The sequence below is a fragment of the Mus musculus genome, chromosome 18 (assembly GCF_000001635.26).
Source record: "Mus musculus strain C57BL/6J chromosome 18, GRCm38.p6 C57BL/6J".
NCBI lineage: Eukaryota > Metazoa > Chordata > Mammalia > Rodentia > Muridae > Mus > Mus musculus.
In genome coordinates, this window is record NC_000084.6 from 80,125,315 (window position 1) to 80,196,775 (window position 71,461).

At 45.8% G+C, this 71,461-nt stretch overlaps 2 protein-coding genes, 2 long non-coding RNA genes and 2 pseudogenes across 6 annotated transcripts in view; 2 read left to right on the forward strand and 4 right to left on the reverse strand.

Moving 5' to 3' along the window:
- Positions 1-1,000: 1,000 nt before the first annotated feature.
- Positions 1,001-26,202, reverse strand: Adnp2 (ADNP homeobox 2). Of its 3 annotated transcripts, XM_030250461.1 has the most exons (5): positions 26,052-26,163; positions 17,335-17,455; positions 12,839-12,990; positions 12,170-12,259; positions 1,001-5,680 (listed from the first exon to the last, which is right to left on the reverse strand). In XM_030250461.1, exon 5 carries the CDS (start codon positions 5,564-5,566, stop codon positions 2,381-2,383), a length of 3,186 nt encoding a protein of 1,061 aa, XP_030106321.1. In that variant the 5' UTR covers positions 5,567-5,680; positions 12,170-12,259; positions 12,839-12,990; positions 17,335-17,455; positions 26,052-26,163; the 3' UTR covers positions 1,001-2,380. The 3 variants fall into 3 exon arrangements, with proteins under 3 accessions (XP_030106321.1, XP_006526529.1, NP_778193.1); XM_006526466.3 differs by lacking the exon at positions 12,839-12,990 and having other exon boundaries at positions 26,048-26,202; NM_175028.1 differs by lacking the exon at positions 12,839-12,990 and having other exon boundaries at positions 1,821-5,680; positions 26,052-26,168.
- A 6,402-nt stretch (positions 26,203-32,604) lies between these two features.
- Positions 32,605-36,185, reverse strand: Gm41787. The gene is made up of 2 exons (XR_877597.1): positions 36,121-36,185; positions 32,605-32,884 (listed from the first exon to the last, which is right to left on the reverse strand). It is a non-coding gene; the product is annotated as a predicted gene, 41787 (long non-coding RNA).
- Positions 37,438-38,200, forward strand: Gm7447 (predicted gene 7447; annotated as a pseudogene).
- Positions 60,925-68,255, forward strand: Rbfaos (ribosome binding factor A, opposite strand). The gene is made up of 5 exons (NR_131039.1): positions 60,925-61,358; positions 63,444-63,568; positions 64,717-65,264; positions 66,368-66,701; positions 66,989-68,255. It is a non-coding gene; the product is annotated as a ribosome binding factor A, opposite strand (long non-coding RNA).
- On the reverse strand, positions 63,207-66,861 carry Gm46629 (annotated as a pseudogene).
- Positions 66,950-71,461, reverse strand: part of Rbfa (ribosome binding factor A) — an 8,356-nt gene continuing 3,844 nt past the window's right edge. Inside the window, exons 4-6 of the mRNA NM_199197.1 lie at positions 69,705-69,789; positions 67,918-67,985; positions 66,950-67,568 (exon numbers count right to left, since the gene is read on the reverse strand). Coding sequence (NP_954667.1) covers positions 67,166-67,568; positions 67,918-67,985; positions 69,705-69,789 — 556 coding nt within the window. The 3' untranslated portion in view covers positions 66,950-67,165. The remainder of the gene's footprint in view (positions 67,569-67,917; positions 67,986-69,704; positions 69,790-71,461) is intronic.

The following is a 71,461-nucleotide window of genomic DNA, read 5'->3' on the forward strand; positions in this document are numbered from 1 at the left end:
TTTCAGCACTTGGAAGAGGCAGGTAGATCTGTGTATTCAAGGTCATCTTGGTCCTGGTCTACAGAGCAAGTTCCAGGGCAGCCAGGGCTACACAGAAACCCTGTCTCAAAAGCAAAACTTCACTTTCAAACAAGAGCCTTTGGCACCCGAGGCTATCTGCACGTGCAGTCAGAATAGGTATTCAAGACCGAATAATCATCAGGACAGTTCTCAGATCTAGAACAGCTCTGAAGCTGGGATCTTCTACTGGCATGACTGAGAAGCGGAGGCTGCAAGTAGGCAGACCGGAGGCACAGCCGCCAGTGAAGTCCTGTAGGGAAAAGGCGGAGAGCAACAAGTACACCGGCCAGTGACCGTGACGAGGAGAACGAGCTTGCCACCCGAGCTTCAAGTGGCAAGCGTGGGGCAGTTCTAGCCTTTCACTCATGGAAGCTTTACTGTGAAAGAGCAAAGTTCAGCTGGGACTGCCTGAGTGAAGGGCCTTTTGTGTCCTGCTATGCTAACTTAACTAGGCCTTTCTTTCATTCCTCATTAAGGTACCCAGATTTAGAGGGGTGCCTAGCACACAGTAAATACTCTAGAACTATCTCCGGATTAGTTTGTATACCCGGGAAGATGTCTCACATCAGAGTGTTTTATATATCTTGGCACTTACAAGAGCTACATAGAAGACTAAAGACACATGGCTTCAAGCCACACCTTGAGCAAGGAGATCCAGGTTTAAGAGAATGACAAACTTGTCCATGATGCTCTCGTCTCAGCACAAATCCAGGGAAGTACCTCGAATCCTGAGCAGACTGGACCACGGGTTGGTTGCCTACATGAACCTTAGCTTCTGCCTCTGCAAAACACAAGTTGCAGAGTAACATCGGCATGAAAGGATATGGGGAAACTTAAAGGGTGACATGTAACACACCTGTTAGGCTCTCAAAGCCTCCCTGATTCTGGAGAAGCTCACACAGCAAGTATACACCACCCTGCTTGACTTAAGAGTAATGTCTTAGCGTTACAAGAATTGAACAGTTTTATTTTCAGTGGTTTAACAAATTTTAATTCAAAAATAGACACTCTGAAAATTAAAAAAAAAAAAAATAAAGTCCAACAAGCTCTGAATTTACAACAGAGTATACCAAGTCACAAATAATTGCCTCAAAATCCATTTTAGTAATCACATGCAAGTATTATATTTAAAAATGCTATATAGCAACACTGCAGTGCTTCTCAGAGGCCATCAAGCCCTCATATTCTGAAGGTGGGCCAAACCCCCTGCTTGCTGCGCATCACCGAGGGATGGTTTGGACCAGAGCTGGCTGGTCCTCATTATCAATTCTGGTGCTGTACATTAGTTCTTATCACAGAAGGAAAAACAAACAAACAAGATTTGGCATCCACAGGACTGTGAAAATTCACTGACTCACCATCCCCTTCACCTGAACACCTAACTCTAACACATCTACCCCGAGCTACTCTAACCACAGGAAGAGCTTCTGGTCTGCTTGACACCTTATGCCTGAAACCCGAATTCCATCTCAAGTTGTGTCTCAGTCAAGAGCAGGACCCACATGTCTGTCCCGGGTTCCTCCTTCCTGCTAGGCTACAAGCGACCCTGAGGAAGGAAGCACCTGCGTGGTTTCCGTTTACTCTAAAGGCACTAAAAGTCTGTCTTACCTCTGAATAGAGAAATGACTTGTCATCACAGCAAAAGACAGTTTGCACCATAAAGCATTTCTGTTCCTACAGAGACTTTATTTGCAAAGCAACACTTGATTATTACTACACACCAGATCTCAGATTCAGGATAGTTTAATAAATGGAAAACATTTGAGGTTTGTTTTTTTTTAATGAATTATGATATTAAAAATATAGCTGTCAGGGAACACTTGAAAAGGTGTAAATCAAATCTGTGTCTTAAACAAACAGCACTCAGAGAATGAAAAGCTAATGCTTTCAAGTGTGTCCTTAGGGGCCACACACATCCAGAGCACTGGCTTCTCTAGACACGTACTGTCACTAGCCGATGTCTGTAAACTAGGAGGGAGCGATGCTTTAATTTTCTATTAATCAAGTATTCTCAAACAAGCAGAAATCCCCTAAAATGAAAAACCAAGTATTTGTAGATTGCAGGCTGTTGCTACTGACACTGACACTCGTGGGGAAACAAGGCGTGCATGGAATACCAAAGATTTAATTTACATGACAGAAGGAAAAACTGAAACAGCCGCAAAGCGAACTGCAGAGAACAGCTCATCTGTGGAAGTGTGTGCTTCCTTTTCAGGCTTTCTGAGCACCTGGAACGCCTTGAAGGGCCTCAGACACTTAGAACAAGAGTGAGAGGTGGGAATGGGATGTCCAAAGTCAGCCGGACTTCAGACTTTCTCTTCTACAGCTTTTGTGATTCACACTCACCAAAGTTCAGTCTGTGTTTGACATTTTTAAGTTCAGACATATCAAAACCTAGAAGTACAGAAGGCTTGTGAGTTTTTATTGCTTTCATGCAAATATACCTTCTCTTCCCAAAGAATGAAGCCACGTCAATTTTCCACACCCACAAGAGTGAAGACAGCAGCTCCACTTCTTTTCTACTAGGATATGGTCTCCTGTGAAAATAATCTCTAAGGAACTGTTTCTTTTCCTCGTAGGAACGCCCTTCGTACTTGCTGGGGTCCAAGGCTAGCGCCTGCAGTGAGTCTTCACTGGGCCCCGACCCCTCCGTCCTGATTTCACTCTTCTGTCTCTTCAAAGGCACAGCGCCCAGACCTTTCTCTGAACCCGAACTTGCATCAGCATCTAGGGTGAGCTGGGGCTCCTCCCCATCCCTCTGGTCTTCCGGCCCTAAATGGCCTTCAGGCAGCTTTCTCTTTACAGGAAAGGTGGACTCAGGGATCACGTCCCCATTGACCATCAGCAGTTCACTGCTCTCAATAAATCCGGGCTGGACTTGCAGGTCTGAGCTGCTGTCCTTGGGAGCACTTCTACAACGGAGCAAATGGACAGCGATGGCGCCTAAGGTCATGTTTCCAGTGTAGACCCCGCAACAGTGGATGCACTTAAAGGCCGGAGACCTGAGCATTGTATGGACTGTGGGCATGACATGGTGCCTCTCCTTCAAGTGTAGCTCATAGGCATCCGCGGTCATAAATGTGCTCAAACAAAATGGGCAGGTCAGCTTCTGTTTGTTAGGTATCTTTGGTGCAACCTCAGGCTGAGGCCTCACCTTAACATACACAGGTACCAGCGACTTGGAGTGTATTCCAGCAAGGATAGCCAGGTACACTTCTCGCTCTCCAAGTTTCTCTCGTGGCAGTATGGTGATGAAATCGAGATGAGGGAAGAGCAGGTTCCCATTAGCATCCAGGTCCAGTTGGAAGCCTCTGTTACTGTAATCCATAGACAGTCTCTTCTTGCCCAGGTGCTTAGTCCTGCTGTGCTCCACAAGGCCCCGGACATCATGAAAAGTGCACGGACAAAACAGGCAGCCCAGGCCATGCATGAGCAAATGGTGCATCAGCTCCTCCTGCGAGACCAGGCACTTACAAGACAGGCAGCGCACTGTCTTCTCTCGCATCCACTTCAGAAATGGGGCACATGCAGCAAGCTTTTCAGGCTCAAGTTTCTCACTAGACTTGGACTCGCTCTGCTTGTGAGCCACTTCCATGTGAACCTGGTAGACATTGGCAGGAAAGAGTTCATTGCAAACCTGGCAGAGCTGAGCCTCACTCTGCTTGTGAGCCACTTCCATGTGAACCTGATAGACATTGGAAGGGAAGAGCTCGTTGCAAACCGGGCATGTTTTCCACTGCTTCGCCTGTTTGAGTGCCTGATTTGCATCTGCCAGCGGCGGGGTAGCCTGCACAAACACACTAGGGGCAGGGCTCACCAACACCTGTGGAGAGGGCAGGCTGGGCAAGGAGCTGCCCATCTGTGTGCCCGAGCCTGAGGGCAAGAACTGCACTGGCACCTGGGGTGGCGGTCCAACAGCTGCAAGGCCTCCACCAGAGGGCACCGGCAGAGTGACAGACACGGGGGCCAGTGTATACGTGGGGATTCCATTCACCTGTTTCCCAGTAGGAATGAGCTGTCTGAGAATAGAGCCTGAAGTAAAGAAAGTAGTGTTTTGTGACGTTCCAGCTCTCACCGGCTGGCTCATAGGCAGGATGCTGGTGCTGACAGACGGGCTGAGCTGCAGTACCCCAGGCCTCACTGGGGGGCCCACAGGAAGCACTCCTGGTGTTACTGGCTGGCCGAGCTGAAGAACGCCAGAGTTTACACCCTGATTCACAGGGACAACTCCCGAGGGGACAGTCTGGTTTGAGGAAAGCAGCCCAGATGGCACCACCTGGCCTGCAGGGAGAACCCTCAAGGGCACTGTCTGGCCAGGAGGAAGACCTCGAGAAGGAGCTGTCTGGCCAACAGGAAGAGTTGATGACTGAACCACCTGGCCAGTGGGTAAGACCCCAGAAGTGGCTGTCTGACCAGGGATCACTCCAGCAGGGGTCACCTGACCTGCAGGAAGGACTCCTGATGGAACTGCTCGACCTACAGAAATCACTCCAGGAGATGTAGCCTGGAGAACCCCCGAGTTAACAGAGGGACCCATAGGCAAGACAGCAGGCCCCACAGGTCTGTTCATGGGCCCCATGGGCTTAGTGAGGGGTAAAAGTCCAGGGCGGACAGCTTGGTTCACGGAGCACATGGCTTGGTTCACAGGAAGGATGCTTGTTCCAACAGACTTATTCACAGGCCCAACTGGCTGAGTCAGGGGCAGCACAGCAGTATTCACAGGCTGATTAAGTGCAACACTGTGAGAGAGAAAGACAGGCGGGGGAGCTGACTGCTGCAGGCTGAGGCTACTCTGGCACACAGGCAAAGAGCTGGAGACCAAAGCTACGTGAGACTGGGCAGTGGTAGGTGGGGAGTGTGTAAGGCTCCCAGAAGTGCCTGGGGTCACAGTCACTGACTGCACAGTGCCAGAGCTTTGACTGTTCTGTGGCAAAGCAAGCTGGAAGCAGGGTGGAGGGGCCGCAATGCTCGGAGCACTGCTGTTGGGCGGTAAAGCCAAGTGGGTCACTGGTTTTGGAGCAATATGCATCTGCTTCAGAAACCCAGTCCTCTTGATGTGTTCTGAGATCACAGACCTCAGCTTATTCTCCAAGTCCCTATGTGCATCTGATGTCAAAATGTGATACATCAGGGCGTCCTGACTACTGGCGATGGCACTGCATTTTTTACAGTAGTACTTGTCAAATGGCAGGATTTTATCCACAGAAACAGGATCGCTTGCTTTTGGTTGCTCTCCTGTTTCCTCAGTTCGCAAACCAAAGTAGGAGTTAATTAAGTAATTGAAATGGGCCACCAGCACGTGCTTCTTCATGCTGTAGTACAGAGTGTTGGAAAAGTTACACTTTAGACACGTGAAGCTTATCACGTCACTCCTGGATGTCTTCGTCTCACCCAGAATGTTCACTGTGTAGCTCTGGACTTTGCGTGCAGGCGCGTGGAACATTCTGAAGTGCTTGCCCACCACCCTGGGCTGGGAGGAGAACGGGCAGTTGGGGCAGGGGATCATCAGCTCCTGGTCAGCCTCATCTTCATGATATCGATGCAGGTGATTTTTGAGGGAAGTGAGCACCTTTGTTGAGTACCTACAGAGACTACAGCAGTATGGTTTTGTCCGGTATCTCTGCCAAAAGAGAAGAGAGTCTTAGACAGAGGAACAAGTCACCAGGCCTCCCTTAAACTCTCCATCTGTGTGCTTCACTGCCAAGATCCCAGCTCGGAGGACAGTGCGCTCTCCCAGCTGACGCTTCCGACTGGAAGGCCATGTTGCAGTGCCCTGCTAACTCATCAACTCCTATTAACTTAAGGGCTATAGAAACAATGGATTTAGTCCAAACTCCTCACTTGCTGACTCTAAGCAATCACCTAAACCCACTTCTCTCAGAAGTTCAATCTGTACTCCATCCTGTCCTTTAAATAAAACACATCAACAGAAATAAACTTAGTGAATTTTCTGCCATTAAGTTCTTTCCCTCCGCCTTCCCATCACTTTCCCCTTTGCTCCAAATTGTCAAACTTGGAATTCAGCTACAATTGGCCTGGCTTCCAACTTGTAAGACCGTCTTAATTGTATTTTCCCCATTCCGTGAGACAAGTAAGATCTAGGGTACATGGATGCACTAAGAAGACAGGCTTGTTATCCCAACTACTCAAGAAGAAATCAGAGGGCAGAATGCATAAGGCCAACCTGGGCAACATGGTAAAACCCTGTCTGTGATGGACAAATAAATAAATGAATGAATAAAAACACAGATTAGAGACACAGATCAATAGTGGAGAGCTTCCTAAACACGTAAAACAGATGACACCCACACACCACTAAAGGGGGGGGGGGGTTACATATAGTTAGAAGGGTGTCCTAGTCAGGGTTATTGCTGTGATGAAAACACCATGACCAAAAAGCAAACTGGAGAGGGAGAGGTTTATTTCAGCTTAAACTTCAAGGTAACATTCCATCACTGAGAGAAGTCAGGGCAGGAACTGTTGCAGAGGCCATGGGGCCGTACTAGGTTCATCACAAATTGCTCAGCCTGCTTTCTTACAGAACCCATAATGGGCTGGGCCCTCCCCCATCAATCACTAATTAACAAGATGCCTCACAGCCAGAACTTGTGGAAGGAAGCATTTTCTCCATTGAAGTTCTTTCCTTGTAGAGGAAAGCTGACAAAAAAAACTAGCCAGCACAGAGGCAGTCATGGTAGAAAGGTCTGGGGGAGTAGGAATAGGAAGCAGAGTGTATGGTATCAAAATATGTTGATATTGATGTGTGTGTGTGTGTGTGTGTGTGTGTGTGTGTATTCAGGACCCAAGAATCACTTGCATTAAGGAAAGCTGTCACTTTTACAACAGTGACTCATGTTCTCTAAAATAGCTAGGAGAGTATATGGAAGCCTCCAGTCTCACTCAAGTCCAGAGACCCAGAGCATAGAAACCACACAACTCCTTCCCCGGTGTCAAGATGAAAGCAGACTATATCTACTTTGGAGGCCCACAGTAGACTGTGGCACCAGCAACCCAGAGGGGCCCATCCTTGCTGAAACTGTGGTCTCATAATCTCTCTAGTAAAGATATACTTCTTCCACTCTCTTCTAATATCATCCCTCTCCTCAGGCCTCGTAAGGTATATGATATGATACACAATTTAACATCATATTAATGACTTTCAGTAGACAGTAGAACTGTGTTCTAGGATTTTTGAGGACCTACAATAACCTCAGGCAGTAGTCACAAACTGAAGAGAAAGCAGAAAGAAAACTTACTTCCAATGTTTCTAAGAGACACACTTTTCCATAGTTAACACAGCTGAAACCCAGACTTACTTTAGAACTAAAGGCAACAGTAATTAAGGTCACAGTTTCAATAGAAGGGCAGACCTTCTGATGGTCAAGCAAAGAGTGAAGGGAACTGGTACTGAGTGCCTACTACATTACCAATGTTGAATAAATCTTCAAGGGTGGCCAAGGTTCTGAAAGGCCCATTAGCAGGGTCACCAAAAGGAAAAGATGACAACATTTACTTCATAGGAGCAAGAAGCTGCAACTCCTAGAAGACTCTGCTAAAGGTTTCAGTTCTAAAGTAGCCATGTGAAGAGCTGAGCAGGCTCTGTAAACATCTGATAAAGATCACACGCCAGGACATAAGGAACAGGTTCAAATCTCATACAATACAATACAACACAATACAACTCAATACAATACAATACACAACAGACTTTCACAAGCTCATCAGAGAGCATCTCTGAACGCCAAGGCAGCAGTGGACAGCAGCTCACACCGCCCAGCAGCAGCAAGATGGACACGGACCCGAAGGCAGTGCTCCCTCACACGCATGCTCCTAACGGAGGAGCCAAACAGCCTGGCCATGCCAGCTGGAGACAGCTACCCAGGGATCAGAAAGGCATATATCCTTAAGTCCTACACGAGCAGGCCAAAAAGAACACAAAGCATACAAGCCATCAGAAAGCTGAAAGCATCATCCACCTGACAGTACTCTCGGAACTCAGGGCTGCCAAAGTGTCCGAGCATGGTGTCATCTCCAATCAAGTGCACACTCCACGTCTCCACAGCCTAAGGTCTGTCCTCTGAAACCAATCAGCTGCGACTGTTCTCTTCCCCAAAGAGCCTCATGTGACTGGATTCCCCAACCTGGTTTAGTATAAGCCACATCGGCCGGCCGACCGGCCAGCATGTTGGCGATATTCCTGTGGCCATGCCAACCCTCTTCCTAAATCCTATTTCCCCAAAGGAGGAAACAACATGGGGATATCAGATCAGTATTACACTTGGTGCACACTCTGTTTTCCCAGAGCACAGAAGCTGTCTAATACATAAATCTCTATTATCTCAAGCTATTATTATAACTTATTTAAAAATTGTTTTAATTTGTTTAATGTGTATGTATATACGTGATTACAGAGGTCAAAAGGGGGTATTAGATTCCTTGGAGCTGGATTTAAAGACAGTTGTGAGCCACCATGAAGGTCCGAGGATTCAAACCTGGGTCCTTTGTAAGAGCAACAAGTGCTTTTAACCACTAAGGCATCTCTCTGGCTCCCTGTTATTAATATTTATATCAAGGCCTTAAACACTCCAACAAAGACAAACTCCCTGACTAAAGAAACTTGAACTTTTATAGTTCCCTTCAGTCTGTAATCCAGTGTTATCTTTCTATAGCAGGCTTTCAACTGACCACGCAGCAGCAGAAATCAACACAGTATTTCCCAATTCAAAACCTCTACTCAGATACAAAGGTGCAGTTAATAGAGGTTTGCAAACAATATTTGATATGTTTTGCAAGCTAATTGTTTGAGGACTAAATGTATAAAATTCAGGTTAGCAAGATAGCTCAGTGGGTAGGTACTTCTTGCCAAGCTTGACCACCTGTATCCCCAGGACCCATATGGTAGGGAGACCTGCCAGAGTATCATGCATGTGCGTACACAAATATAACCAAAAATACAATGTATGCTATTGTGTATAAGTGGATATTCAAAACTTTTAAGTGAGAAAATTCAGTGGGGCCTGAGATCCAAAACTTCAAGACACCGCCACACACACATACACACACACACACACACACACACACACACACACTGACTCCCAAAAAGACGTACTGGAAGCCACAAGCTAGATTAAGCACAATTGTCTCAAGGGATCTTTCTATATAACTAATGAGCAAAATTTTGAAGTATTAGAAATGTTCCTTTTTTTAAAAAAAGGAAATGTTTCTTTTTTAAAAATCTATTTTCATTATTTGTGTGTGTCCATATGTACATGAGAGAGGCAGAGAGACTGGATTATTAAAATAAACATGTCAGCAAACATTGTCAATAAGCTAAATTAGAGATAGTTTATTCATTCTCCAGACAACACATCTCCATTTGCTGGCCCAACAATTTAGGAGGCATCTCAGAAAAAGAGCAGGGTCAGGCCTTCCTTCTTACCTCCCTGCTCTGACACACCAGAAAGCCCTGTGTTTCCAGTGTCAGATCAAGTATGGTTAAGTTCTACTCAGTACTGTTGCTTCCAAGACAGCTTTGACCCCACACTGTATATATGTATGTATGTGTTCTGTGTGCATGCATGTGTATGGTGCATACACCAGTGTGAGTGTGTGTGTGTGTGTGTGTGTGTGTGTGTGTGTGTGTGTGTGTGTGTGTAGGGATGGCCTTGAAGCCACACTGGTAGTCAGCAAAGCCCTTTTGTTTTCTCTTTGTTCCTCCACAGCACCGAGGTTACAAACCACAGCCACACTAGGACAAGGATCCCAACTTGGGTCTTGCTTTCATAGCAAACACTTTCCCACTAAGCCACCTCCCAAGCCTTGTCCTCCAACACTTTGAACCCGACACTAACTTGACCAGAAAGTCCGTATAGACCTCTGTCTCACTAGAAGAAGTCTCTTTTTATTTTACTTTATTTGGTTTAGTTTTCAGGATAGGGCTTCACTGTGAGAAGTCTTTCTTAAAGGCAATGGGACCACACAGTATTTATAGATCTCAAACAATTCACAGGACTACCATCTAAATGAAACACTATTTATAAGTTACTTTAAAATACTCAATGGAAATCAATCATTCTATTACTATACTAACTTGCAGCTCTTTACCCAGGATCAGTGAGAGGTCATTTCATGGAGACTATTCTCGGCCTGCAAGGTGTCTCCGTGGATAGACAACCCCGAGTTCATTCCTTGGGACACATGGTCAAAGGAAAGAGCTCATCCCCACAAGTTGTCCCCTGGCCTCCATATCACATGCGTGCCCCCCCCACACACACATAAACAAATAAATGTTAAAAACAAGAAGACAACCCTCACTCGTGAAGAGATAAGTCTGTGGTTTTCTGGAGGGCAAGACAAAACGTCTACCTGTCTAGGATGCATGGAGATAGTGCAGGATATCCATACTCCCGAATATTCAAATCTCTGCTTTCAACCAACACTGGTCCCAAGCTGTGGATTCCCATGCAAAAGGAGCCTTGTACTCTTATCAGCGGAAGCCCAGTTTGGATCAGATCTGTAAACTGAATCCACACCCCAAGGAACTACAGCCCTCAGATAAATGATTTTACACAACACTCCAAACGTTTATTCTCCATGGAAGTCACCCCAGATCATGATAACCTGTGTGCCCCTCAGGCAACCAGAGGAAGCCTGCTCCCTTTCTGGGTGGCTTCAGTCTGTAACAGTGAGACAGATCTTCTACATTCTATGAGAACCTGGTTCTATGTTCTGTGTGTAAGAGAAGAAACTGGTAAACTAGATGGTCATTCCGCGGTGACCCAGAGGAAGGTGTTCCTGTATCAGAAGAGACGGCTCCTCACACTGCTGCCCCAAAGACCCTTCAAAGGGATACTGGGATGAAGTACGAGATGTCACTCCTGACCACAAGCTCAACAGGCCAGGGTGGAAGAATGTGTGTGTGTGTGTGTGTGTGTGTGTGCGTGCGCGCGCACAATATTACAAAAAATTAAAAGTAGGTAAAGCATATGAAATAAAGGTATAAAGAGAGAATATTTTCATGCAGATGTACAATACTTGTATTTTAAGCTAATTGTATTTTCTTACAAAAGTCAAACGGATAAAAGGTCAAAATTATAAAGTAAAAATATGAAAAGTTAGCTATTAAGAATGTATAAAATTATAAACATAGTGTAGTCTAAATGTCCAACATTCAGAAAGCTGGCAATAGTCATTACCCCTGCCTTACCCACAAAACTTCCAGGAGGACCTGCAAGCTCAGGCCCTACACAGATAGGCACTTTTAAGAAATCGTTTATACACAGTACTTTCTCAGTACATCTTCTCTAAAGAGATGTGTTAATTACCACTGTGTTACTAGCTGTTCCCAATGTTCAGTACAGCAACGTGCCATACATGTCCACCGCTGGGATCTCTGTGTGCTATCCTGTACATCTAATGTGGCTTATTGCACAACAATGAAATCACTTGATGACACATTTCTAAGAACAATCCCCACCCCGTAGCAGTCACCATTACCAAGTGCTATTTACTATACTTAACTGCATGCATTCTACTTTTATATGGCCAGCCACATAGACTTGTTAAGTTAGCATCAGTCAGCAGTGGTGGTGCACACCTTTAATCCCAGGAGGCAGAGGCCAGTGGATCTCTGTGAGTTCCAGACCAGCCTGGTATACAGAGCTAGTTCCAGGACAGCCAGGGCTACACAGAGAAACCCTGTCTTCAAACACCCCTCCTCACCCAAAAGATCAGCATTCCTACAAACAATGCAGTACATCACACTGTGACCCACATCCCTAGACAAGTATTTTTAGTTCCACTATAATCACCTTTGCACCTGCAGTCCCCCACTGACTGGAACGCCGTTACTGATGTGTAAGCTTGGCACTTAAAGAATTACTAACAAAGGTTCTTCCTACAGTCAGTTCTCATTACAAGCCTTGGCTGTGTACCACACTGTGCATGGACAGCTGTCAGCAGCAGCAGTCCTGCCACGCACAGTGACTCTAGTGCCACTTCCTCCCACCTCAGGGACACAACCTCCCAATTAACCAGCCGCCCTAGTAGCCATGGTGTGCCCAGCCGCGGTTCACTTGCCCCTAATGAAAAGAAATTTAAAAATACATACCGCTTTCTTTCCAGAAGGTTCCCAAGGAGAAACATCTCCCCACGATGTATTATAAAAGTACTTCTCTCCTGGATCAAAGCTTTTAAGATCCTTAAGGGGAGAAAAGAAAAAAAAATAAGACAGGAAGAAAAATATTATGTATCAATTTATGAGAAATATTTCAAGCTAGAAATGAAGGTGAAGGCCTTTAATACCAGACTGAAGCAAGAGGATCCCAAAGTCCAAAGGCAACCTGGGCAACTTAGCACCTTGTTGTTATCACCTTGTTGCAAAAATAAAAAGGTGGAAACATTAGACCATGAGGCTCAGCGGTAGAGCACGGACCACAGGAGCCAAGGCCCTGAGTACATAATCCCCTCCTACAAGCATTAAATCCATGACCAAGCAACCTGCCACCTCGTAATTTATATGGCAAAGAATGGAAGCACAGTCATGAACTAACTTTGACATTTAAAGTATGCATTTCAAGAAAAAGATTTAAATTATCCACATTAAAATTTATAAGAAATACAATTTTATAAGAAATAAACAGAGATCTCTCTCCCAAAAGAAAATGTTCCCTATACTTCATACACAGAAGCAGGGCTCCAGTGTCCATAAACTCATGTAGCACACACACACACACATACACACACACACACACACACACACACACACACACAAACTCACTGTCAGTCAAGAGAAGAACTGGCATAGCACTCAGCAGTCCATTTCCAGCCGCGTCACCAGGATGCACTCTGCTTAGCCTTCCTTTGCTCACCCTGCAGGGCTGACCTTCCTTCCAGGCAGGCTCTGAACACAGCCAGTGCTTTCTTTTTCTCCTAAAACAGAGGTCACTTTTCTTTTCTTTTTGCTCTAGTTTTGTGTACGTGTTGCCTACACACATCTGTGTACATGTGTGGGTGCCTGGCGTCCTCAGGAGCCAGGACCAGGGCATCGGATCCCCTGCAATGGGGGCTGCAGAAGATTGAGAGCCACTATCTGGATGCTGGGAACCAAACCTGAGTCCTCTAGAACGGTCGGTGTTCTCACTGCTGAGTCATCTCTCTAACCCCAGAAGTTACTTTCCACACCACACACAAAAAACCAAAACCTTGCTTCACTGAGAAGGCAGGAGAAATGGCGCAATGAAAGTGCACTGCTGCTGACCAGAGCCAGGGAGCTAAGTGGCAGCTGTCTGACAAGAGGGACGGTGAAGTGAAGAGCCACTTGTGGGCTGGACAACAGGTCCAGCACACCAAAGAAACAACAGAAAAAGGGAGTGGGTCCCATCCATGGACAACTGACAGGATAAGAACGGGTGAGAGGCAGACAGAACTTCCATCATCAACACTAAGTCTCTGACAGTCACTGTTAAGACTCTGAGGACCCAATCAATGAGAGCGATTCCAAGCCCGGTTTCACAGTTGGCAAAGACAGGTATTGGGAAAGGGATAACATTGGAAATATAAATAAATAAAGTATCCAATTTAAAAAAAAAAAAGCACAGGATTTCTTTGTGCCTCATTTGGCAAAGGGGAAGTGATATACATATTTAATGTGCTTATTTACCTAGTAATTGACAGAGCTGGGACTACAATGAGCTGGGACTCGTTTGTAGAGTCAAATTCTACCAGAATGCCTCACTCCCTCTGTTTTGTAATAACCTCTTTTATTTTCTCCCACGTGCTTACCCTGAATAAAATAGATGAGAGAGAGAGAGACAGAGAGAGAGAAAGGTATTAGAAAACTTTTCACAAGCAACCACTGTCTCCCCTTGGAGTCAAATGCTGTGATGAGCGCTTTCAGGATGTAGAGGAGCAGCAATCAGGGAACCCAAGTCAAGTCCGCCTGGCCTGAGCACAGGCAGGAGAGACAGGCAGCCAACACTGCCACTGGGATAAGCAAGCAAGGCCCGAGCAGAGTGCAAAACTACAAAATGCTAAAGGAGAAGAGGCTTGGAATAAAACTGTTCCACAGGCTGGACCGCAGCTGCTGAGGGAGATGTGCCAGCGTATTCCACATCTCTAAGTCCACGTGGCCCAGGACACTTTTCTAAGTGGAAAATAAAAAGCTATTCTTGCTGTCTCTGTGTGTGTGCAGCAGAGCACTCAGGAAAAATGTCCAAGTGTGTCAAGAAGCGGGTACAACCTCGAGGCATGCAGTGCCCTCAGAGTCATGGAATGCAGAACAAGAGCCAATGAAGGGCACAAATGAGACATGTTCAAGGACAGGCCATCCTCACAGAACTGGACCTAGCATAGTTCCAGTAGAAGCAACAGAACCACCTGCATGCTGTAACCTTCTGGCATCAAAACAGACAACAGAAAAATACTACAACTCAGAAGGTCAAAGAAGGGCTCAGAAAAGCTCGAAGAAAAGGGCTGTCAAGAGGCATCACACCTGGAGAGTTTACTACTTTGAAAGGTGACACTTCAAAAGGATGAAGGGCCTGCTTCTGTGGTCACTAAGGAATGCCTGCTATTGGCTAGGTAAATGACAGGACCAGATGAGCCTGTTGTCATCAGCAACACTCCCAAGTCCTGACTGTGGGCCAGTCAGTAGACTACATACTTTATAACAAGACAAAGGTGACTAAAAAGCCAGCAAAGTTACCACCCAGTACAAAAATGGGGAAATAAACCCCGTAAACAAACACCATATGCAAGGAAACTGGAGGCTCAACAGCAGAGTAACAGCAGAGTACTATAGGTCAACCTCTCTAAATGTGGCAATTAAATTTCACTCTCTAGCTAACAATTAGCTACATTTTATAACATTCACAGTTTATAGTACTGTCTTTATAATCAAGGATTACCTTTAATAATCAAGAAGGAATTAGCTGAGCCAGTTAATTCCAATTAACAGTTAATGACCAATGGTAATTAATATACTACCTTTACCTATACCAATGCTAATACTCTGCCTTATGGCTTGATCTGCCTGCTTTCTTATAAAACCCAGGACCACCAGACCAGCATTGGCACCACCCACAATGGGCTAGGCCCTCCCCTATCAATCACTAATTAAGAAAATGCCCTACAGCTGGATCTCATGGACACATTTTCTCAGTCTTCTTTCAGATGACTCTAGCTTGCGTCAGGCTGACATAAAACTACCCACCACAGTAGGAGACCACACAAAATCCAGCAATTATAAAAAAATAATGTTCAGTATCCAATCAAAACCTTCAGCGATCTAATCAGAAGTAAACTATAATGCCAAACCAGGAGCACAAGCAGTGTTAGGTATGTGTCAGAGAGATGGCTAAGCAGGAAAGATGGAAGGAGAGGGGTTTGAGAGAGTTCCAGAGGACCAGGTTCAGTTCTCAGCAAAGGCAGCTGGCAACTGCCTGTACCTCCAGTACCAAGGAATCCAACACATCCTTCTGTTGGTACACAGACATACATGCAAAATACACATATACATAAAATAAAAATAAAGATTTAAAATAAAAAAAAGAGGGGTAGAGGAGATGATTCAACAGCCAAGATCAGGTGCTGCTCTTATAAAAAGCCAGAGTTCAATTCCCAGAACTCATATGACGCCTTCAGTTCCAGGGGATCCAATGCCCTCTTCTGATCTCTGCAGGGACAAGGCACACACATGGTATACATACATACACATAACCAAAGCATCCAAACACATAAAGCGTAATTTAAAAAATCTAAAAAACAGGGGCTGGTGAGATGGTTAGCCATTAAGAGCAGACTACTCTTCCAGAGGTCCTGAGTTCAATCCACAGCCACCACATGGTGGCTCACAACATCTGTAATGGGATCTGATGCCCTTATATGGCATGCAGGTGCACATAATACACATAGAGCACCCATATACATGAGTAAATCTTTTCTTAAAATAGAAAAGGATGTTAGATTTTCATAACAAAAATGCCAATCTAGCCAGGCACAGTAATGCACGCCTTTTATCCTGGCACTCCAGACAGAAACAGGCAGATTTCTGTGAGTTCAAAGCAAGCCTGGTTCTCGTAATAACACTGAGACCATCTCAAAGTCTACGACCATAGATAAAACCTTACTTGAGGGAGAAAGGACAGACAGCTAATGGAGCGGAGCTGACGGACACCAAGGCTTAAAGGAAGTCCTTCAGACAGAAGGACATTAACCAAGAGGGGTTTCAAGTTCCTTGGGGCAAGTCTGATCCTCACTGACAGGGTATCTAATTTCTTCTTCTTTATGTACAACTACTTAACAAACCATAACCAAAAAACCTACCAAAGCCCCCAACTCTCAGGGCCATTTATACACCCTCTGAGAAGTCCCCAGAATTCCAAACATCACTCAATCACAGAAACTATCTGCCACCAGCAAAATCATGTCCCTGCTAGATGGAGCACGAGGCAAGTCACAGTTGCTGTGGACAGTCTGCAGCAGCCCCATGTCCCACACCTGGGACTAAGACAAAAATCATATTCCCATAATAATTCTTTTATTTCTGGGTTTTTCGAAGAAACCAAACTTCTCACTACAACGCTGTCATTGGATTGTTGTATGACACAACATGCACATTTATAGCAACAGGTCAAGGGTGAATTAAGGTCAGACACACCCTTTTGGTCAGCTCATTGTCATGACACTGAGATGATGTTGATGGCATGGACAGCTCAAGAAATATTAAACAAAGCTGCTGTCTACTCATGACCACGGGTCACTCTGTGCTTACTTCATCCCTGGCTGTGGAAACCCAGAAGGTATCCATTTGAATTTTTACATTTTGTAGAAAATTTGGTTCAGAGAACTATGCAAACTAAATAAGTGTTCTGCCTCTGAGCTGGAATTCCTGGCCAGTTTCTTAATCTTATTAAGAATATTTCAGGCTTTGAATTAGGCTTTATTTGTAACTGAAATCTAGTAGTGAACAACTAAGTTACCAGGATTCTTAACAATAAGTAGGTAAGTATAAATATTGTTGAAGAGCCCCCGATAGTTTCTATCCCTTCTCAGAGAGCCCCGTGGGATGCCGGTACCTTAGTGATCTGTCATTACCTTACATCTCTTAGATTTCATCCTACTGTCTTTCAAAGCTTTAGGAAATCCCATTTTTTTGAGGAATTTTATCCATTCTCAACTCTCCAATCTCCACTCCAAAGGCCTGCTCTGTGACTTCTAACACTGGACTCCTCATTACCTGGCCACTCTCTGGCCTCGCTGTCCCCTGTCACTCACCTTCATCAGCTCCTTGCAGCTGTCAAGGCCAATATCCACAAGGATGCCTTTCACCCTCTTCCGCACCTTCCTGATGTTGTCAAGATTCTGCACAGGAATTTGAAACATTTTGGAGATTTTCCTTAAAAAAGAAGAAAGAACTGTAACTAACATGCACACATACAAATATGGTTTCAGCAGAGCTAGTTAACACATTACAGCATCATTTGTAGCAGGTGGTGCTGAGGAAACTACAACCATGCAAGACAGAAGCATGACTCTTCCCTCCAGCATCAGAACTTAGCATTAAAACAGAAGCTAAACTGCAGACTCTTAGATGAAAACCTAGGAATACATTTTGATGGCTTTGGATCTGCCAACAGAGCCTCACTATGGCACCAAAAAGTACACAAAACAAAAGAAAAAGTCTACTAGGCAGACTTCAACAAAGTTAATGCCTCCAGGGGCACCATCAAAAAAGCAAAAATTCCACAAAAAGAGGGGAATTTTTTTAAATTACATTTCTGATATATCCAGAATAAAGAACTCATAACTGAACAGGACTGGAGAGATGGCTCAGCAGTTCAGAGCACTTGTTGCTCTTGCAGGTTCAGTTCTCAGAACTCATATGGAAGCTGTCTATTCTGCACACACATAATACACAAGCATACATGCAGACAGAATACTCATACACATAAAATATGCTGTATCTTTAAAAATGAAAAATAATTCAATTTAAATGAGCAAATGATCTAGACACACTTTTACAAAATACACGAAAGGATGCTCCACATCTTACTCACTTTAAAAAGCAAAAGTACTGGCCTGGCAAAGCACAGGGAAACCAGAACTGGTACACTGTGCCAACGGTAAGGTACACAGGCCAGCCAATTCAGAAGGCAGCCTGAATTCCTCAAGGAAACAAGTGTGTAGATGCCACCTAAGCTAGCAGCTTCACCCAAGAGAAAAAGTTAGGCAAGAATGTTCAGAGAATTATTCAACTACACCTCCAACATCCATCACATTAAGAAAGCTGTGCACAACATGGTGGCTCACAACCAACTGTAAAGGGATCCGATGCCCTCTTCTGATATGTTTGAAGACAGCCACGGTGTACTCATATACATAAATAAGTCAGAGAGAGAGAGAGAGAGAGAGAGAGAGAGAGAGAGAGAGAGAGAGCGAGAGAGCTATGCATACCCATATTTTGGACCACAAAGACAAGTACCAATATATGCTATAGCCTTGAAAAGTCTGCTGAGAAGTCAGACACAAAGAACCAAATTTATACAGAATTATAATTCCATTTATACATAAAGTGGCAGACCTATCTAGAGATAGCAGTGGCCGCCTTCGGCCAGAGAACTGGTCAGTGACAGTGAAGGGAACAGGGCTTGTCTTTTGTTTTGCTGGAAAGGACAATGACAACCTTCAAACATCATGTGATACGCCTGCCATCCTAAAACTTGGGAGGATGAAGCAAGAGGATCTCAAGTTGGAGGCTAGGTTAAATTATTTAATAAAATTCTGCCTCAAAAGAGAGAGGTGCAACTTAGCAAAGTCTACTTAACTCTGTGAACATGCCAGCAGCCATCTTCTCAATGATGGACTTTACAGTACATGCAGTACCTCCCAATAACACCAACCTGAAAGTATCTGGAGAGGTATAAATTACGATGAACCCTGCAGTTCTTAACTAAGTAGGAGGCACTAGTGTGACCTTACTGTTTGCAACATGCAAACATAAATCATTAAAGCGAATGCATCGAGGACACGGATGTGCATGCATACTTCAGTCCACATCTCTGCCCTGCTCAGGAGAACACATGCCCAGACAACAGCAGAGGTACACGAGGCCCCACTCTTGTTTCTAAATGCCACCTTCTACAAACAGTCAAGGCGTTAGGACAGCGATGGCAAATGTCTTTAGCCCTAGCACTTGGGAAGAAAGGCAGGGGGAGCTCTTGAGTTTGAAGCCCGTGTGGTCAACAACAAGTTGGCAACAAGTTTCAGGACAAAAAAATAAAATAAACTAGTACTTGAAAGGTGGTGTGAGAGTCAAGCATTCACAAGCATTCTCCTCTACAGAGCAAGCTCAAGGGCAAGCTGTACCATGTGAGCCCTTGTCTCACAGACTGAACAAAAGGAAGGAGTGGGGGGAAAGGAGAGAGAGAGAAAAGAGAGAAACAATACCCTAGGGAAAGAATTCTACAGCTAAAGCAAGGTAAAGACAAGACGGACAAAAAGCTCTAGTACCAGTCATGTCAACAGGAGCAGGAAGGAAGCTTAGAAGACGTCTCCACAAGCCAAAGCCAACAAAATCTAGGCACCAGAAAAATGGCAGCAATAGATTCCAACCTGTGGCAGTTTCCCTAAGTTCCTCTTATGACAGACAGAACCTGAAACAGCTACCAGAAATGCTGGACAGAACTAACCAACTGATCGAGTATGGCAGAAGCAATGCCATATAAACTCCAAGACTAGATGGCAAAAACAGCGCCTTTCATTCCTAAGAACTGGGGTGGAGTTACAGCTACATTTATACACACACCCAAGACCACGTGGGAATTCCACACCCTCAACATGGAGTAAAGGGACTTCTGCAAAGTGTGGCCCCAGCTCCCAAGTCACCACTGGTTCTCAGTCTCCCAACACAGCAGGGAGTGAGTTATCTCCACTTTATATTCCGTATAAATTTCTAATTCAGACTTGTGAATCTGTTAACAAAATGTTCTGCTCTACAAAGTGATCTCAAGGTGATCCAGAACAATAAAAGCTAAAAAATGTGATAAAGAATGGGACACAGACTTCACATTAAGTCTATTAATAAGCATGAATAGCATCATAGCACGGGTATAATCCCAGGATGCTAAAGCAGAAAGATCATAGTTCAATACCAACACTGACCATATAGTAAGGTCCTGTCTCCAAAAACTAAATGAAGACACAGACTGGCACAGTCAGGGTCAGGAGAAAGCAAGAGTAGCAGCTAACCTGGTAACATGGGACACAACCGAGTGTCCATCAAATGGTACAGGATATAAGCGAATGTTCTGGGTACAGAGAAAGCAACGCTGGCTGACAATAAAAGGGAGCTGATCCAAACATATTATGCTCTGTGAAAAGCTGTTGGATGGAGAGTTCTTCTGCCATCTCATCACATGAACTGTCTTAACTAGATCAAGTCTATAGGTGAACGACAGATTAGGAGATGGCTGTTGGAGGCCAGTGAGTGAACAGACTGACTTTCTAGAGGTGCTGGAATGTTCTCCTATGTAAGACTGGTTGGTGACAATTGGTTGCACATACCAATTCTCTTTACAGCTCAACAAGTTTTACATTTTAAGAAATGTCCTTAGGCAAGCCTACCTTTGCCACCACAAACACAGAAGTATGAGAGGAGCCCATGGCTTGGACTGGGAAGGGGGTTGAAACTCAGGCTTGCAAGGTTAGAGAGAGAACAGGACACACAAAATGACCACACAGGAAGAGACCACTTGAATATACTTTTATTCTGCTTAGAAATAAGATCCTGAGAAATGTCATCCCTTTCTGCATTTTCATGGTTGCACCTTTGAGTGAAACTGCAATTTTTGTCTTTTGGTTGAAATATGAATTGCGATGTCCAAACATAAAGGGGTAACTATTTGACCTTTATATATATAAAATCTTGATTGAGGGCCAGTGAGATACCTGCCGCCAAGCAAAGCAACCTGAGTTGTCCTTGTAGAAGAGAACCAACTCATGCAAACTGCCCTCTAACTTCTACACACACTCCCATACTTGTTTATATATACAAACACACAAAAGCAAAATTATTTTAATTTGAAAATACTTTAATATCATGAAAGGAAAAAAAAACAAAACTAAGAAACTATTCCAAAATGAAGGATAAACTAAACAATGCAACTCTTATCTGAATCTTCTCCTACAAATGACATTCCTGGAGTGACTCCCAAATTTTCAAAGGAGTCTAAGATTAAACAGTATAATATACTACTTTCTTGGTTCTGACGAAGGCATTGCTGTCTGTAAGAATACTTTGGGGGATGATTACCATATCTTGTTGGACAATCTGATCTCAAATGATTGAAGGCAGGGGGACCTCTCTGTATTACATTTGTGACTCTTCTGCAAATCTGTAACTATTTCAAGAAATATTTTAGGGACAGAGAAATGACTCAGTAAGTAAATGTGCTGGCTGCCAAGTCAGACAGATCCAAGACCCACATGGTAAAGAAAACACTGCCTTCTCTAAAAAGCCCTCTGACCTCCTCTATGAAACTGAGAGACACTTATATACTCCTCCCTCTCTCTCTCTCTCTCTCTCTCTCTCTCTCACACACACACACACACACACACACACACACACATTTTTAGTATCTTTAACTGTATAAACTATAAAAGCTTTAAAAAGTATTAAAGTAGGAAATATTTTAGCTACTAACTTCACAACTAAAAAGAGTCATTTAGCGCTTTTGACTAACTTTTTTAAAAGATTGGTAGTTGCATTAGAGCGTTAACTTATGTCTGTTTAAATGGAATTTGGTACCAACTTCCAAAACCCAACAGGAGTTTGTGGGCCATCAGCCCTCTGACAGCCTTGTAATCTCGATCTAAGGAGAGAACGGCAGTCTCGGGGACTCTGGGACTCAACAGGACAACGGGGACACCGCCTTCAGTAGCTCCCCTTCTGTGCTGCAACCACCGACGGCTGTTTCCCTAATGGACTTAACATTCTTCAAGGAAAGAATGTCACAAAACTCCACAAATGCTAAGTAAACAAAAATTTTACATTTTAAATGGTCAGATGGCTGGATGCAGACTGAGGTCCAACACATTCTAGACAAACAGATCACATCAAACACCAGTGAGGCAAAGGAGACAGTGAGTACCCAACCTAACAACTGTTAAAACCTCAAAGCTCAAAGAATCCAATCAGGGAGGAGGCGGCAGAGGATTAACAGGAACAGCATCTTTAGAGAGAACAAGGAAAACTGTTTATGGAGTGGGCCAACTGTACGTTAAGTTTCTTGTGAGGTCATTTACCTAGGAAAGGCTGTCTTAAAGGGACCATTAGTGGTGCAAAACAGAGGACTTTAGAAAAAATAATCCCACAGAACATGAAGTAAAAATAAAATTGTTGAATAATGCCCTTGCAAATATTATACTGTCAGAAGAAGCTGTTGGAAACCCCGACGAAGCATTTCCAACACCACACACGTGCAGGGCGGGGCAGACTGAGCACATTAGCTAGAACAAGGCAGGACAAGACCACAGCCAATTCTGGTCCCTTGGTCTCTCAAATGCACTGCTATTTCCTCTTCCTAGCTCCACTGTTATCTTCTAAGGCTTTTCATTCTCCAAATGCTGGTGGTTCTGTACCCATAACCTCAGCTCAAACAAGAATGTCAAATTTACCATTTGCAGCGTCAAGTCACACAAGCAAGGTCGACTCTATTCTGGATCTGGGAAAAAAGACCCAGGTCCTGGCATACTTTCAGAAACAGCAGCACTTGCAGACCAGGTGGCTCTCTGAAGCATTGGGGTCACAGAATGAGGATGTGTGTGACCCCACCAGCTTTAAGTGGATTCTGTAGATACTTGCTCATGGCTTGGGAACAGGGCCAAGAACTGTCAGGGTTTTTTTCTTTCATTTCAATTACAAGTGCCCCCCCCCCCATTCCTTCATTGTTATGGGGGGGCGGGGGGGGGGGCACTGAGGAAACAAGAAATGAAACAGGCAGTTACTGAAGCTTTATAATGTCCAAGCTGCCCTTCCAGCATCCCTGGTCTATTGTAGACAATCACTCTGGGAAGGACATGATAGATATTCTAAGTATAGGTTTTATCCATCCTAAGATACAAGATTACACACAGAATGCTGGACTATCTGGGAGGAGCGGACCCTATTTTCACATCTGCATATCCTCTTCACCTTGGGAAGAGTAACTGATGGCCCCTGAGCTTCCTCCCCACCTATGTAAAGGCGCCTAACTTGTTTGTTCCAGAAACTGAAAGACCTCAAATTACCCAACTCCTGCATAAATTAGCATTTCCTAAGGAGATCCTTTCATTGCTTTGGTATCACGCCCGTGTAAGGATAGTTCTGATAACTATGTCCTTTATTACTTTATCGTTTATATAATTACATCACTCCCTTTCCCATCCTCCCCAAACCCTCCCATAGTCCACTCCTTGCTCTTCCAAACTCATAGCACTTTTCATAAACTGTTGTATGTATATATATTCCTAAATACAACGTGATCGGTTTGCATGTTGCCTTATGTATGTTTTCAGGACTGACCACTTGTTATGAATAACCAATCAGTATGCTCTTCCCTGAGGAGAACTATGTCTCCCACCCCCTCAGTAGCCTGTGGAGGCCTTACCTCCCCAGCCCCGCACCAATCCACTTTAGCATGTCCAGTGTTGTCCTTGCTCAGTTCATGTTTAGGTAGTCAGGAAGAAACGTAAAGGACTGGGGACATGGCTCAGTGTTTAAGTTCATGTACTGACTGCCCTTGGAGAGAACCCAAGTCTGGTTCCCAGCAGCAATGATTGTTGGCTAACAGCCATTATTTCCAGGGGACCCAGCCTGGCCTTCTCCCCTCTCCAAGCACCTGCACTCATGCGCACATACCAATACACAGGCACACATATACATTTTTTTTAAATGACCAGATAATCCCTTTAAGACACAAAACATTTTTGTTCCTATACAATCTGGGTTTTGCTTTAGTTTTTGTTTGTTTGTTGTTTTAGGTTTTTGTTTGTTGTTCTGGGTTTTTGTTTGGTTGGTTTTTGGTTTTTCCAGACAGCACTGGTGACCCTAGAACTCACTCTGCAGACCAGGCTGGCCTCAAACTCCGGGATCCACCTGCCTCTGCCTCCTGAGTGCTGGGATTAAAGGCATGTGCCACCATGCCCAGCAAGATCTGATTTTTAAAATGGTCAATCTCCAGTGGCAACACAGCAAGGGTCACAGCACAGGTCCTGGGGCTTTTTCGTGGATGAAACCAACTCAAGCACTTTATAGTTGAGTAAACCTAGCCAACCACTGAATCTCTCTGGGCCTCAGTTGCCTGCATCTGTGAAACAATGCAAGGAATTTACTTCATGAGCAGTTGTCGAGATGACAACACTGGAAAAGCACTACACGTATCATCAGGAGTTTAGAATAATGTAAATCAAAAACTCAGCGAGATGCCCCAACTACTAGGACTTTCTTTTAGCAACTTCCAAACACTGTAATCCAGAAAGTCTGCTTCAACCCACAGGAAAACCCCTTTCTAGCCACCTGACCTTCATCAATCTGCTTTCTCTAAATAGCAGGTCAGCAAGGATTTGGGTGCAGTATGGAAAAGCTAAGCCCTACCTTTCAACCACCAATGGAGCAACAGTACACTGAAAACCTGATTTCAAATGAAAACGGTATCGGCAAATCCCAAGCTAAAAACTGTATTAACTGTTATCCCCTCAGGCCAATGACCCAGACCTCTCTTCCTCCCATTTCTCAACGAGATGCCTAAAATAGCCTGAAATGACTTCATTTCCTGCCTATCCTAAGTACAAATTTGTGCTTAAGGACCTTTACCTAAGGACCACTGTGTCAACGCTTTTTTTCTGAGCAGGGCCTCCATCTACCCAAGACATCGCTATGTGGCCAATATCACCACCACCTGTGATAGCCCTAGGCAATACGCCTAACTATCAACCAGAGCTTAACATCGCACTTTCCATAACTTCTTACACATGCTGTCCCCTATTTCCACAGCAGACTGGACCAGTCCAAGCCCCGAACTAGCAAAACACTTCAGGTAAAGGTTCTGTCGGTACTAATGTACACTAATGTACCAGGTTGGTTACTTCTTCGGGAGTGATCGCTCTTCCTAATCGCATTAACTTTAAGCACCACACTCACACGAGTTTTGGTTCAAAGTCAAGCATACTTAAAAATTTATATCTTGTTTTACAACACTACACCAACTCAAACCTTTGTAGAAATTGTGCGAATAGAACCTATTTTGATCCCTCTAAAATGGCAGATGCAAAGTTAAATTTCACGTTCAGCATCTGCGCATCGGTCACGATCGCCGCAGTATCAGGGATGAAGAGGCAGGGGTTTGCCCTCGGCAGTGCTTGAAACCAAGCCTCTCCTTCGGAAGAAAACTCGGCGCTTCAGAAGCGGCCACAAGCTTGCCCTGCATCCCGCCATCCTCCACAACGGGATGATCTTCAGGCTTCAGCTTCATTCCCGGGACGCCGCAGAGGGGCGCCCTGCCCGCGACCGCAGAGCCTCCCCGCGCCTCCCGGTAGTGTCCGCTCCCACCCTCCCTCGGCTCCCAACCACTCTCTCTCGCCACGCCCGGCGTCCCGTCCCTGCCCCGCCCCCTCTCCCCATCCATCCCCGCTCTGTTCCCCGTGCCCGGACTCCACGGGTCCCCCTTCCCTGCTCCGTCCTCCCCTCCGTCCTCCCCGTCCCCTGTCCCCGCCCTTCCCCCCCCCCCAGAACGGCCCCACTCCCACGTGACCCGCGAGCGGGCGCGGAGGGGACCCGAGCCGCGCACTAGAAGGTCCGGGATTCCGAAGGCGCGGAGGTAGCGACGGCGCGACAGGCCACAGTGGGGACAGCGCAGCGGACAGCGCTAGGGACGTCGGGGCGGACCCAGGAGTGGACGGCGGGTGGGTCGCGGGGAGGGTCGGGGGGTCGGCGCAGGCCTGGCGGGCGTACCTACCGCGGGGCGCGAGGAGCGCCGCGTCCCGCCGCCGTCGCAACACCGCCGCGTCCTCCGCCTACGCGGCGGGACCCCCGCCCCGCGCCCGTCCCTCCTCCCGCGCGCCAGAAAGAGAAGATGGCGCTCAGCTGCCTCAGGAAGTGACGTCGCCTCATTTGCATGCCGACGAGGCCAGCCAATGGGTGTAGAGTGTGCCTGGGGACCCCCTGGGCTCTTTTCCCGGGCCCCTCAGGGCCCCTGGAGCCCCCAGGCCTCGAGGCTGTGGAGGGGGTGGGGCCTACCGCAGCCCCCTCCCCTGGACCCCCTGGGTCTAGAGCCTTCGCCCCCTCTGGGCAAGCTCTCGAGAGAGAGTTTAAGGAGGTGGTGACGTCATTGAAGGGGTGGGGCGAGGCCGTCATCGACCACATGACCAATCACATGAGTCCACCAGAGCTCTGACTTCTTTTGCATGGAATGGGGGTGGAGCCAGTGGAAGCCAAGTGGGTGGCCCCGCCCATACCTACAAGCCAATAAGAAGCCAGCCCTGAGGATACTGGCTTGCTATTGGAGGATAGGACTTAAACTCTAGGAACTTGGACCAGTGTGCCTATGATTGACAGATCTTGGTGAGCCAACCGGATAGGATCTCCTGAGTCATCATTCTTGTTAAGAAAATTTGTGTCACACCTTTTGAGAATTTTTGAGAATTAAAGTTACATCCATACCACCCTGTGAGAGAAGAGAGCTAATTGCATGTATTTGCATAATGGTAGAATGTTTCTCAAGTTGGATTGTACATGGAAAAGGAGCTTTCAAATTGTTTTCTGAGTCTTCAACCATGGAGAGGCCAACCCCACCCCACCCCTACAGAAAGCCTGTCTGCTCTAGATGCAGCAAGAGGCTCAGCAGGGACTTTTGGAGAAGACAAATAGAAATACTCTAAAATGTGTTGCAGTCCTTTTAACAGGCCTGTCTTCTATCCCCGCCCCTTATGGATCCCAGACATTTCCCAGTCTGACAACCACTGCCCTCATCAACCCTGTTTCCACAGAAGGTCCATAAAACCAAACCAAGACTTGGGCTCCATCAACTGCCATCACCATGTCTAGGTTCTATCCAGGCTGATGGTGTGCACCGTGTTTGCTCTACCCTATCTGAAACCTTATCCTCCTGCCTCAACGTCACCATTTTCTAGTCTGTCTTTTGTTCAGTTTGGTCCAGTTACTAGAAATAATAGACACTCAGTAAGTGACCATATCAGTTTTAAGTGTGTCCAATGTTGAGCTGGTGATACTGACCACAACCTTTTATTTCCTACATGAAGACAAGTCATAACTGAAATAGAGCTGGCCTGTCCTATTTAGTCATAAGTTGTAGCTTAATTTGATTGTGAAATTACAGCAGCAAGTGAGCGTGCTGTTCCTACCCATCTCCCTGGAGAAATCGTGGGTGAGATGAAAAGTTAGCTACAGCCTTATGTCTCATCTCACTTCTTCCCATTTCTCAAAGTCTCTGTCCTTTCTTCTCACCTGCCCTTGACTCCTCAACTTCAGGCATTGCCTCCTCAGTACAACCACACTGCTGAAACTTGGTCACCAGCAATATCCCAGTTGTTGAATCCAAAATCAGACTTTAGTCGTCATCATGTTGGACCTGTCTTTCGTCTGTAATCACTATGGAAACTCCCTTCCTAAAGCCTGTACACTCACAAAACTTGCTGTTCGGTCCTCCCTAGCCCCTCTGCTCCCAAGGTTTCCTCCATGGTGAATGTCAGCGTTCTTCATCATTCAGCGTGTAGTCACTGCCCCCTCCTCCTGGGCCTGTTACCGTGCTAGATATTGGAAGTCCATACCTTTCCTTTTTTTGGCATATCCTTCTGTTAAGCTCAACTAAAAGCCTCGGTAGTCCGTTTGAGAGTCCTTATCTTACCAAGTACAATGAGACAGACCTATGACCCCAATACCTGAGAGGCTGAGGAAGGAGGATTACAGGTCAAAAACAACCTTATCTCAGAAAAAAAAAAAAAAAAGGTGAGGGGGCAAGGCTCCAGGTATGATCGGTCAGATTGCATCATACCCTTCTCGTCTCCATCTTCAAAGAAAGAAAAGGACTAGAAGAAGCCATCAGAAAACAGGAGAAAGGCCAGGGCCACCTTTTGAAATTAAGAAATGCAAGAGAAGTTAAACCTTGGACATCGGTCACATGTCAGTACAAAGGAATGTAAAATTTTCTGCCAATGGAAAGAAAACAGTCTCAAGGGACCCTTAGGCAAACTCTTCTTAGTGTCTGGAGGAAAAGAAGGTTAACAGATCTGACCTAAAAGTCTGAAACTCACACCAGGTTTTACTTGCACAGTAAAATGCTGGGCCTCACTCTTAGTACCAGCATGTAAGGGCTTGGGTTTTTATATGAATTCAGAAAGACACAGTTTAAAGCCCTGGCTCATGAGACATTAGTACGTATTTGGGGGAGGGGACCTTGCATTCAGTTTCCCTACTTTAACTTCTGGGGATGTGTGGTTCCTTATAGTTTTCCAGAATTTGCAGGTGGCCAAGGTAGAGTGGCTTTTGATAAGAGGTAGCATACGCTCTGTGGTGACAGTCCTGTCACGTGTAGACCTTGATCACCTGGGGTGAAAGTTGGCATGTTCTAACAGGGAAACATAAAAGCAAACAGGTTCTTTGCAACTGTAAAGGCTCTAGCTTAGGAACAAGGAAATGCTTCGATCCATCCTGAAAATAAGCATTAAGTAAAACATATTCACACCCATGAAAGGAGCAGAACGGAGGAAATCTACCTGGAGGTATGGAAACCACTCTTGGTGCTGAGCCCGACCATGTCTTGCATTTGTAGACTTCGGTTTGATTATACTGTGGAGCACGATATAAACTCAACTGTGTTTTTAAACTTTTCCCACCAACACTGACTGTCTCAGGGTTTCTGTGAAGAGATACCATGAACAAGACAACTCATAAAACATTTCATTGGGGCTGGCTTATAGTTTCAGAGGTTCTGTCCATTATCATCATGGTGGGAACCATGGCAGGTTCCAGGCAGTAAAGGTGCTGGAGAAGGAGCTGAGAGTTCTACATCTTGGTTGGAAGGGAGCCAGCAGGAGACTCTGGATCATACTGGCCAGACTTAAGCATTTCTATTAGACCTGAAAGCCCCACCTCACATCAACACACTTTCTCTAACAAGGCTACACCTTCTCCAATAGCACCACATCTACTAATAGTACCACTACCCCTGGGCTAAGCATATTCAAACTACCACATTCCACTCCTGACTACCATAGGCTCATTTAAACACATAAGTCTATGAGGTCCATGCCTAGCCATAGCACAATGCAAAATACATTTAGCCTAACTTAAAAAAATCCCCATAGTCTATCACAGTCTCACCAATGTCTAAAAGTCCAAAGTCTTTTCTGAGATTCATGTAATCTCTTAACTGTAATCCCCTATAAAATCAAAATCAAAAAACAGATTACATGCCTCCAACATCACACATTTCCAACATCATAGAATATACATTACTATTCCACAGTGTCATAGTGAGGAAATATTGGACCAAAGCAAGACCAAAGCCAGCTGGGCAAACTCCAAATTCTGCATCTCCATGTCCAATGTCAAAGCAGTTTTCACATCTCCAATGCCTTTCTGCTTTGTCCACTTCAGCACAATTCTTTCTCTTTGGCTGTTTCCACTTCCTGTTAACAGCTTTCCTCAGCAGGTATCCCACAGCTCTGACTTCTCAAACATCTTGGGGTCTCCAAGGCAACTTCAACTTTATATCTTCTTTTTCCAATGTCTAGAATTCACACATGATCTTCCGGGCACCTCCAAAAGGCTTAGGCCACATCTCCAGCTCTGCCCTCTGTAGCACCCCAGGGTCTGTTTGACTCCACTCCATTGATGCTGTTGTTCTTGGTGGGTATTCCATGGTACTGGCATCTCCAACATGCCAAGGTTTTTCACTGCAACTAGGCTTCACCAATGGCCTCTCATATGCTCTCTTCATGGTGCCAAGCATCAACTTCTTTGCATGACCACTTCAGTCCTAGGCCATCAACTGTAACTGAGGCTGCACCTTCACCAATGACCTTCCATGACCTCTCACAGTGCCAAGCCTCAGCTGCTCTTCATGACCCCTTCATGCCTTCAAAACCAGTACCACCCGGGTGACTCTTACACATTACCAAGTCCAGCAGCATCGTGAGGTACAACTTTGGTTATCTCTGGAACACAGCTTCTGTGTGCTCTCAGAAAACACTTCCCAGAAGATTTTACCTCAGTGATGCTGGTCTCTTATTAATCACCACTAATTTCTTAGCTCCAGCTAACCAACTATTCCAGTAATCTTTTCTACTCTTGACTCTAAAGCCAGAGCCACATGGACAAAGCTGTTGAGTTCTGTTGCTTGCTGGGGTTGGAACAGGCCCCCCTTGTTCTATTATATCCTCCACTGCCTAAGCTTGACTCCTCTGGAATTTGCTTTGTAGACCAGGCTGACTTTGAACTCAGAGATCTGCATGCCTCTGTCTCCTAAATTCCGGGATTAAAGGTATGTACCACCATGCCTGGACCTAAACCTTTTTTACCTGGAACTTGCTCTGTACTAGTCTGTTCTTGAACTGAACGATCTGCTTACCTTTGTCTCCGAAGATTAAATGTGTATATGCCTCCGCCTAAATTTTTCATGGCCACTATGCCTCAAGATCCAGATCAAAACCTGTGTCTTCCCATGTCAAGATCCATATCAAAAGCCTGTGTCTTCCAGCCTCAAAATCTGGATTACAGATGTGCCATCTATTTCTGAATTATAGTTCATTTCAGATTAAAATCCAAATGAAAACAGTAACCAGGTAATAATAGCTTACATGATGTAACTATTATTTGTTCACCTGGAAATACATAAATAATTAGTTTAGGTGGGTGGGATCTTGCCCCAAAATCACCACTCCCTTAATCTGTTTATCACCTCAAACACAGGATTTAGCTCCATTGCACTTTCTGGTGCACCTTTAATACTTGAACCAAACATTTTGTATTTTTTTCTTTTTAAGCTCATTATATTTGATCAAAATGCTCTTCATGAAAGTAAACCAGAGGACAAAATCTATGCTGGGTGTTTCTGAGACTTCCATTGTCAATGCAATTCATCTGAGTCTCTTCTTCTTAGCCTCAGACAGACTCTTCAGACAAGAGCAAAAAGCAGAAGCATTCTTCACCAAAAACATAAAAAAGACCTCCAGAGTTCAAATCACCCTCAGCATCAATGTCTCCCATAGTCCTACTAGAATGGCCCGTTAAGTCCCACTTAAAGCATTCCATGGCTTTCCAAATTCAAAGTCCCCAAATCCACATTCCACCCAACAAAAACGTTGTGAGGCCTATCACAGAAACACCCCACTCCTGGTACCAACTTCTGTCTCAGGGTTTCCATTGCTGTAAAGAGACACCATGACTGAGGCAACTCTTATAAAGGAAAGCATTTAATTGTGTCTAGCTTACAGTTTCAGAAGTTCAATTCATTATCATTATGGTAAGCATGGCAAGGTCCAAGCAGACAAGATGCTGGAGAAGAAACCAAGAGTTCTACATCTTGATTGGAAGGCAGCCAGCAGGAGACTCTGGATCATACTGGCCAGACTTAAACATACATATGAGATCTCAAAGCCCCACCTCCACAGTGACACACTTCCTCTAACAAGGCTACCCCTCCTCCAATAAGGCCACACCTCCTATTAGTGTCACTTCTCACATGCCAAGCATATTCAAACTACCACACTGACTTAATGTACAACCAATTTTTCTTCACTGCGACAACTACTTTCATGTGATTTGTTCATGATGTGTATTTGACACCACCTTGTACCACTTATGTCTTGGGAGTGCCAAAGATTGACTAATTGGGAGCCTACCTTCCTACTCAAATCTATAGTGAATGATGCCTATGCCTATACTCTTGGGACCCCTGAGGAGATTTGTTGCTCAGGAGTTTAGTTGGTATCATAATTTATGTAAAGCTGATTGACATATGACCTTCTAAAGAACATCTTCCTCTATCTGTAGGAAATTTCTTTAGGCCGGCTCCAACTTTTCTGACAGATGGGTGCAGCTCACTACAGAGTGGGAACAAGCAGAACTGAGAAACACTCTTTGCTTCCAGAGGATTCCAAAGTGATGTTCTAAAAATAGAGGAACTGGGAAACCAGGGTGTTTTCTTTCTTTTTCTAGTCTCTTTTTAACAGTCTTACAGATATTTTGGTGGTGGTGGTGGTGGTGGTTTTTGATTTGTTTGGAAAAAACAAAACAACATTTCTGGTCACGAAGAAATGCAGGGCAATTTCTAGCCAATAGCCAAGCAATTTTGCAGTGGATGCCAACCCTAGTGTCCCCAAATCCAGTTCAATTTTGACACCGTCATCGGGGGTGATCCAGTCCCACTTATAGTTAATCCTTGTCAGTCACTTCATGCCTACTTGGTAGGGTTCAGCTTCCCATCGCTGTTTACATCTCTCCTCCTTGTGTTGGAATGACTTGGAATGGTGGTGCTAAGAACTCTGGGAAACATGCCAACTGGTTTATTTAAAGGAAATTACAGAGCATTGGTGAACACCAGTGAGAAGAGGTGCCCAGGAATATAGAAAGGGCAAAGCCATTTGCTTTCGGGAAGAACGTGAGAGTCCAAGAACATCCAAATTTCTACCATCAAGCTGCTCCCTGAACCCAGTCTTTAGTGATGCCTCTTCTTCTGGAGGTGCCATCAGGTAGGTGTGATGGGTGAAATCAACGGCCACCGGCAACACCCTCAACCTTGAGCTTTTGGATCCTCCTGGAGGCTGGGGACTGAGGGGTTGAAAGTCATAATTCTAACCCTGATTTAGTCCCCTCTGAATCTACCAGGAGACTGCTAGAGTCAGCCAGCTTATTAGCATAACAAAAAGATACCTGGCACTTTGGAGATCCCTTCTCTGTCAGTGTGATAGAGTACCACCCACCTGCCACCTTATTTTATTACTCTCTGCTCTGACTATTTAAATGTTGTTCTTCTAAGAGTTGCCTTCAACAGGGGGTGGGGGCAGGTGCGAGGAAACCAGGAAAGGGGATAATATTTGAAATGTAAATAAAGAAAATATACAATAAAAAAAAAGAATTGCTTTGGTCATGGTATCTGTTTACAGCAGTAAAACCCTAACTAACACAGCATATATATATATATATATATATATATATATATATATATATATATATATATATATATATATATATATATATAATTGTGAACTAATCAATGTTTTAAGTCATTGGTGAATTCAAAATTTGAATGGACTCCTGGGAACTGGTAGAACTTGGAAAAAATGGATCTAGATGGAGATCAATGAGGCATGTCTTTGGAGAGTTTATTTTATCCCTGGGGCCTTCCTATTATATCTTTCTTCTTCTTGGCTACCATTAGGTGAGAAATTCCACACCATGATACCCTCTCTGTCACCATCCTCTGCCTTACCTTTACCCAGAAACAATACAGCCACCTACTCTTGACTGAAACATTTGAAAATAGAATCACTGCAATCCTTCTGTTTTAAAATGTTTCAAGTATTTGTTATAGCAGGAAAAGTCTGGCTCATATATCACCCTTGATCAAATTACACCACTTGGGGCTGGAGAGATGGCTCAGCAGTTAAGAGCACTGACTGTTCTTCCACAGGTTCTGAGTTCAATTCCTGCAACCACAGGGTGACTCACAACCATCTGTAATGGGATCCAATGCCCTCTTCTGGTGTGTCTGAAGACAGCTACAGTGTACTCATCATATATATAAAATAAATAAAATATTTTTTAAAAAAATTACACCACTTAGAAAAATGAGCACAGGATTAAGATTGTAAGAAACTGGACTGGTGAGATAGCTCATCAGGTAAGAGCACTGACTGCTCTTCCAAAGGTCCTGAGTTCAAATCCCAGCAACCACATGGTGGCTCACAACCATCCGCAATGAGATCCGATGCCCTCTTCTGGTGTGTCTGAAGACAGCTACAATGTACCTACCTATAACAATAAATAAGTCTTTAAAAATATATATTGTAAAAAACTAGGGTATCTAAGGAGAAGGACTTTTCCTGGAAGAGGCAGGGTCCAGACCCAAATAACTCATAAAGGTTAAGGGTTGCTCCCCCATATTCTCTCAAGCTTGATGTACCAAAGAAGTTAGCCATGGCCACTTGCATTTGACAACAGATTCAAAGCATCCTAGGACAGAAAAGCTTACAGAGGAAGAAGGAAGGTCCCAACAGTACCGTGGTCAGAGGCTACACTTAAATGTGTACAGCTGACACTCAGGCAACAAAGCCCACAGCATGAACCCCACTGCAGTCAGAAATTGATGTGTATGATGTTTTCAATGAACAGGAGTACTGGCATGGTGGTGGATTAGAACGCTACTCTGCGTGGGTCTGAGAAATAAGAAGAGTCAAAAAGGGAGGCTACGTTGAGTAGAAGAGAGAAGTACGAGGGGTTAAGAAAGGTGTAGGGGTTTTGTTGTTTTGGGTTTTTAGATTTTTTTTTCAGTGTCTGCTTTTGTTTTTCTATTTTTCTTTTTAGTCTCGGTGTCTATATGTGCTTTTTCTTTAGCTTGCTCTCTTCTGTTTGTTTTGTCCTATTCCATCTCCTCTCCGTTGTTTTATCTTATTTTATTTTAATTTACTGTATTATTGTTCTAGATGTCTGTTTGATAGAGTCTAATGAGACAGCGATGGTGCGGATTCCAATGGGAAGGGAGTTGAGGATCTCGGAGGAGTTGGGGGAGGGGAAACCGCAATCAAAATATATTGTACAAACAAGTTATTTTCAATTAAAGAAAACGAGAAAATGAAAAAAGGGGTGCTTGGATAGGTTAGAAGAAGGGACAGAAAGGACATTCGGCGTTTAGTGTGATCTCATTCCGTGATAAACAGATCTGTAGTGTCTCTGAAGTAAATGGGCCTCCCCAGCCTATAAACCACGGAGCGAATTGGAGCCAGCAGCATCTCCTGGTGCTCAGGAAGAGATACTTGTACCATAAATGAAGCCCAGTCCCTGACAATGTGCCCTTTAATGACCCAGTCAGTGCTCAGCCCCCATCAATCAATAAGACCTGCTGCGCTGTGAACACACAGGAAATGACCACAGACCTCTGCTGGCTGCAGTGCAAACCCAGGAGCACTCAAATGCATTCGAGAGCGGAGGGGGCAAAGCCAGCCCTGAGGTCTACACTCAGATAGACAGGAGAAACCCAAGCCCTGCCTGCCAATCTCAGCAGACCACCCCACGGGAGTATCTCCGTGTGTGTGTGTGTGTGTGTGTGTGTGTGTGTGTGTGTGTGTGTGTGTGTGTGTGCGTGTGTGTGTGTGTGTGTGTGTATGGTGAGTGTGCATGTGTGTGTATGTAGTGTATGTATATATGTAGTGTGTGTTTGTGTTTTGTGTGTGTGTGTGTGTGTGTGTGTGTGTGTAGGGTTTGTGCCTATATGAGTGTAAGGGGGGTTGTGTCTCTGTGTGTGTGTGTGTGTGTGTGTGTGTGTGTGTGTGTGTGTGTAGGGTTTGTGTCTGTGTGAGTGTGTGTGTGTGTGTGTGTGTGTCTGTGTGAGTGTCTGTGTGTGTGTGTCTGTGTGTGTGTGTAGGGTTTGTGTCTGTGTGTGTGTGTGTGTGTGTGTGTAGGGTTTGTGTCTGTGTGAGTATGTGTGTGTGTGTGTGTGTGTGTAGGGTTTGTGTCTGTGTCTGTGTGTGTGTGTGTGTGTGTGTGTGTGTAGGGTTTGTGTCTGTGTGTGTGTGTGTGTGTGTGTGTGTGTGTGTGTAGGGTTTGTGCCTATATGACTGTAAGGGGGGGTTGTGTCTCTGTGTGTGTGTGTGTGTGTGTGTGTGTGTGTGTGTGTGTGAGTGTGTGTGTGTAGGGTTTGTGTCTTTGTGTGTGTGTGTGTGTGTGTGTGTGTGTGTGTGTGTGTGTGTGTGTGTCCCATGTGTATGCAGGTACCTGCAGAGGTCAGAATAAGTTTTCAGATCCCCTAGACCTGGAGTTACCGGCAGCAGTGGGTGACGTGTACTCACCTGATGTGGGTACTGGAACCTGATCTTGGGCCATCTGGAAAACCAGGAATTTTTTTTTTTGGAGCATCTCTCTTGTTCCTTTTCATCCTTCCATGGCCTCTGCATCAGCTCCTGCTTTCTGACCTGCTTGAGTTCCAGTCCTGACTTCCTTGGTGATGAACAGCAATGTAGAAGTGTAAGCTGAACAAACCCTTTCCTTCCCAACTTGCTTCTTGGTCATGATGTTTGTGCAGGAATAGAAACCCTGATTAAGACAATGCTCTTTTCTCTTGTTCCTCATATTTTTACCTCCTTCCCTTTTTTCATTTTCTCTAACCTAGCTCCTGTTTTCTTGTTCCCCATCCCTGTCCCCTTCTGTATTTCATTGCTATTATTGATATTTTTACCTTTACTGATTCTTTTCACAGTTTATCCTATATTTTTTTATCCTTTTTGAGGCCTGGTCTTCATGTAGTCAGTCTGGCCTTGAGATCACAGTGTAGCCAATAATGACTTCAGAAGTGTAGCTTTAGAGACCACCATCGGCTGGGTTGTGGATCCATGTCTAGCCCTTACAAGACACGAGATGGAAACTCCAGTGCTGGAGGAAGAAGTGGTACAGGGGCAGAAGGTGGCAGAGGACTTCAGGGAGAAGGAAGAGGAGGGGAAGGAAGAGGGCAGGGGGAAGGAGAAAAGAAAGAAGAAACTTGTGAAGTGCTCCAACAAGGAGTCAAATAAACAGATGAAAGAAAAAGAACTCAGTCCGAGATGCGGATGAAAGACTCGATAACTGGTGTGAGAAAATTAGCAATAAAAGGTGAATAAAAATAAACTAAGTAATTACAATAAACCAGTAAAATAAATTCTAATAAACTAAAGTTATAGAAAACATACAGTGCTGGATGGTGGTGGCACACACCCTTAATCCCAGCACTCACAAGACAGAGGCAGTTGAAGCTCTGAGCTTGAGGCCAGTCTGGTCTACAGAGTGAGTTTCAGGACAGCCAAGGCTACATAGAGAAACCCTGTCTCAAAGAAAGGGGGGGTGGGAGGAGAGAGAGAGAGAGAGAGAGAGAGAGAGAGAGAGAGAGAGAGAGAACGAACTACAGAATGATACCGTAGCAGAAAGTTCCCCAAGTCTAGGAAAAGAATTCTATGAGATTTTTACATATGAGATATTTATATGCACAGATAGACAGGACACTGTGCACTTCATATTGTACTTATAACGACCACAGTGCAGAGTGAGTTGAAGAGAAGCAAGAGATGGAAAGGACAAGTGCCAAGTTACTTATAAAAGACGATTTCTAGTTGCCGCCGCATCCTCTGCTGGTCGTCATGGCTGCCTACGAACTGGTGCTGATTCGGCATGGCATGACGAAAGCACATGGAACATGGAAAGCGGCTTCAGCAGCTGGTACGACGCCGCCGCAGACCTGAGCCCGGAGGGCCACGAGGAGGCGAAGCGCGATGGACAGACGTTGTAAGATGCTGGCTATGAATTTGACATCTGCTTCATCTCTGCGCAGAAGAGAACAATCCGGACGCCCTGGACAGTCCTGGATGCCATTGATCAGATGTATTTGCCAATGGTCAGGACTTGGCACCTCAATGAGCGACAGTATGGGGGTCTACCGGGTCTCACTAAAGAAAACTGCTGGTAAGCATGGTGAGGCCCGGGTAAAGACCTGAAGACTATCTTTCGATGTTCCACCGCCTCCCATGGAGCCTGATCACCTCTTCTACAGCAACATCATCAAGGATCGCAGGTATGCAGACCTTACTGAGGACCAGCTACCCTCCTGTGAGAGCCTGAAGGACACTATTGCCAGAGCACTGCCCTTCTGGGATGAAGAAACTGTCCCCCAGATCAAAGAAGGGGAAAAGGGCCCTGATTGCCGCCCATGGCAACAGCCTTCGTGGCATCGTTAAGCACCTGGAGGGTCTCTCTGAAGACGCCATCACGGAGCTGAACCTGCCCACGGACATTCCCATCGTCTATGAACTGGACAAGCCCGTCAAGCCCATGCAGTTCCTGGGAGATGAGGAGACCACGCGTAAAGCCATGGAAGATGTGGCTGCTCAGGGCAAGATGAAGAAGTGACGCAAGGAGGCAGACTCCTAACCTGAAACCCTCCCTGCCTGTTCCTGCCTCCTGCACCTTCCCCAGCACTCACCACACTGACTATGTCTTTAGGATCTTAAGTTTAAGTTGAAGCTGCAGATGGGAACCTGTGGCTCCCATTTTCATTGTAGTGTTTTATCCCCTGCACCCACTCCCTTGGTAGAATCTAATCAGAATAACACTTCTGGGGGTGCAGGTTCTCGAACCACATCCGGGGACAGCTCCCTGTGCCAGGAGAGTTGAGAGATAGCAATTATAGTATTTCTTAGTTCTTTGTTTACTAAGGGTCTGCTTAGGAAGAAGTCAGGGAGGAACTGTGCTGTGGAGAAGCTGCCAATGAGGAGAAGCTGCGCTCCAGTTTTGTCCCTGGAACCTGTCCTGCACTCTTCGCGAAATTAGGGAACTGGGGGCATAGTCATTGCAGTGCAGAGTGAAAGTAACCTCGTGGCGATCTTAACCCTTTCTCTCTGACCCTAAAGGACCTGCTGGCCCTAGAAAGTTGGGATCAATCTTGTCAAGTTTATGTGTTACATCCACTTATATAAAAGGAAAATATATATATATATATATATATATATATATATATATATATATATATATATATATATATCAGCACACAAAAGCAACTCTGAGGTTGCTAGTGGCCATTGAAACAGTCCTGTGTGGTCACCAGAAAATAAGCCATTCCTCATATCAGTGGGATAAACTCCTTGTACCTCTTGCTGTGTTTGGATCCCTTGCTTTGTTTTGTAGAGGTGAAGTGCCCCTCCATCATGTCTAAGGTTTTGTCTTCACTGTCTGAATCATGACCCAGCTGCTTGACCCTACCATGTGGGTTCAGAACTCGTTTGGGTATAACAACTAAGTCTCTTTCCAGATCAGTATAATAAAGGAGTGATGTGAAGGGGGGGGGACGATTTCTACCACAGTAACAGCAGAGCTCTCAACAGAAATCCCAACATTTAAGAAAGAGAGGTTGCAGAGATTCCAAGCTTGGAAGAGAACCTGCCCAGCAGAATTAATATACCTAGCAAAGGTATCCTTTACAGTCACAGAAGAGCTAAAGATCACCCAAGATAAGCATAAACTAAAGCAATCTACAACCACTAAGCCAACATCTCTGCGATACTTCGATGAATACCATGAACAGAAAAGGAAGAGATACGCGACTGTGAGAGCTTAGGAAGGAAGAAACCCCCCTAGTAGAATAGATATAAAACTGAGACTTAGGAAAGTTTTGGGATGGGAGGTGGCTCAGCAGTTAAGAGCAGTGACTGCTCTTCCAGAGGTCCTGAGTTCAATTCATTCCCAGCAACCACATGGTGACTTACAACCATCTGTAATGGGATCCGATGTCCTCTTCTGGTGTGTCTGAGGACAGCTACAGTGTGCTCATATACTAAATAATAAAAATAAGTAAATTTTTTCTTTTGGTTTTTCAAGACAGGGTTTCTCTGTGTAGCCCTGGCTGTCCTGGAACTCACTCTGTAGACCAGGCTGGCCTCAAACTCAGAAATCTGTCTGCCTCTGCCTCCTACATGCTGGGATTAAGAGCATGGGCCACCACTGCCCAGCTACGAGGAGGAGGAGGAGGAGGAGGAGGAGGAGGAGGAGGAGGAGGAGGAGGAGGAGGAGGAAGAAGAAGAAGAAGAAGAAGAAGAAGAAGAAGAAGAAGAAGAAGAAGAAGAAGAAGAAGAAGAAGAAGAAGAAGAAGAAGGGCTAGAAAGACGGATCAGTGGTTAAGAGCACTTTGTACTCTTCTAGAAGATCTGAATTCAGTTCCCAGAACCCACATCAGGGGGCTGTAACTCCAGCTCCAGGAGATCTGACACCCTCCTTTGGCCTATTCAGGCACCTGCACACATCTGGCAAACACAGTGAGGTATACATACAGATCTACATTTAAAAAATGTATAGTTGTACATTTTCAAAAAGAATAAGAAAAGCTAGTAAACAAATACTTGAGGATAGAATAATACATTTGTGTGTGCTTTATAACTCATGTTATAAATGTGATCTACCACTGAGCCATATCCCCGGCCAGAATAATATGTCTCTGAAGGATCGGTGGGTCACTGGAGAAGTCAGGAACATGCTTAATTGTTATGTTCAGATCAAGTGAAAACGCAACGTCCAAGAACCTTTGGGATGCATTGACGACACCTAAGAAGGAAGCTCACAGCTGGGCGTGCCTACATTAAAAACTGAGAAAAATCTCAAACAAATAAGTGGATGGTGTATCTCAAGGTGTAACAAAGGCAAAAATAAGCCAAATTCAAGTTTCTTACATGGAAATAATAAAGGCCAATAATAAATAATAAATTAATAACATAGAAGCAAAAAAAGAAATAATATTAAGGATCAATAAGGCAAAAAAATTGGTTCTTTTAAAGATAACTAAGATCATTATGTCTTTATCCAAAAGAAATAAAATACTAAAATTAATAATTTTAGAGTCAGGAGGAAGCATATAACAGAAATATCTAAATTTAGAGAATCACTGGGGACATTTTAAATCCCATATTTCAGTAAATTGAAATGTCTGGAAGTAGATAAATTTCAAGATATATCCGGTCTACCAAAGTTGAACCAAGACCTATTTTTAAAATCCATGTATATCAATAATAAGCAATGCATTAAAAGCAGTAATTAGAGATCTCCTGAAAATAAAAAGCTCAGAGCCAAAGAAGTCAGTGATGACGTCTACCAAACTTTTAATGAAGAACTGAGAGGCAGGGGCAGGTCTCTGTGAATTCAAGGCCAACCTGGTCTTTGTAGTGAGTTCCAGGACAATCCAGGCTACATAGACTGAGTCTCAAAAACAAGAAGAGGAGGAGGGAGGGAGAGAGAGAGAGAGAGAGAGAGAGAGAGAGAGAGAGAGAGAGAGAGAGAGAGAGGTTGAGTAGAAGGAGAAGGAGATGAGGAGGAAGACAGAGGAGAAGAAGATGGAGAGAGAGAGAAGAAGAGGAGGAGGAAGAGAAAGTAGTAGCAGTAGTAGTAGTAGCAGTAGCAGCAGTAGCCGTAGTAGCAGTAGCAGTAGTAGAGGAATGATATTTAGGAACACATTAAGATCAAGTCCAGGGGGCTGGTGAGATGGCTCAGCGGTTAAGAGCACTGACCGTCTTCAGTGAGATCAATTCCCAGCAGCCACATGGTGGCTCACAACCATCTGTACAGCTATAGTGTACTCCTATACATAAAATAAATAAATAGATCTTTAAAAATCTCGGGTCATTTAAAAAAAAAAAAAGATCAAGACCAGGGTTGTCTCATGCTGGAAATAAAAAACTGTTCTGCTAATATCTTGTCTGTGCAGCTAATATTAAGCCACCTGGCCACAATGCCTGTGTTACACAGACTTTTGTATGTCCAGGAACAGGCAGCACTGAGCACCAAGAGCTATGGGGATATCGGCTTCTATGCTTCTAGTGACAAACAGGTTACAACAGTGACTGCCTAGATATCTCATGGTGACAGAGTGCAAAGATGATGGGGTCTGTGACGGTGAGCTACGGCATGCACTAGTGGCATGAAAGGTGCGATGCATGTACACACACACACACACACACACACACACACACACACACACGATGGTTATGGTGAGAATGGGACGGTGACTGCCTGGGATATGGCAGGGATAAGTAGGGTGCAGCGAGGACCATCATGTTGCCATGGTGATGGGTGAAGATGCTAAGACAGCAGCTCAGAGTTCCTTATGTTCTACTCTCTGCTCCTGGTCCACATCAAACTCTGTGTAACTCTTCGCGCTTACTGCTAGACATCCACTACTGGAGATAACAGACCTTTGGAAGTAATGTGTTATATACAGTGAGCCCTGAAATATTGAGTTTTTACGAGGTGTGCAGTTACGTGGAAGACAAGTGATGGGGACACGCTTGCAGATCCTGAACTCACTAGAGTGACCACAAACGTATCAGAGCAGCATTGTAGTAATTAACAGTGAATCCTTCCATTTATTGACATTCCTCTAGGCTGTGAACACCATTACGTATAGTCTGTGTTTGTGTGCATAAATGTTGATAAAATTGGTTTATTAATAATAGATTTAGGTATACTTTGAAGTATACTCAAGTGATTAAAAACACATTTTATATGTTCATTTTTGTACCTAACTTTTTTTTCCGAGACAGGGTTTCTCTGTATAGCCCCGGCTGTCCTGGAACTCACTCTGTAGACCAGGCTGGCCTCGAACTCAGAAATCTGCCTGCCTCTGCCTGCCACTGCCTGCCTCTGCCTCCCAAGTGCTGGGATTAAAGACGTGCACCACCACCACTGCCCAGCTTGTAACTGACTTTTAATTGTTTGTTTGTTTGTTGTATTTCTAAGCTACGTGAGGTTTATTTTCCTCTAAATTGTAACACATGTGAAAACAAGAAAAAACGTTAAGTGGAGGGAAGCTATACATGTGTGTTGTTTTAAGGATCACATCTGAATGTGTGGGCGTGTGTGCTTCTGTGTTTCAGTATTTGAGGGACTGACCTAGACAGCATTTGCCATTTTTCTCTTGTTTCTCACTGTCCTAGTAGCAGGGAATGGTACCCCATTTTGCTTTTTATTTATATACATTTACTGATGTTGGACATCGTATACTTACTGTTCATTCACATAAATCTGTGGAGAGTATTTTGGATAATTCTACTTTTCCTTTAGTTTTATTTTACGTGCATGGGTGTTTTGCCTGCATGTATGTCTATGCACTACATGTATGCCAGTGTTCACAGAGGCCGGAGAAGGGCACCAGGACCCCTAGAACTTAAGTCAGAGAGTGTGTGGGGTGCTTGGAATTGAACCTGGGTCCTCTGCAAGAGCAGCCAGTGCTCTTAACCACTGATACATTTCTCTGGCCCTCGACATGTTTTGAAAAACAGAGTTTCACTATGTGACTCAAGCTGGCTCTAAACTTGAGACCTTCCTGCCTCAGGTTTCCACCCACTAGGATTACAAATTCACACCATCGCCCCGCCTCTCTACTCCTTCCCAACCTGTGCTGTGCTCTTGGTGAGTTGTAAGTATCTCTTCTAGATTCTGCATACAAAGCATTTATTAATATACTGTTTAAGAATATGTGATCATGGGGCTGGTGAGATGGCTCAGTGGGTAAGAGCACCCGACTGCTCTTCTAAAGGTCCGAAGTTCAAATCCCAGCAACCACATGGTGGCTCACAACCACCTGTAATGAGATCTGACGTGCCACGTCTGGAGACAGCTACAGTGTACTTACATATAATAAATAAATAAATAAATCTTTAAAAAAAAAAAAGAATATGTGATCATCTTTTAACTATTTTCTGCATTATCTTTTGTTTGTGTAGTGCTAGGATCTGACCTGGCGTCCTCAAACACACTGGATAAGCACACTGCCACCAACACTTCTAATCTCTTTCCTTTCAAGAAAATCTTGACAATGTCTTTTGAATGAACTAATTAGTAATTTATTATTAAGTTCAAAGCTTTTAATTTTATAAAATCAAGTTTCTTCTGATATTCATGCTTTGGTATTAGATGTAGGAATGTAAAAGTACAAAGAAACAGACGGCGATGTACTGGCTAGTCTTTGTATCAACTTGACACAGGCCAGAGTCATTTTAGAAGAGGGCACCTCAGCTGTGGAAATGTCCACATCCCCAGTGAGACACTTCCTCCAGCAAGGCCACACCTCCTAATCCCCCTCACACACACACACACACACACACACACGCACACACACACACACACACCAGAGGGGGACCAAAGAGTCCAATGCCTGAGAATATGAGGTATATCTTCTTCAAACCACAGTCCTAAACAGGCTCTGTAACACGCTATCCGCCTGTCATTTTCTACTTTACAGTCATTAATAACACATTAGCATGTTACTACTTTTGTTGATTTTGTGTATTTCTGCATCTCATACAGTTTGGTGTTCTTGCTACCACAGCAGTTTGTTTTATGTGCTCGGAACGGGACTGGGGATGGAAGCCTCAAGTACAGGCTGCTGACTAAGAAGACCAAGTGAAACCGGAAGAGCGATCTAAGCCGGCAAAGAGAAAGCACAACACCGGAGAAATGAGAAAATGCAAGGCAGCGTGACTTCTCCAAAAGACTGTGACTCAACCACTGATCTCAAAGACACGGAAATGGGCAAAATCCTGGGTGAAGATCTCAGAAGTTTACTAGCAAAACTGATCAATGATCTCATAAAGAGTACAAGCAAGCGGATAAACAAAGTACAGAAGCGCCGGACTCAGGAAGGAAACGCTGCGGCATGAAGGAGTCACCAAAATGGATGAGAAGATCGGTGATGTGGACGAAAATAGAAAAGTTCGACAAGGAGATGAAGATTCTGAAGGCATCCCACAGGGAAAAGCGCCGCCAATGCCTCAGCCAAGCCAAAGGAGAAGCCTCGGGGATAGAGGGGCACAAAGGGGAGACCCGGGGAACACTTGCAGCTGGAGGGAGTGCTGGGGGTGGCTCAGAACTTAGCGCTTGCTGCTCTTGCGGAAGAGTCTGGTTCTTTCTAGCACCCACGCCACAGCTCAGAACCACAAGGGAGTCCAGTTCCAGGGGATCTGATGCCCCCTTCTGGCCTTCTCAGGTACCGCACACATACATGTCTGGTACACAGACATAAATGAGGGAGGGAGGGGGAGCGGGACGGGAGGCAGACGAAGACACCCGTACACACTTAAAAATAGTTTTAAAATTAAGATTAAGATTTTTAAAGAAAAATAATGATTTTTAAAAGAAACATTGTCTTAGGGTTTCTAGGACTGTGAAGGGACATCCTGACCACAGCAACTCTTATAAACTGAAACATGTCATTGGGGGCTGGCTCACAGCTCAGAGGTTTAGTCCATCCTGGTCCTAGCGCGGAGCAGCACAGCAGGCAGGCAGACATGGTGCTGGGGAAGAAGCAGGGCAGGCAGCAGGAAGAGAGAGAGAGAACTTTAACTACTTGTCCTGGCTTAAACCTCAAAGCCAACTCCTAGTGACAGCCTTCCTACAACCACACCTCCTAATAGTGCCACTCCCTATGAGCCTATGGGGGCCATTTTCGTTCAAACCACCACAATCATTTACACTTAGGCATGACGACAAAAAAAAAAAAAAGTTTACAACACCAAGAACTAGGGATTCAATCAAGAAACCAAACCTAACAACCCATAAAGCAGCCCAAGGAGGTGAAATGTTAAGTAAAGGCATAGACAACCTGGACAGGAACCTCAGCAATGAGTCAGGCATAAGGAATTGGCCTAATAAGGGAATAGGCCACGGTGGCTAGCTTTAGGAATGTGGAAGTAGAAGGGAATCTAGTGGTTTAGCAAGAAAGAAGGGAGCTGGGAGGGCAAGGCCTGCAGGTACCATATTTGCCATGCTAGGGCCTGCTAGAGCCCTTCAAAGCGTGCTTAATGCTCTTGCAAAGGACCCAAGTTTTGTTCCCAGCACCCACGGCAAGTGGCTTATGATGAAATATAACTGCAGCTCTAGAGGATCTGATACCCTCTTCTGATTTCCATGAATACCCACATACAAGTCACAAACACACACACACACACACACACACACACACACACACACGTGAAGAGAGAGGGCTGGCGATGTAGCTCACAAACACACACACACACACACACACACACACACACACACATGAAGAGAGAGGGCTGGCGATGTAGCTCGCTTTCTAGAGCAGTTGCCCAGCAGACACAGTTTGATGTCCAGCATCACATAAGCCAGCTTGGTGGTGCACATCTGTAACCCCAGCACTCAGGAAGTAGACGCGGGATGAGAGGGTTCTAGTTATGCAGGACTAGAGACCCCATAGCCAAAGGAAATCTAAGCATGGCAGCACCGCTTGAGAGGCAGAGGCAGGAGAATCACCCACAAGTTCAAGGACAACTTGGCATACATATTGATTTCCAGGCCAGCCAGGACTACATAGAAAGATCCTGTCTCATAAGACAAAAAAAAAAAAAACAAAAAAACAATAAAAGGGGGCTGGAGAGATGGCTCAGTGGGTAAGAGTGCTGACTGCTCTTCCAAAGGTCCTGAGTTCAAATCCCAGCAACCACATGGTTGCTTACATCCATCTGTAATAAGATCTGATGCCCTCTTCCTGTGCAACAGAAGACAGCTATAGTGTACTTAGGTATAATAATAAATGAAACTTTGGGCTGGAGCGAGAGAGACTGAGAGACTCCAGAGCGAGCAAGGTTGACTCGGAACGAGCAGAGGTCCTAAAAATCCAATTCCCAACAACCACATGAAGGCTCACAACCATCTGTAAAACTACAGTGTACTCACATAAATAAATAAATAGATAAATAAATAGATAAATAAATAAATAAATCTTTTTTAAAAAACAAAAAAAGGAAGCCATAGGGCCACAACATACTTAAAATACGATGATGTTTGTGTATACTTGGGCCAGGGAGGGGCACTATTAGAAGTGTAGCCTGGAGTATGTGTGTTACTGTGGGCATGGGCTTAAGACCCTCATCCTAGCTGCCTGGAAACCAGTCTTCTCCTAGCAGCCTTCAGATGAAGATGTAGAACTCTCAGCTCCTCCTGCACCATACCTGCCTGGGTGCTGCCATGTTCCTGCCTTGATGATAATGGACTGAACCTCTGAACCTATAAGCCAGCCCCAATTAAAGGTTGTTCCTATAAGAGTTGCCTTGGTAATAGTGTCTGTTCACAACAGTAAAACCCTAGCTAACACAAATACTAAAACCTGTAAGATAAAAAAAAATTTTTTTTTTACTGGAAAACTACTCCTTAGGAATGGAAATATGGGTCCAGCCTGAATGTCTGCCATCAGATGGATGGATAAAGAAAATATGATGCATAATTACAGAAGAAATGTATTCAGGTATAAAGAACAAAATTATGATACTTGCAAAAAAAAATCAGAGAACAGTATGTTAAACAGAGAAAGGCAAACTCCAATGATCTAATACCATATTTCCACTCAGGTGAGGAAGGTGGATTTAAATTTACTGCCCCCAACACACACACAGTATGCAAGTAAAAGGGGGATTTTTTGGAGAGGAGGACTACAGGGAGGGACGAGGAGAAAGGGAGAGGAAGAAAATTGGGCAGGTCAGGAAGCTGATGGGGGGGTTAGGAAAAGGGGGCAGAAAGGCAACTGGGGCAGGGCAGGAAGGGGGGACAGGAGGACAACTGGAACAGGGGCAGGAAGCAATCCAGGGACAAATAAGAACAAAGTGTGATGGTACGTCCATGTACTGTCATGATGAAACCCATGTCTTTGTATGCTAGCTAATAAGATTAGTGAAAAAAAAAATTAAGGGTCCAGTAAGATGGTTGAGTGGGTAAAGGAGCTGGCCCCACCAGCCTAGTGTTAAGGCCTAGGTAACTAACTGTTCACCTGGCTAGCCTGCCGTTTTGTGCTGTTAATAAGGAAACTTGCTCATATGTTATTTCTGCCGTTACTAAGAGACCTCCTCCTGTTCAAGGTGATTACATATTCTGTTGTGTTCTGTGCCCTTGGAAACCAATCACAACAGAAGTCAGCTAGAGCTGCGTTGTATAGTTAGCTACAACAAGCTTGGACCTGAACCAACCACCAGCAGCACTTACTACACCTGGGTGTGAGTTTTTTTGGGGTATTTGCTTTTATAAGCTGCCCCCTGGGAGGGACCCCAACATTAGAGAGACACCTCCACCAGTATGAGAAACTATTTGGAATAAGACTTCAATTTTGATTAGGGGGTCGAGTAAAAGTTTAAGTCCCCAAAACCTCCCTGACATACTACTTGGCAGAAAGAGACATGTATGTGGGTAACTGACATCCTGATTAGCAAGTTAAGACATGAATGTTAGACAAGGCAAGTCACCTGCCACAGTCGAATTCCCCAACCAATGGGAGTGGGATAAAGGTCAACAAAGACTTGCTCATAAGGAAACCCCCTATCCCTAAACCCTGATTGATGGGAAAGCCCTATAGCATCTTGGCTCAGCATCCCAACTCCCAAATCTGGTCTGTGCCCTCGTTGATATGTCCTGGGGCGTATGCTCTACAAACTATCTCTGTCTAAATGAGGTTGGTGTTTGTGTGGTTTGTAAAGTGACTCTGGACCCTGGCACCTGGTAATCCAAGGTTGGTTTTGAGAACCCACCTCCACCTAAAGGTGGAAGGAGAAAACCCCCTCCACAAAGTTATCCTATGATCTCTACCCGACACTGTGGTACACACACCCACTCATCCAACTATATCTGCCCCCCTATCTCACACACACAGAGAAAGAGGGAGAGAATGTGAGAGAGACAGAGACAGACAGACAGACAGACAGACAGAGACGCACATGTGCAGACTGCTGGGATTACAGGCACACACCTTCACACCTATCTTGTATGATGGCTGGGGATTAAACGCAGAGCCACATAAAAGTATGAAGCAAACACTGTACCCACCGAGCCACACCCTCAACCCTAGCCTCCCCTCCCCCAGAATGGTTTTTAAAACATGATCCAACTATAGTTTGCTGCTTACAGGAGACTTTAGACTCGGGACACAAGCGGGCTGGAAATGAAAAGCCGTTCCAAGGAAGAGCAGCCAGATGAGTTAGGGTAGAGATGGTAATGCCACACGGCATTGGTTTACAAAGACCAGATAGTTCTCAAAGATAGAGTACAAATACCCAATAACATAGGAAAAATGCACAACAGCCTTAACCATCAGGAGAATGCAAATCAAAACTGCTCCCTCACAAAAACAGTGCCACCAACTGGAAGCCATAGGCTCAAAAACCTAAGGCCACGGGCGAGACATAGTCATTCAAACCACGGCGACATGTAAAAATATATCACAGGTGCACTAACCGAAAAATAAAAAATTGGAATTAATTTTTTATAATGTGACACACAAGGGAAAAGGGGCATTGTATATAGATAGAAAAGTCTGCTAGTCAACAAGATATCCCAATTTTTGGCACATTAGCCATTAAGTAAAATAATGAAATTCCACGAAGTTTATGGGGGTAGGAAAAACAGGTCTACAATGACAGCTTAGAGATTTCAAAGCCTTATGTTCAACAAGGGGTAGGACATCTGGACAGGAGATCAATGGGCAAATAGAACACTTGAATACCATAAGTGAGTTATACCTAAAAGAGATGTATGGAGTCCTCGCCTTACAGCAGACTGCACATTCTGAAGAGCACAGAGACCACAGGTGTTTGAATCAACAACTGTCTGTCCTTTGCCATCCATTAGCTACTGAATTTGGGCCTCTAGAGATAAGTGTTATCTCTACTTATCTTTCCCGTGTACTTGGCGTATTAAGAATTTAGCAGTGGGTCAAGCATGAACAAGCAAGCACCTCCTTAGGGCTATGGTGTCTTACTGTGCACCGAAGCCCGTGCAGAATGACTGTCAATAAGTAAAGTAACGTATCTAAACTTAAACTACGCAGTTGCTTCACCAACTGTTCCCGTGAGGAAAGCACCACAGTCGGGACCAGAGGAGCCGGCCTTTAGTGGCTGTCTCTAAGGACACCGGCAAGCTTGTTACGGATGTAATTGTGACCATAGGAACGCATCCAAATTACTTTTCCGTCACCCATAAAGTAATTTCTTTTCTACAAGAGAAAATTCAAATTCTTATATGTGCATCTTTATGCCAAGGCTTCATTACTAGAACACAAGCCTTTGCAGGCACGTGGACTAGATTTAACACAGCACACAAAAAAAGCCTCCCTTTCTTGTCCCCTTTGCAGCCATCCTGTGTGGTTTTGTTTTTTCATAGCAATCTAGTCAGGCTGCTGCTGCTGCTGCTGCTTCTTCGTCGTCGTCTTCTTCTTCTTCTTCTTCTTCTTCTTCTTCTTCTTCTTCTTCTTCTTCTTCTTCTTCTTCTTCTTCTCCTCCTCCTCCTCCTTCTCCTTCTCCTTCTTCTTCTTCTCTTCCTCCTCCTCCTCCTCCTCCTCCTTCTTCTTCTCCTTCTCCTTCTTCTCCTTCTCCTTCTTCTTTTTCCTCCTCCTCCTCCTTCTCCAGTGCACGACAGGTCCTAGTACATGCTAGGTAAGGGCTCTATCACTGAGCTATATCCTCAGCCCCAACTATTCAGTCTCAGGTCTGAACATGTGCTAAAGACACTTTTATGACTGTTCAATGTTAGGTAGATACCAGAATGCCAACTACTAGACTGCTGCAAATACAAATAAATATAGTTTCTTCCCAGTAAAATAAAAAATAAGCCAAGCATGGTGATGCATGTCTTTAATTCAAACACTGGGGCAACAAAGTAAGTGACTGTTGTGAGTTTGGGGCTAGCCTGTTCTACATAACAAGTTCCAGCCTAGCCAAGACTACACAGTAAGACTTTGTAGTGTGAGATGTGAGACAAGGTGGTGAGCCCTATTCCAAGAGCACCCCCAGGGCTCAGGTCTCCCGAGACACTAGCAATTCTCTCCATCCTCTCAGTTCACGGATGCCTGACTAGGAGCCTACAGAAGTCAGGACAAAGGGTCTAACCCTCAGGAAATGAGGCGGCAAAGTAACAAACCGGGGTGAACAAGGGAGAAGAAGTACGCACAAACGGCGGTGACGGAGTGTTGTCCCTTTTCAAGCAAGTACAAAGTCACTCAGAGAAGGAGCCACGGGGACAAGTTCCCAGTGCCTGGTGCTTCAGACACGGGCAGCAAGACTCAGACAGAGAAGCTAAATACGGCAGACAGTGCCAGCTGGTAGTCAAGATGAAGCAAGCCCCCTGCATCCAGGGAACAGGTAAAGACAAACTCCTCGAAGACTCAAGGCGTCAAGAAGCAGAAGACCTCGGAGAAGCAAAACCTGGCCATTTTGGGGCGAGTAGGTAGACTGTCAAGTGGAATATGTCATCAGCATCAACTTTGTTCCAACAAGGTAGGGAATGGTCATGCTCCCACAATTGCCTGAGCTGTGCCGACAGCAGCGTCCCTCCAGCTCCCAAGAGGATTCACCAGCCCCACTGCTGTCTCTTCGGAAAGCGTAGCGTCACCCTGCTTCGCCATAGTTTACAGTGCCCTCTTCTGGCCTCCGTGGATAATGCATGCACATAGTGAACAGACATACATGCAGGCAAAACCTTCATAGACACAAATAAAAATAGATAAACCCGGGGCTGGAGAGGTGACTCAGTGGTTAAGAGCACTGACCGTTCTTCCAGAGGTCCTGAGTTCAATTCCCAGCAACCACATGGTGGCTCACAACCATCTGTAATGGGATCTGATGCCCTCTTCTGATATGTCTGAAGACAGCCGCAGTGTACTCACATAAAATAAATAAGTAAATCTTTCTTAAAAATAAATAAATAAGTAAATAAACTCTAAATAAATGTTTAAATAATAGCAATAAGTTCCCTCACTCCTAACCTTATAATTAACATATCACTGGCTGATCTATTTATTTCTGTTTCCTTAGTGATTTTTCTACAGTGAATTTACTGTCCTTTATTTAATTCCAAATTAGAAAATTAGAAGCAGACATAACTCTGGCCCTGCCATGGCACACTGCTAGGACTTAGACAAAACAAACACCAGTTCTCTGACCCTGGGTGGCCTTGTGTTCTCAGCCATCTGGGAACGGTGGCAGCTGCTTACAGGTTAGTGTCCAGACACATGCAAGTGTTTGGCCATGAGGAATAGCCACAGTTGAGAGCAAATTCCTTCTCCTGTTTCTGTGTTATACTCTAGTGTCCACTTGACAACCAAGCCAGACCCAAACTCTGACCCACGGACAAGACTCAAGCTCATCCTCTCTTGCACAGGCCAACAGTGACCGTGTACCACACACTGAGTAAGGTGTCTGACCTAACATGCTACTTGACGAAGCTGACTCAATATCAGCCTTCACTCCAGAGATGTCAAGAGACTCCTGAGGGCCAAGTCAAAAGACCTGACTACAGGGCATTTAGAACAGTGACCTTGCTACAGTCCCAGAGAAGTTCTCTCCACTTCAACCATTCTCCCCTTTAACCAGTAAGGATCCTATCCTTGTGCTTGATCTCCTTTCCTCTGCTGGCAACTTCGCTGTTAGGATGTTCAGAGCCACTCACGAGTGGGCCACCAAAAGCGACCTTTGGTTGTAATTAGCCAAAAATAAAGCTAAATCATGAGATGGCCATGAGAATGAATGGAAATCTGCAACTGATGAGGGAGGGGAGGTACAGAGCATTTCCAGGAAGAGGCAGAGACCTGGGATAAGGGAGGCGCCCAAGAAGCAATGGAGGTGTCCTTAACTGTAAATCACAGCATTGGGCATACGGATCCTGAATTGGCCACTTCCTGTAGCCAGACAGGAACCCCAGTGGAGCAATAGGGTCACCAATGCACCCACAAAACTTTCGACCCAAAATGTATCCTGTCTACAAGAGATGCACAACAACGAGGAGGGACTCAAGTAGAGACTGGGGGAATGGCCAACCAACAACCAGCCCAATCTGAGATCCATCCCATGGGAAAGCACCAGTCCCTGACACAATTATATTCTGTTTTGCTTGCAGACAGAAATCTAGCATGGCTGCCCACTGAGAGGCTCCACCAGCAGCTGACTCAGACAGACGCAGGCACCCACAGAAAAACAGTGGATGGAGCTTGGGGACTCTTATGGAAGAATAGGAGGAAAGATTGTGGGCCCTGGAGGGGAAGACCAATAGAGTCAACTAACCTGGACCCTTGGGGCTCTCAGAGACTGAACCACCAACCAAAGAACATACACAGGCTGGACTTAGGCCTCCCCGCACATCTGTAAGTGCAACTTGGTCTCCTTGTGAGCCCCAAACAACTGGAAGGGATGGGGGCTATCCTAAAAGCTTTTGAAACCTTACAGCTCACCCCCAGAGTTACACACTTCCTCCAACAAGGCCACACCTCCTAATCCATTTAACCCTATCAAAGAATTCCACTCCCTGGACTATCTGAGTCTATGGGGCCATTCTTATTCAAACCACCATATAGGCCGACTGGGCAGGGAAGACAGGTCGCAGAAGTGAAAGACCTGGTCACACCACACATTGTCAGGAAGCAGGGAGGGCACAGGATGTAAAGCTGCAAACCTCACATCCTGCTTATGACTTCCTTTCTCCAGTGAAGCAATCCCTCCTCAAGGGCCCACAAGGTTCAACACAACACCACAACCTAGAAACCAAATCTTCAAATCACAAGATCCACTGACTGATATCTCCGGTTTTACTTCATGGATAAAGAGAAAACTTGAGGGCATCAAGAAAACCCATGAATTTTTAAAGGCGTTTATTTGGTTTATACCTGCAATTGTCCGCCTCGCACTCGCGGTGTGGTGCTGGAGTACATACAAGCCATGGCGTGTACGTGGCAGTCAGAAGACAGCCTGCTGCTATCAGCTCTCTTCCTCTACCACATGGGGCCCAGGGATAGAACTCGGGTTATCAGGCGTGTCTGAGCCATCCCAGCTCAAGACAAATCTTTGAGAAGTTAACTGAGCCAATCTTTGGTTTTGTTTTTGAGACAAAGTTTCACGATGCAGCTTTCAAGACTAGCCTTGGACTCCCACTGAAGATTTGGTCCCTAGGTAGCTGTGCTGTTTTAGAGAAAGCTGGAAACTTTCACTAGTATGGCCTTGAGGGAAGAAATGCGTCAGTCTGGAAAGTGTCCTTGGGAGTGTGTCCCTGCCACTGTTGTGCTTCGCCTCGCCTTGGTCTGAAGTATCCGAGCCCATTCATAACCGGTCAAAGCCAGGTCGTCTTCCTCCGTTTCTTTCAGGCATTTCACAGTGACTGTAAAAAGAGAGAAAAGAAAAAAACGTACAACTGACTTGATACCTCTCACAAGCCTCACAGGTAAAGAATAGTCCCGAGTCGTTGCACGCAGAAACACTGATAGCTATAACTATGAAGGACCCAGAATCTGGAAGACGCTAATTACTATTAACGATTTCCAGCATGACTTCCTTATTCAGATGAGGGGGCTGTGTTTAAGGATACCAGAGACAAACACTCAGAAGAGGCCTAAGAAAACCGGCAGTATACTCTGTGTCTTCCTCCTGCACGCGCGCGCGCGCGCGCGCACACACACACACACACAAAACCTCTGAACATCCCTGAAGCACGCACAAGGCCGAGGTCAAGCTGCTGGCTGAGCACCAGACACTAGGGCATAGCTGATATCTGAGAGAGGCCCTAAGCAGGAGCTGAATAACAGCTCCAGTGACGGGTAACTGGCAGAGGTTTGATGTTCTATTTCTAACAAAGCTTATCTTTGCTAGATTCTGGATTTCGGAGATAACACACAACTGAAAGAGATGACAGCTATCACTTCCTAAGCAAGAGAGCACACGCATCCTGCTTGCAAGTTCTTCTTTCGCTTCATTTACAAATGAAACACTGGGGCCTGGTGTAATGGCACACACCTGTAATCCCCACACAAGAGGTAGACACAGAAATATCGGGAGTTCAAAGCCAGCCTTGGCTACACTGAGTTTGAGGTCATCTTGGAGGGAAAAGATGAATATCCATCACATTCAATGCTAACTAAAGACAGATTAATCAACAGGAAAAAAATGCAAATAAAGGCAAATTATTCATCTCAAGCTAATTACCCTTCCCTCTGTGTAGCAGAGGGACCCTTGGAGCAGCTATTTAAAAAGACTCCTGCCACTCCAGCTTTCTGCATATATATCAGTCTTTGAGCCAGAAAGAGTCAATTTTATACTGTGGGATGCTGCACCTGGAAATCAGACTTCTGAAATGTGAAAACAATCACAAATGCCATTTAATATATCTCTGAAAGGGGATTCTGTTCGTTTTTGCTCTCTCTCTCTCTCTCCCTCTCTCCCTCTCTCTCTCTCTCTCTCTCTCTCTCTCTCTCTCTCTCTCTGTGTGTGTGTGTGTGTGTGGTCTGTTTAGTTTTGTGTGACACAGAGTCTTTCTATGTAGCCTTGAACTCAGACACCCATTTGCCTCTCCCTTTCAAGTGCTGGGATTAAAGGCCTAAGCCACCACACTGACAGAAAACGGAATTTGATTTTGGCTTGGTTTTCCCCCCTCCCCCATCAAGCTGCATCAAAGAATTTCTAAAATCCTAAAATAAAGCCTGAGTCCGTTACTGCATGAAACCCTAGGACTCTTGAGTGTTGACATGTGCCCTGCGACATGTGCAAGAGCACTCTGCACACACTCTCTCACAGGGACACCTGTTCCTACCTGGGATGGTCCCTGGACAGCATACAGAGGTCTGATAGATAGAGACATGAGGCCTCCAGGCAGGTTTCCTTAACCGTAGAGGCTGAGATTATAAAGTGTTGGCTGGCTGGATACACAGAAACAGCTGGGTGAGGTTCATAGGTGAGGGAAATTCCTTACTGACTTTCTAGCAGAGACCTCCATTAACCTGATTCAAGTAACTCTTTGATTTGCTTGTTTATCATTTTAGGTTTTTAGTGAGATGGCTCAGTGGTTAAGAGCACTGATTGCTCTTCCAGAGGTTCTGAGTTCAAATCCCAGCAACAACATGGTGGCTCACAAACATCTGTAAGGAGATCGGATGCCCTCTTCTGAAGTGTCTGAAGACAGTTACAGTGTACTTATATATAATAAATAAATAAATCATTTGAAAAAACTTTTATTTTTTAATTATGTGTATAGGTGTGTGCCTGTGTGGGTATGTTCATGAGTGCTGGTGCCTGTGGAGAGCAGAGACATCGGATTCCCCAAGTAGCTAGAATTACAGAAGCTTGTGAGCTAGCTGACATGGACGGGGACTAAAAGTCAAATTCAGGTCCTCCGGAAGAAGAGCACACTGCTCTTAACCACTGAGCCATCTCTCCAACATTATAGTCTTGGTCTCTGAGGGTAGCCCAGGCTGACACCAAACTTCCAATCCTCCTTAGTCTGTTTTACTTAAGGTGCATACAAGGCAGTCTTAGTCACTGTTCTCTTGCTGTGAAGACACACCGTGACCGAACAACGCTTATTAAAAGAAAGCATTGGAATGGGGGCTTGCTTACATTCTCAGAGGCTTAGCCCATTGTCATCTTATCTAAGAGGATGGCACTATACAGGCAGACAGGGTGCTGGAGACATAGCAGAGAGGTCTAGATACTGATCCTTGGGCAGTTGGGAGAGAGGGAGAGACTGCCTGGTATGAGTAGCCCATCCCAGTAATACACTTCTTCCAACAAGGCTTCATCTCCCAATCCTTCTAATCCTTTCAAACAATTCTACTTCCTAGCGTCTGAGCATTCAAATATATGAACCCACGAGGGCCATTCTTATTATAAAAACCACCACAAAGGCTGAATGGCTTTGGCAAACGACATGGGAAAGGTGAAGAAAATGCTCTGTAAAATGTAGGACAAGAAGTGCTCCCATCTCTTAATATATAAGGTTCCTGATGGCACAACCACCACTATCCCCCAGTGAAGGACAGCTGAAGAGATGAAGGAGGAAACCTGAAGTAGAAAAGGCTTAGCTCCCAGGGATCCTTTTCTAGAGTCAGAGGTATAGATAAATCAACTCCTCTGGAGCAGGGGTCTGGCTCCAGGAACTGAGCCATTAGCTTGGGGCTGAGAGACCAGAACTGTGGGAAGCCTGAGTCACAGACCGAGTCACAGATGAGACTCTCACCTTTTGCAGCTATGACTAGACAGTGGCACCTAGTTCAGCTGTCTATTGGCAGCAACTGGGCCTCAGACAGTTAGTTGATAGGGCATCCAGACCCTCTGCCTTCTGGAAGCACTTCTCCCACGTTTCCCTCTGTACATGCCTAGCCTAAATCACATTAAGATCAGGTGCGTCAACCAAGGAGTGACCTGGGAAGGGCTTACTGATGTGCTCGGGGCCCCTAAACTGCTGGACACCACCTACAGGGGCTCTAAATCAAGTGCATGCCACCCGCAGGCCTGAGTGCCCTTCTCAGCCTCTGCCCTTCCTTTCTCCCAAGTGTAGCTTTTGCACCACATCACACTTGTGTAACATGGCCCACTCACCTGAGCGTGTGGTGGTGGTGGTGGTGGTAGAGTGGGGGTGGGAGGAGTCTCATGCCTCTACAAGGTGCCTATAGGGCTAGCTCTGATCAGAATTCCTCCTCAAGAGAAAGCAGAGGATTTTAGCCTGAGAGGATTTTAGGAGGGGGCATTCTAGACAAGTGGACACACAACACCCTGACCCCCTTTCAACTGGTGGCCTGGTGATCACAGAGGTGCAGAACAAACATGGCAAAGATGGGTACCCCAGGGAGTGGAACAGATTAGAAGTAGATGTGGCCTTCTTGGAGGAAGTGTGGCTGCAGGTTTGGGACTGTGGGTGTAGGGCTATAACAGTATAGGGCTTAGGGTTGTCTTGGTGTGGGCATATGTCCAGTGTGTGGGGCTGTGACTGGTTGTGGGTCTAGGTGTGGATATAGAGTCATGGTAAGGCGAGGAACAATGCCTGAATATAGGACTCTCTTCAGGATAAGGGCCTATGCTAAGTGTAGACTATGTCAGAGTGGTTACCACTCTAGAGGTGGCGGAACCTGGGAGAATGGAGTCTAGAAATGAAGCTGACTAAAACCTCACGCAGTAGCGAACTTGATTGATGGAGAAGAGCACCCATCAATTTTTTACTCTGAGAGTTAAGAGGAGTCACATGAGTGACATGTACAATCATGAGGGCAAACTGCAGACAGAAAAAATATATATATTTTTTTTCCATAGAGGCAGCTAAACAAATAACAAAAGCCAGTTGGAATGAGTACTATGAAAGAAACTCACTGCTATCCACTAGGCCTGGGAGAGGCTCGAAAGCACATTCCAAGAGCAAGTCCATCGTTTTGAAGAAATTGATGTCACAAGACCCTTGTGTTGGCTTCTTGGGATTTCTCACAAGCACTCAGAAGTCTTCTGACATCAGAGTTCTTGGACTGCGTTTCGACACGGTGCTGCGCTCGATGCCCTCTGGGTAGTGCGCCGTGTCTTGGTGTAGGGATTGGCAAACGGCTTCTGCTCTGCCAAGGCTGGTCACAGGCACAGAGCCCTAGGGGAGCACCAGGTCCAATTCCTACCCCGAGCAGCACGCAACCAATCTGAAATGGGCCCCTCCTCTATCTGGCACCTGGTAGAGTTTGCCTCCCTGTAGAGGTTCAGAGCTCTGGTACGACACATTTTCTGGCCACAGGAAGCCAGGGAGCCTTACGGGAGGACATGTCCAGGCAGAGACCTCCCTGCTGCTTAAAGTCACAGGAGGGTCTCAGTTGTGGGTGGCCAGAGCAGGGACAAAGTCTCCTTACAACTAATGGACAGTGACGGCAACAAGAAGGTACCCCAGAATCTCCTGCCCCTCAACCTGAGGTTGTAGCAAGGCTGAAAGCAATGGGGGGTCCCCCTCCCCTACCCCACCCTCACCATCTGGGGCAGGTTCTACCAGGCTGAGTATAAAATATCATTAAGTGTCCCTCAGTGGGATCATAAAGCCCAACATGGAAGTAAGGCTATAGAAATACACATAAGTGACTTGCTTCAGATAAAATAATAGGACAACAGCATCATCATCTTCCCTGAGTAGTAACAGTCAAACACGATACAGGTGGAAGCTACTTGTGCACAGTCATGATTTTAATCCATCTTTAGAACACTGGAGTCTTGAACTGGGTCAGGTGCTGGAGCGCTGAGGAGATGATCAAGGGATAAAAGGCTTACTGTGAAAGCATGAAGACCCGAGGTTGGATTTCCAGCATGCATGCAAACCCAGGTGTGGTATCATGTATGTGTAACCCCAGTGCTGGGGGGCTAGTATGAGACAGGGGAGTCTCTGGGGGCTCACTGGGCCAGTTAGCCTCACTAAAACGGCAAGCTACAGATTCAACGGGAGACCCTATCTCAAATAAGGTAGAAAGTGATTGAAAAGACATGTGATGTCAACCTCTGGCCTACACACACACACACACACACACACACACACACACACACACACACCACGAACACAGTTAAGCACACCCTTATATGCCTAGTGTCAGTTCAGTAGACTGAAGACCACCTAGAGAGCTAGCGAGCATAGCTGGTGTCAGAACTACTTGGGGATAGCAGGGGCCACTTTAGCCAGGCACACTGGAAAGGATACAGTGGTGAGACTTGTTTCTCAAAGAGGAGAAGGGAGATTTGCAGCAAATGGAAGTCAGAACCTGGGAGTAATGGGATTTGATACAGACCTGTTGAACTCAGGGCTTGCCATCCAGGCTCCCCGCCCTTCCCTCCCTGCCCCCCAAAGGCTTCCTGTTCCACTGCAGAAGTATAGTCGAAAGGTACACAAATGTGGTGGTTTGAATAAGAATGGCTCCCACTGGCTCATAGATTTGAGTGCTTAGATCTCAGGGAGTGCCATTACTTGAAGGATAGAGATTAGAAGGTGTGGTCTGGTTGGAGTAGGGATGACCTTGATGGAGGAAGTGTGTCACTGAAGGTGGGTTTAAACCAGACCTGCAGTGGTGGCATTAGCCCTTTATCCCAGCGCTCTGGAGGCAAAGGCAGGAGGATCTCTGAGTTTGAGGCCAACCTGGCCTACAGCCAGGGACACACACACACACACACACACACACACACAAACTGTCTTTTTTAAAAATGCCTAAGCCATTCCTAGTCTCTCTCTACTGCCTGAGGATCAGGATGTGGAACTTCTCCAGCACCGTGTCTGCCTGCCTGCCTATATGCCACCAAGCTCCCCCAGCAAGCCAATAGCTGATTAAACCTCTGAAACTGTAAGCAAGCCCCACTTAAGTTTTCTTCTATAAGAGTTGCTGTGGTCATGGTGTCTTCACAGCAATAGAGCACTGATTAAGACACCATCACTTGGGGCTGGTGAGATGGCTCAATGGTAAGAGCACCCGACTGCTCTCCCAAAGGTCCAGAGTTCAAATCCCAGCAACCACATGGTGGCTCACAACCATCTGTAACGAGATCTGACGCCCTCTTGTGGTGAGTCTGAAGACAACTACAGTGTACTTATATGTAATAAATAAATCTTAAAAAAAAAAAAAAAAAAAAAAAAGACAGCATCACTCATAGGGAAGCCATATTCAGATGAATTCAGACCTGCCAGATCTGACATGGTCTTGGTGGGGAAAGAATGACACAGTTCTTGCCCCTGGGACAGGGCCAGTGGACAGACATGGGCCTCTACAAGTGTTGATGGCTGCCATGGGCAAAACTCCATGAAAATCAGAGACAGCAAAAGTCCAGGAGGTGAAGGTGTGGCTAATGTTTTAGCAAAATGGAAAACAGTGGGACCCTCAGGACAGCCCTTAAGACTGAGGAAAAGATCTCTAAAAACACAAATTCTAAAATATATAATTTCTCAACTATGCAAAAAATAAGGATGCAATATGAATTATCTGAGAGTCTTCACGAATCTAAAGGAACAAAAGCAGTAATGAGTCAGCTTGTCAAAAAGATACAAAGGCAGGCAGAGTTCCTGAGTTCAAGGTTAGCTTGGGACACAGGGGGTTTAGGCCCGGGTGTGGTAGAAATGGGAGTTTCAGAACCGGGGTTCCACCCGGCTAGTTTATCTATATGTGCTCAACAGAGGCCAATTCTCTGAATTCTTTTGCAAAGTTAAAAGAAACTGAGCCCTTGCTGTCTCTTAAGAATGCTGATTCCAAGGAAACCAAGGAAACCTGGAGGAAATGACTGGATTGATATGTAAAATAAAAAGACTGGGCTTAAGACCTACAAGAGCTGAGTTATCCAGAGAGTTTTTTTAGAACGGCTCAGAGAGAACTGCTTGGAGAACTGTCTAGAGCAGAATGTGGAGAGAGCTTCTGGAGATCTCCAGAGGAAGCCGATCAGAGAGAAAGAAAGCAGAACACAGAGAAGGCAGGCTGCAAAGCTGTCTCCAGCAGAGCATAGGCCGCCAGCTTCCAGCACTGCTTCCAGACACCCCTGCCTCAGAGCCCTCTCCACGCCAAGGCTGGCCCTTGGCAGCCACCAAGGTGAATCTTTTTTTTTTAAGATTTATTTATTTATTTATTTAATGTATATGAGTACGCTGATGCTGCAGACACACCAGAAGAGGACATCAGATCCCTTTACAGATGTTTGTGAGCCATCATCTGGTTGCTGGGATTTGAACTCAGGACTCCTGGAAGAGCAGCCAGTGCTCTTGACCGCTGAGCCATCTCTCCAGGCCCACCAAGGTGAATCTTTTTTTTTTTTTTTTTTTTGAGACAGGGTTTCTCTGTATAGCCCTGACTGTCCAGGAACTCACTCGGTTTCACTCTGTAGACCAGGCTGGCCTCGAACTCAGAAATCTGCCTGCCTCTGCTTCCCAAGTGCTGGGATTAAAGGTGTGTGCCACCACTGCCCAGCAAGGTAAATCTTAACATCATAATTTTAAACTGAATTTTCTGCCCAGACAGATGACTCTAGCTAGGTAGCCCAAGGCCCTTCTGTCCCCCATCTTCCTCACTTGCTGCCTAGATGCTGGTGCTCATCTTGGACCTTGCCCAGAATTCTTCCCAGCATCTAGCCAAAACTACAGCCACCAAGTTATGCATAGTGTACCCAGAGATGCCCAGCTCTTCCATAGCACCAACGGCAGTGGACACCTTCTGTCCTTGTCCCGGTTACTACCCTTCCTTCTCCACTGAAGGAAGTCAAATGGCTCACTCTAGGATGGGCAGAAAGAAGCAATATTCAGGGAACAGTGGAGAGCTCATTTAGAACCAGTCCTCACGGATGAATTAGCTAATTTCAAACCACTGTCATCCTGAGCTGGTGGGCGGGCGCTAATAAAACAAGCATCTTCATGGGAGAACCAATGAGAGAGGCTTGGTTATGGGAAGACGGTAGGCGGGTGCAGGTAGGGACCTAGAAAAGTCTGCAGGTGCTCTAGGATTTTTGAGCTGGAGAAACAAAAGGACCCTTCCTGGAGCAGCCAGAACCAAGGCTAAGATCAAGTTAGTGTGGTACTTCATTAGGACAGCCACAAGACACTAACACAAGCTCCCAAAGGCCAGCTGGGGACAATGTGGCCTTGGGGTATATGAGCATGATAATGTAACATAACTAGTGAGCAAAACAGGAATCCTCATTCAAGCTGAGAAACTCCCCTGGCCAGGCACAGGAGAAGGTGACCTTCACAGATAGAGGAGAGGTCGCTAGATATGACCATTGTGGGACCAGCAGCATGGACTTCACTGACAATAGCCAACGCTGAGGACGTGTCTGGCTGACATGACACTCTTACCAAGCTTTGAGTAGACATCACTCAAATGCAACAGGAGCTTGTCACTCCTCAAAACTGAACTTCCTGGGTTCCAGAAGGCCAGGGCAAGCTGTGGCAGGGCAGGGAGGATGAGGGGTAAATCGTACAGGTGACAACCCTAAGTGGGTGATGGCTAACTAAATGTAGGCTCTCTTCTCAGGTGAGTGCGGGGGCTACCACTCTACTGACGGCGCTTTTAAGATCTTACATGTCTGGCATAGTACCCTGCATCTTCACCAAGCCAGTCTTTCTCCCAGACCAGATCTGCATTATGCCTGCAAAATTGCTGTCCATTTTGATGTTTCCTGTAGAGCCGACAGGGTCAAGTATGAAAGCCTTGTAACCTGAAATCACTCTAGTAGAGGATAAATCCTGCTTCTGTCTGGCTGACTTTGAACAAGGTCTTTCAGGGCTGGCTTTACAGCCCACGCTAGTTTTTACCTGTGGTCGTCTTGACTCATCTTCCAGAATGGCTGTGGACATGCATTTATAAATCATCACTTGAGATCCCTTCTACCAGATGTTTTAGGAACAAGACCTGTGTCCCCATGACTCTAACCGTCTCAGAATTCCTGTCACAAATCAGAGGCTAAAGACTCCCTAGAAGGAGGACCTGCTGTGACCTCTGAAACCACAGTAGGACATTTTTTTTTAAGATTTATTTATTTTATGTAGAGAGTACACTATAGCTGTCTTCAGACACACATGAAAAGGGCATCCCATTACAGATGGTTGTGAACCCCCATGTGGTTGCTGGGAATTGAACTCAGGGCCTCTGGAAGAGCAGCCAGTTTTCTTAACCACTAAGCCATCTCTCCAGCCCAGTAGGACATTCTTTAAACCTTCTGATTTCCAGAAAAGAGGCAACAAAACAGCAAAAGCCCTTTTGACAACTTGGTATTCAGATCTTTTTTTTCCTCCCATGGAACCAATCACATTTTTTTTTAAACCATCATACAAAAAAGGACTTTATTTTGGGAAATCAATTTCTAACTATGGCAAATTTTACTTTCAGAAATAAATCCACTGGCATGCTGAACAAGAAATGTTCTCATTCTCTGTAGGAGTTCCTTCTTTTACACTGTCAAGTACCAGGGCTCTCTGCCTTTTGGAGTGAGTTCAGCCACCATGTCATCAATGGTAATGTATCCTAGTCCTTTCTCTTTAATTACCTCTTTAGAGTGTGCCTTCAACTGATCCTTCCAGCTGCACTCAGTTAACTCAGCTCTCAGCAACTCTTTGAGGCGTTCTCGTTCTCCAGCTTCTATTAACTTTTGGTTAACCATGGCTCTCATCTCTGCATCTTTGTTCATCTTGCTAACCACCATCACCTTGGGCGAGGGCTGTCCCTTCCCAGCCACAAAATGACCCTTGTGCTGACAACCGCTACCTACAACACTCTTCAACTGCCCGGACTTAAACCTTCAGTAGCCTGGCAAAACAATCACATCCTAAGACAAGGTTTCCAGCAACAACAACAAAGTGTAGCATGTGTTCAAGTCCAGTGGAGCCCAGCACTGTTGGGCCACAGAATCCCCAGCTCTTTTTTTCTGTAAGATGTATTTATTTTATTTATGTAATTACACTGTCGCTGTCTTCAGACACACCAAAAGAGAACATCTGATCCCATTACAGACAGTTGTGAGCCACCATGGGGTTGCTGGGAATTGAACTCAGGACCTCTGGAAGAGCAGAGCCATTTCTCCAGCCCCCGACCCCGGGCCCTTACAGTCTATGCACACACAACACATCCAGGTCTTCACACACTGGCATTCACATAAGCACACAGAAGTTACCCATATGCCTAACATGCAAACATCCTTGCACACAGGCATCCACACCACCACACATACTCATATTCACACATATACACATGAACATTCCTACATGGGTACTCACACACACGCATATACAGCCATTCAGTCTGTACTCGTAACATGTGGTTACTCCTAGGCACGTCCACGCATACCAGTGCATGCAGGCACTTAGGCATGTACTTCTAGACACACACATGCCCACATATATGCATGAGTCAAACTGTGAATGCATGAGACACACCAGGAACACACATGTATGCACGTTCCTGAGGCTGCATGTCGCAACTCGCCGGCTACCGTGTATAACTAGCATCTAGGTGAGACTATCCTGAGTGGACCCGACAGATCCACTCCTCCTCACAGCCTGGAGCTTTTGTGTTTTCTTCTTTTTGTTTTTGTTCTTGAGACAGTCTTACTGTATAACCCAGGCTGCCAACTCCATTCTCCTGCTTTTGCCTCCCACACGTGAAGACTGTAGGTCTGTGCTCCCAGGGCCAGCTTGGAGCTGTCATAAACGGGAAAACTACCATCAAGATGTGCCAATATGAGACTAAGGTAAAAGTCCAGGAGAAAGACACTTATTTAAGGCTAACGGCAGATGGATGCAGAATGTTGGCTTACTGCACCTCAGCTGGAGTCCACGTCGAGTTATGAGTCACATGCTCTGTGTGGATCCTGGAATAGCTGACTGACGAGTAGCTGACTTCCTGAGCACAGAATCTGAAGGTAACAAGGATCTGTTGTGCTGCTGTCAACCTAAGCGATGTTTACAGATGCTGACTTGATAGAACTTGAGAAAAGACATTTGTCCTGGAAGACAGCAGCCTGCTGGCTCTGACTGCTGGTGGCTGGATGTCACTGGCTACTTATTATTGGGAGTGATCAGATGTCACTCTGGCACCTGGAGCCGTCTGAACGCAAGCAGAGGGAGCAATTTGAGTCCCACTCAACAGTGCTCCACACGTGGCCTGTAATCTTGTTTCGGCTCACTGGAAATCAGTATCCTTTCTGCAGTCCAGGTACCTACCATGTTTTTCACGTTTTTTCAGCCTTCCGCTGATGTTCTGCTGCTGTTTAAAACAAACCAGAAGATAATTTACGACATGCAGAGTAAACAGTAAATTGAGCCTCCACCTTGGAGCTCACACAAACAACTCAGCATGATAGAGCTGTGCAGAGCTTGTGTCCAAGAGCCACAGACTCCATGGGGGGTAAAGACCAGGTCGGCTGGCACAAGGATGCATTTTAGGAAATTTACACATGGGAGAGGGTGTCAGAAGCACAAAGCTTCTGTCACCATAGAGTAATCATATCTAGGTCACAGGCAGGGTCACTTGGGCACCCCTTCACCCTGTGATATGCTTTCTGCTCCATTACAACCTCCACACAAAGCTGTTTTTCCTGCTTTGGGGACCCTACTCTTCCTGTTGGGTTGCCTCATCCAGCTTTCATGGTGGGCGAGGCGGGGTTGGCTAGCTGTATTACAAACTGATATGCCATGTTTGTTTCAAATCCCTGGCAGGCCTGCCTTTTTCTGAAGGGAAAGGTAGGAGGCATGGATCTGGAGTACAGGAGCGATGTGGGGGAGGGGCTGGGAGGAGGAGAGAGGAGAGATACTGCTGTTGTATTATATGAGGATTTAAAAGAAAGACTTCAAGTTGTTGGTCAAGGGGGCCCCTGGAGACACTTCCCCACAAAAATACTCTCTTAATTGTCCAACAATGTTTGATGGTAGCACCCTATTACTGATCATAGGACACAGAGTATTCAAGTGGGTGCTAACCTGGAAACTCTGTCCCTGCTGGCTAGCTTTTAGTACTAGAAGATGTCACGCAGGCTGCTGCAAACAAGAAGTAATCAAACCCCTTTCCTAGCTAGAACCTGTGAGCTGTAGAATAATGGCCACCCTGGCAAGATATGCAACAGAGGCATGAGTGTCACAGTAATGAGCAGTTACGGACTTAAGGTCCATTCTACAGAAGGGAACTCACGCCTAGTACTGTAACCTCGATCGAGAAACTGAAGCTGGGAGGTCATAGGCCCTGGAGAACCTGCTACTATCATCTTGCTAGATGGACATAGAATCAAACTGTCTTCTAAATACTTCTCTTTATACCCACAGTTTAGCGCAGTGAAATTCATCAGTGATGTGGTCGGCAGGGCTTGGAGACGCACGACTGGCTAAAGTGCCGAGAAGTACGCAAGTCACTGCAGCCCTAAATGGGGTGTATCTACATCATACCCTCTCTCCCTCAAACCTCAGGGAGTTTTCAAGAGAGGGGTGGAAAGACTCTAAGATCCAGAGGTCAGGAAGCACTGCTGTACAATGCCGTCTCCTGGACGTGACAGATCGTCCATCGCACTCACGAGCTAAGAGCTGCTGGCCACCTGCACAAGATCCAGCCGGTCGCCATTTCAGCGTGGACCAAGAATGGGCACACAGGCCTCAGCTCTAGGTAAGGAGCTGCTGGCAGTTAAGGATGCCGGGGAAGGAAGAGTTAGCTTTAAGGACAGCATGGGTGTAACCCTCATGGTTGCCTGTGCTCCAATGACGGCCCAATTCCCATGTTACATAGGGTAGCACCAATTAGCTTCAGTGAGGCACAAAGCTGGGAGGGAGACTCAGGGAACAGGAGTCCTACGTTAGAAGGGAGACAAGAGAGGCAGATATGTTTAAAATACATTGTGCGTATACACAAAATTCTCAGAGTAAATACAAAATCGTTTATTTATCCGGGACCAGGTAGGTACCAATCGCTGAGGACTGGCTGCGGAGGTCTGCAGGTGCAGTCCGATGGGTGCAGTTCTCCTGCCGCTGAGGTCAGGCCGCCTCCGTGAGTGACTACGACAGAAGGTACACCAGAGGCTCTGTCCTGCAGTCTGACCCACAGGCAGGGGCGGCAGCTCGGAGGCCCCAGCCCTACCCCTGCTCTCTCTTGCCACAGAGGCCCCGCTGTGCGCCTCTGTCAGCTCCGAGCTCCTCTTCCTGATGATCATCATCATCCTCTGCCTCGTGGGCGTGGCATTCCCACTCTGTGCTGCTGTCCTCGTCCTCGTCCTCCTCGCCCAAAAGGAAGCTTCTGGGGGAAGCGTCCCGGTGCTGCCACCGGGATCGCACCTTCTCTCTCTTCCGGAGCAGACGGGTCGGTTCAGGTGCCTGCTCCCGCCCTGATGGTGGCGCCAGACTCTGACACTGAAGCCCTCGCTCCTTCTTGCGTTTGTACTCCATTATTTGCTTATTCAGCGCCTCGTGGTCAATCCCACACAGATTTGGGTGTGCGGCTGGTTCTGGGGAGTCATGTGGTACCTGGGCATCGGCGTTCCTGTGAGAGAAGAGAAGCAAGCCTTCACACAGAGCCCAAACCACACTCCAAAGCACTGTGTAAGGAGCAAACCATCTGCATAGGACCCGTGCTACATCTTCCCATCTCTGACCGTATCTGAGGGTGACAGGGATGTAGCAAGGTGATCCTGGACAGTGGCTCGGGGGACCAGTGTGTGCACCTGAGCGTGGTGGTATATAGACAGCCACCCAGAACATACAGACCTGTGCTGGGTCCAGGGGCAGGCACCAAGGGGGCCATGTGTGCTAGCAGAAGCACAGACTAGTAGAGCAGCCGCTGTGGCTAAAACATCTGCCTCAGGTAACAGAGAGATGTCCACGTGGCTCACCTCAAACCGTCCAAGTCGTCCCTTTCATCTGGGGGTCCAAAGTCAGCCTCTGCCAGCAACCGATCTACCTGAAAGGAAAGTAGGGGGTGGGGGGAGGATATGGTAGGCCACGCCCTCTGCTTGCAGGGTACAGAGTCAGGGCCTCGCACGCAGTCCAGCACAAGTCACCTGGCTTCAGCTAGCACCACTGCGGGCGGGCGCCTTCTCAATGCTGCGATCCACCCCCCTCCCTGTTCCATTATCTTGTCCCAAGTTCCCTGACGACAACTGAGGCTCCCTGAGTTTGCAACATTAGACAAGTCTCTGAGGAAAATAAACACGGGCTGAATTACATAACTGACATTTACTAGTTTCTAAGGTGTTCTTGCAAAATAATTCCATCTGGCCACAGAATGTTGAGTGTTTACGACAGGGAGCCACTAACAGAGGAAGAACATATGTGAGGTTGGCGAGTCTCAGCCACAAGAGCCCACTGTGGGGTCAAGGGGCCTGAGCCAAAAGTAGCAGCAATCCGAGGCAGGGGGATCTCTGCAAGTTCAAGGTCAGAAAGTATAAAAAGCTAATTATTTAGACAGGGAACAATGGCTCTGTGGACAAAGGCATTGCAGCCACTGGTGACCTTAAGAATAAAAATTTTCAACTCTAGGAAACATCCTGGGTTCCTCAGAGGAGTCACTGAAATGGGTCATTGCTCAGTGCTGACCCTGACCTCAGCGTTTAAGTCTGGAGCTGAGTCAACTCCTGAGACAGCTGCTGGAGGAGATAACAAGGCCAGGGCTCAGCTGGCTCCTGAAATCCTTCAAGGCGGCCTCACCAAATATGGAACTAGCATAGCAACCAATCAGAACTGTACTAATGTCTCTGCTGCACTTCTAGCCAATCATATTAGAGGTTACTTAACCTTCTGGAAAATTCCCCTAGCCCTGCATTAGAGGGAACCTGTGAGCTCCTCTGGTGGTCGCCATTTTGATGAACGGTTGGCCCCTGCGTGCTGGTAATTTCTGCAGAATAAATGCTCTGTCTTGAAAGGGTGTCCTCTGACCTCAACACCCACTATGCTGACTTGTTTTATACCAATCTGACATAAGCTAGAGACATCTGGGAAGAGGAAACGTCAACTGAGAAAATGTCCCTGTGGACACACTTACTGGCCTGTAGGCAAGCATGTAGAGCATTTCCTTAATTAGGGATTGATGTGGGGGTGCCTAGCCCTTTAGGGGGGCGACACCCCTGGGCTGGTGGTCCTCGGGTGTGTAAGGGAGGTGTGTAAGGGAGCTGGCCGAGCAAGCCATGAGGAGGAAGGTGACAAGCAGCACTCTTACATGGTCCCTGCCTGTCCCTGTCCTGTTTGAGTTCCTGCCCTGACTTCCCTCACCAATGGACTATGAGACAAAACTGTAAGCTGAAATAAGCTCTTCCCTCCCCAGTTGTTTTTGGTCATGTTGTTCTATCATAGCTATAGAAAGCCTAACTAAGACGCCCCCCACACAAAAGTGAATAAACAGGGCTGGAGAGGTGGCTTGGTGGTTTAGAACGCTGGCTGCTATTCCAGAGGACTTGGGGTCACTTCCCAGAACCCGCACACGAGTTCCTGGCATCAAATGCCTTTTTCTGGCCTCAGAGGGCAGTATATGCATGTGGTACAGACATACATACAAGCAAAACACCCATGTTCATAATTTTTTAAACTAATAAATCAGCAAACAAACAACACGTAAATAAAAGCTCATTCTGGTGTACATGAGATTTAAAAAAAAAAAAAAAGGCTAATCACGGTAAAAGCTCACCTCAGCCAGGACCAAGTCTCTTTTGTCTTGAACAAACACTATGGGTGGAACATTTCTCAGGGTTTGCTGAGATATCAGAAGATGCCTGAGGAGAGAGCACGTGACACTTAGTGGAGAGGAACCAAACATAAACTACACGAAACTCACAAATTTACCAGGAGATAAGAAGACTTGCTCACTATGGAGGCAGAAGGGGCGTCTGAGAGAGCTACTGACAACGGGTCATTGATGGGGCGGGGCGGGGGGTGGGGGGGAGAGGGGAAGCAGAGCTTTGGTGAGTCCTTTTCTATACTGCCTCATCATATAGGATGCACCATACCATCTCCGGTCTTCACTCTTCCAAGGGACCGAGGCCTAATTAACAAGTTGTTTGAATTGGACTCACAGCATCCTATACTCAGTGGGCACTCCCTGGAAGGACTCCGACCTGACATCCCTGCTAGACCCGAAAGATTTTGGTACAGCTCAGTAATGTGATACAGACCAGACTAATGAGGTCTAGGCCCTGCAATCCCTTGAAACTTCAGGCAATCACAACAGTCTCAAAGATGTGTTCCACTCTGCTAACGTGCTTCTGATCCTTCCTTGATGGCTGCAGACACTCTCTATGGAAGGGATGCCCAGTGACCCTCATACAGAACATGAGACAGTACACAGACAGACAAACAGATATGCTGGATGAGCCCCACCCGTGGGTTCCCAGCACAGTCTTCTTCCTGAAATGGAGTAATATATGAAGGGAGGGCAAGAGCTATAGAGAGGAGCAGGAGGTCTGTAAGAAAGCAGGCTGAGAAACCCCTGAGGAGCAAGCCAATAAGCAGCAGCCTCCATGGCCTCTGCATCGGCTCCCGCCCCCAGGTTCCTACCGTCTGCGTTCCTGTCCTGATGCAGGGATGAACAATGACACAGAAGTGTAAGTCAAACAAACCCTTTCCTCCCAAATCGGTTTGTTGGCCACGGAATTTCATCACAGCGACAGAAACCTAAGAACTAAGACACTGAATAGCTTCACTATATCCAAGCAGCTCACCAATTCTCAAAAGTTGGGGTCTCAGGACCCTTTACAATTATAAGAAGTGACTGAGAACGGCCAACAGATTTTGTTTACGTTGTTCTATGGACGTCAACTCAACTGGAAATCCGATCTGAGAAATTTTAAAATGGCATATTTGAAAAGCCATTTTAAAACAGTAAGCATACTAACTGCGGCCACACATAGTTTTCACGGGAAAAAAATAACTTTTTTAAGGAAGTGTTGAGAGCGAGCGGTGGCCTAGCCTGTGTGTCTGCACGTTTTTGAGCATCAGCTCAGTGGAGGAACTGCCAGCGCCGCATTCCACACTTACTTCCTGTTGCTATTCTTGCTGATACACATGAAACCGCGGCCTCACACAGATAAGGAACTGCGGAAGGGGAAATGTATTAATTGTCCTTAGGAAAGCAGGGATCGTTTTGAGCCCCCGTGCAACCTAACACAATCCAGTATCACGCTACAGTGCATCAGGGTCTGGCGGGTTAGGGACCTTCTCCCCCGGGGTGGTCTTACGGCCTTGTATGTCGGGCCAGTTGCTGACACTAGGTCAGAACCCTGTGCAGTACGGTGTGGCACTTGCAAAGTCACGGTCCCACAAGAACACACTTAGTGTTCTCCAGACTCCCGAGTTCACACACTTCTGGCTCAACTGCTCAAATTCTGTAAGGGTACGTTTTGCTACCAGCCTTGGGCGGGACCAGCCAGCTGTCTGCTCTTCAGTGGT

Excerpts from the sequence above, each read along its gene's own strand:
- Adnp2 (XM_006526466.3), bottom strand. The coding sequence starts at position 17,442 with ATGTTTCAAATTCCTGTGCAGAATCTTGACAACATCAGGAAGGTGCGG. Across the intron at positions 12,260-17,334 it reads GCTGCAAGGAGCTGATGAAG|GATCTTAAAAGCTTTGATCC; the intron begins GTGAGTGACAGG and ends TCTCCCCTTAAG. Across the intron at positions 5,681-12,169 it reads AACCTTCTGGAAAGAAAGCG|AGATACCGGACAAAACCATA; the intron begins GTATGTATTTTT and ends CTCTTTTGGCAG.